This window comes from Triticum urartu, chromosome 6A, assembly GCF_056163025.1.
Source record: "Triticum urartu cultivar PI428250 chromosome 6A, HENAU_Tu73, whole genome shotgun sequence".
NCBI lineage: Eukaryota > Viridiplantae > Streptophyta > Magnoliopsida > Poales > Poaceae > Triticum > Triticum urartu.
Window position 1 is genome coordinate 504,218,563 of NC_141878.1, and position 72,089 is coordinate 504,290,651.

Here is a 72,089-nt window from a genome sequence, read left to right on the forward strand (position 1 = left end):
TTCGAAAGTTAAAATCCCTGCAGGGGTGTCCCAACTTAGCCCATCACAAGCTCTCACGATCAACGAAGGATATTCCTTCTCCCAAGACAATCCGATCAGACTCGGCATCCCGGTTACAAGACATCCTCGACAATGGTAAAACAAGACCAGCAAAGCCACCCGAATGTGCCGCCAAATCCCGATAGGAGATGCACATATCTCGTTCTCAGGGCACACCGGATTGTCCAAGGTTCCGGTAGGCTAGCCCAGAGTTGCCCCTGGTGGCCACCGGCAGCTGACAGGTTGGACCAACACTCAGAGGAGCACTGGCCCGGGGGTTTAAATAAAGATGACCCTTGGGCAGGCCTACCCAAGGGAAAGAAAAGGCTAGGTGGCAAATGGTAAAACCAATGTTGGGCCTTGCTGGAGGAGTTTTATTCAAGGCGAACTGTCAAGGGGTTCCCATTATAACCCAACCGTGTAAGGAACGCAAAATCCGGGAACATAACACCGATATGACGGAAACTAGGGCGGCAAGAGTGGAACAAAACACCAGGCATAAGGCCGAGCCTTCCACCCTTTACCAAGTATATAGATGCATTAATTAAATAAGAGATATTTTGATATCCCAACAAAATAACCATGTTCCAAACATGGAACAAGCTCCAATCTTCACCTGCAACTAACAACGCTATAAGAGGGGCTGAGCAAAGTGGTAACATAGCCAAACAACGGTTTGCTAGGACAAGGTGGGTTAGAGGCTTGGCTTATCAATATGGGAGGCATGATAAAGCAAGTGGTAGGTATTGCAGCATAGGCATAGCAAAAGAGTGAACAACTAGCAAGCAAAGATATAAGTGATTTCGAGGGTATGGTCATCTTGCCTGAAATCCCGCAAGGAAGAAGAACGAGTCCATGAAGAAGACAAACGGACGTAGCCAACGGATCCTCACAAACGCAACGTTACCGAACCAACCCGAAGAAGCAACACCGGAAAGGAGCAAATGGCATAGTAAACAACCATCACATAATCATGTCATGATGCACAATCAAGTATGATGCATGTCCGGTTTAAATATGCTTGGCATGGCAATGTGCACAAATAATCCTACAAATTAAGTGGAGCTCAATATGCAACTCCGTTGCATATTGACGAAACACCACATGCCTTATTTAGTTCTCTCTCATTTAGGTACCCAACAAGATTAAATGTTGATTAAAATGGCAAGAGGGTGAAGCAAAATAAAAATACCTATCTAGTCAAGTTTAAATGAGGCCGGAAGCAACGAACAACAATTCCGGTAAATCCCCATATGCATATATTAGGTTTGGTACTGTTCTGTCCTAAACACAATTTTATAGTTGTTAACCATGCAAAGTGATGCCACCAAGTTAAACTAGGCATTTTTCTACCCCATTTACATATAAAGTTTGTTTAAAATGGAGCTACGGTTATTTAGTTATGGATTAAATCATTTTAACATGAGAATTAAGCAAAAAATTAAACAAACAACATTTTAAACATTTTTAACAGGCATGCAAGTGGCATATTATGAAACTAGATAAAATTCTAAGCATTTTACATATATAATGTTTTTACAAAAGATGCACGGTTGGTGAGTTATGATATGCATGGAGCTGAGGGGTTTTTCTGCAAATCTGTTTTACACTGGATAATAGCAAAAAAATCGCAAGTCCCAGAAAAAAAGCTATCGGGCCGAAACTGCAAGCTGGCCCAACAGTAGAAATAAAACAAAAATAGGGGTGCTGTGGGTTGCCTCACCCATGGGCTTTGACCCGTTTGAGGAGGAGGAGGTAGGCCGGCAGGGGCGCTGCGCTGGGCCGGTTTGGGATCGAGGCGTGGCTGCGGTACACGCGCGGGTCAACGGGCTCGGCCAGTTCGTCTTCGGCGTAGAGGAACCAGGGGCGCGGTGGCTGGGAGTCGAACTTCGGCGAGCGGGGCAAAGGGACGGCGAGGCGAGGGACTTGGCGACGGCGGCAGACTACAGGTGCGGTGGCCTGGAGCGGCAGCGATCCAGTCATCGCAGCGGGCGTTGGAGCGGCTCGGCTCGATGCAGAGGAGGCGCGGGACGAGCGAGATGGAGAGGATGCTGCAGCGGCCACTTGACGACGAGGCAGGCGACAGCTGCTTGGCACGACGCGAAGCAGAGGCACGACAGCGGCAGGGACGAACACGCCCAGGCGAGGGCGCTCGTCCAAGGCAGCTGACGGTGTCCTAGACTAGGGGGTACTCACCACGTCGTCTCCCGATCTGTTAGATTGGGCCGAGGACCCCCATGGCCGTATACTCATGGGCTAGTTCGGACAGCTGCCGCATACATGGAAGATTCCACAAGACTTGGTTATCAAGACAAGGACTCCTCCCCACCGGCGTATTCGGCTAGGACTCTTATTATCCTAGGCCTGTGGTGCATTATATAAACCGAGGCCCGGCTAGTTGATAAACGGAAACATACAATCATACCATAGGCTAGCTTCTAGGGTTTAGCCTCTCTGATCTCGTGGTAGATCTACTCTTGTACTACCCATATCATCAATATTAATCAAGCAGGACGTAGGGTTTTACCTCCATCAAGAGGGCCCGAACCTGGGTAAAACATCATGTCCCCTGCCTCCTGTTACCATCCGCCTTAGACACACAGTTCGGGACCCCCTACCCGAGATCCGCCGGTTTTGACACCGACATTGGTGCTTTCATTGAGAGTTCCGCTGTGTGTTCGGCAAAAGGTTGATGGCTCGCCTGCAGATCAACTGCGACTTCGGCATCTAGATCAACTGCGACTTCGGCATCTTCATCACCAACTTGACTGTTCACCTTGGTTTGAACAGGACTGCGCCCAACCTCCGATCGTCATGTTCGGATGAGGGCCTTTATAAACATCAACTCCGATCTCTATCAAGATCATGGAGGAATCATCCAGGGAGCCCGGGGGCTCAACGTCAACATTGCCCTCGGGTGACCGTGCTGTTTTTCTGGACAACAAACTTGTGTCCGCCACCACCGCCTCCTCAAGTGTCTTTTTAACGATCGCTTTGGTGGAATTGTGCGGAATTGAGTCTACAAAAACCCTGGAAAATTTCGTCGAGTTCTGATGCAGGAATCTCTGGAAAACCATGATATACCAGAGCCCTGTCAAATCTGGACGGGAATCTGGATGAGTTTAGGGCGTGGTGTCCAGCTTCTAGCTCGGACGTCCTTTGGAAGATCCAACCATTGATCGGCTGCATAATTCCTATATCTACCACCTATCAAAATTTCTACTCGATCCGACCGTCCAAACTCCGGGAACCTTCCGATTAGTGCATCACTTTTCGGATCTGTTTTCTGCGCGAAAACGAATCCGACCCGAGTTCGTATTTTTTATGAACGGGATTTCGGACATCCCTGTAACGCCCCGAGACTGGTGTGCCAGGTGTCCTCCAGTTATTCGCTGTTGTTGCCTTGTCATTTCTTGCGTGTCATGCATTGCATACCATGTCATCATGTGCATTTCATTTGCATACATGTTCGTCTCATGCATCCGAGCATTTTTCCCATTGTCCGTTTTGCAATTCGGCGCTCCTATGTCACCCAGTGTTCCTTTCTACCTCTTTTCGTGTGCGGGTGTTAAACGCTTTCGGATTGGACCGAGACTTGTCATGCGGCCTTGGTTTACTACCGGTAGACCGCCTGTCAAGTTTTGTGCCATTTGGACTTTGTTTGATACTCCAACGGTTAACCGAGGGACCGAAAAGGCCTCGTGTGTGTTGCATCCCAACACCCCTCCAAAGTGACCCAAAACCCACCTAAACCTCCTCCATCATCTCGGTCGTTCGATCACGATCGCGTGGTCGAAAACCGCACCTCATTTGGACTCTCCTAGCTCCCTCTACCTATAAATATGTGGCTCTCCCCAAATTTTTCGCACAGTCCAAATCCTAGCCTTCCACCTCCTCGCGCCGCCGGACACGTCCACCGACGGCCGGACATGTCCACCACCAGCCGCCACGCGTTCCGGCCAATGAAGGCCGACACGTCATCAGCGCCGCCCCCGCGCCCTATCCCATCTCGCCACGTGGCGCCGCCGCGCTCGCCCCCGCCGCCGGCCCGCGAGCCCGCGTCAGGCCCGCGGGGCCCATCCCGCCGCCCCCGCGGCCCAAGCGCCCGCGCCCTCGCGCCTTCCGCCGCCTGCGTCCGTCTCTGGTGACCGGACGCCGCCGGCCGCCATGCGCCGCCGCCCGCCGCTCGCTCTCCCTGCCGCGCCTTGTCGCTGGAGCCTCGCGCCGCCGCCTCGGCTTCCGCACTCCTTCGCCGGAGCCGCGCCTCATGCCGCCCTCATCACCAGTGGCCGCGCCGCCTCGTCGCGGATCCGGTCGGGCCGGACTGGATCCGGCCACCCGCTCCCTTCCCCGCCGGCCCCGGCGATCGCCGGAGCTTAGAGTTCGTCGGAGCCGGAGTTGATCCGGATCGGGACCAAATCCACCGGGTTCCCCATCCAAACGGCGCCCTCCATCCTGGATCTCCTCATTCCGCTTCGTCTCGTCCCCGCGTTGACTTTTCGCGGAGGTAAAATATCCACCAAGTCCTGAGATTTTCCTGATTCATTTGCCTCTATTCACCATGCCATAACTCATCATCTATGGCTCCGTTTTGAGCGTGTAGCATATCAAAATGTTCGTCTCGACGAGTACATCATTTCATCTCATTGCATCATTTTCATTTGAGCTCATCTTGATGCCCGAAATGCTGTTGGAAGAGGGCTATGTGAGGAATTTGTCAGATCTGTTTCAGCAAATGGCATTTTGTCATTTTTGCCATGATTATTGTGTGCATGCTATGACCCCGAGCTCTACATGTGTTTTGTTATATGCCATGCCATATTTACAGTGGTGCTTTCCATGTACTTTTGTGATATTTCTGGTGACTAGCACAAGTTTGCAAAGTAGCATAATCGGTAATGCTGATTTCAGGGACTTAGAATTTCTCTAAGTCCTTGTCCTGATTTTGTCGGTATGCCATATGTTCATGTTGTTTCCTAGTGATCCGTGCCTCTTTTGAGGATGATCAATATGGATGTTTTGTTAACATTGTGGTGTTCTATCCATCCATGTCTTTGTTTGCATTTATGTAGCACCCTAGATTGAGTCAATTGAGCTCTACTTTTGCTAAATTATGATCCTGGCAGATTGTTGACTTGTTAGCGATTTTCCCGAGGATGTTGCTATTGATCCGTGCATGCTATGTTGTTGTTCTTGCCATGTCTAGCTTCTATTCCATGTATTCTTGATGGGTGTATGCTTAGTTTTTCATGCCATGCTCTGTAGTGAGTGCATCGAGCTCGTAAACATGCCTACTCGTTAACTGTTTTGCATGCTCCAGTTTTTCACCAAGTCTGAGATCTGTTTATGTTTTTGCCATGTTCACATGCTTGCAATTGTATTTTCTGATCCCTTTTGGCTCAAGGTCACTAAGGTACTTTTGTTAAGTGCTTTGAGTAGCTTCATGCCATGCCTTGCTTTTCCATGTTAAGTTCCTGTAGCATGTAGTTATCATGCTCTAAACATTGCTTCCTGATGATAAATTCCAGACTTGTGTTAATTTCACTAAGTCTGAAACCTGTTATCATTTGCACTTTTGCAATGCTTGTTTGAACCTGTTAATGGATGTTTTAGCCGTAGCTTAGTGTTCATCTTTTTTCAAGCATCATGAGTGGAGCCCTGCCATGTATTTTGTTGTCATGTTTGAGTGCTGCAGCATATTTATCTTGTTGCATTTAGATGGTTACTTGCTGTTTATCGCAGACCGGTGCCATATTTGTTTTGCTTGCCATTTCCAAACCGTGCATCCGATTCTGGTGATCTTTATATCGATTTCAACCGAAATCACCTCACCTTTCCAGTGGCACTCTTGGATTTCCAAGTTGAGGCCAGGTTCAATCATCCCTTTGCAAATCATGCATATGCACCGCATACCGCATATCATACCATGTTCATGTGCTATTTGTTTACTATGTTGTGTGCTTCTTTCCGGTGTTGCTTCTTCGGGTTGGTTCCGATAACGTCGCTTTTCTGAGGACCCGTTCAACTATGTCCGTTTGTCTTCTTCATGGACTCGTTTTTCTTCCTTGCGGGATTTCAGGCAAGATGACCATACCCTCGAAATCACTTCTATCTTTGCTTGCTAGATGCTTACTCTTTTGCTATGCCTATGCTGTGATACCTACCACTTGCTTATCATGCCTCCCATATTATTGAACCAAGCCTCTAACCCACCTTGTCCTAGCAAACCTTTGTTTGGCTATGTTACCGCTTTGCTCAACCCCTCTTATAGCATTGTTAGTTGCAGGTGAAGATTGGAGCTTGTTCCATGTTTGGAACATGGATATTTGTTGGGATATCACAATATCTCTTATTTAATTAATGCATCTATATACTTGGTAAAGGGTGGATGGCTCGGCCTTATGCCTGGTGTTTTGTGCCACTCTTGCCGCCCTAGTTTCCGTCATATCGGTGTTATGTTCCCAGATTTTGCGTTCCTCACGCGGTTGGGTTATAATGGGAACCCCATGACAGTTCGCCTTGAATAAAACTCCTCCAGCAATGCCCAACATTGGTTTTACCATTCGCCACCTAGCATTTTTCCCTTGGTTTCGCAGACCCAAGGGTCATCTTTATTTTAACCCCCCGGGCCAGTGCTTCTCTAAGTGTTGGTCCAAAACAGGCAGCCTGCGGGGCCACCTCGGGGAAACTCGAGGGTTGGTTTTACTCGTAGCTTGACCTATCTGAGTGTGCCCTGAGAACGAGATATGTGCAGCTCCTATCGAGATTGTCGGCACATTCGGGCGGTGTTGCTGGACTTGTTTTACCATTGTCGAGGATGTCTTGTAATCAGGATTCCGAGTCTGATCGGGTCTTCCCGCTAGAAGGAATATCCTTCGTTGACCGTGAGAGCTTGTGATGGGCTAAGTTGGGACACCCCTGCAGGGTTTTGAACTTTCGAAAGCCGTGCCCGCGGTTATGGGCAGATGGGAATTTGTTAATGTCCGGTTGTAGAAAACCTGAAGTTGATCTTAATTAAAATACATCAACCGCGTGTGTAACCGTGATGGTCTCTTCTCGGCGGAGTCCGGGAAGTGAACACGGTGTTGGAGTAATGCTTGACGTAGGTTGTTCTAGGATCACTTCTTGATCATAGTTTCTCGATCGTGCTGTTGCCTTCTCTTCTCGCTCTCTTCTGCGAATATGTTAGCCACCAAATATGCTAGTCGCTTGTTGCAGCTCCACCTCATATCTGTTCCCTACCTATAAGCTAAAATAGCCTTGATCACGAGGGTGTGAGATTGCTGAGTCCCCGTGACTCACAGATACTTCCAAAACCAGTTTGGAGGTGCCGATGATACTGTGCAGATGACACAACCAAGCTCACGGAGGAGCTCGTTGAAGATCTTGTCCTTTATGTTGTTTCGTACTAGTTGATCAGTAGTGGAGCCCAGTTGGGGTCGATCGAGGATCTGTGTAGCTTTTGGGGTAGTATTCTTTTATTTTGGTTCCGTAGTCGGACCTTGATTGTATCTGGATGATGTAATGCTTTATTCATGTAATTGTGTGAAGTGGCGATTGTAAGCCAACTATGTATCTCTTTCCCTTTATGTATTACATGGGTTGTTTGCGAAGATTACCTCACTTGCGACATTGCTTTCAATGCGGTTATGCCTCTAAGTCGTGCTTCGACATGTGGGAGATATAGCCGCATTGAGGGTGTTACAAGTTGGTAATCAAAGCCTTCCCCGACCTTAGGAGCGCCCTGCTTGATCGAATCGCTGGCGTTATTGAGTCTAGAAATGTTTTGAGTCATTTAGGAATTATATATATCGGAGAGTTAGGAATTCTTTTTACTCCTCTGTCCCTTCATCGCTCTGGTGAGGCATCCTGGCATAGAGTTTTGACTCTTCTCTTCTCAAATTTCACTATTTTTTAGGATCACGCGGGTATCTTGGAATCGTTCCGATGGTTTTGTGATGAGAACATTGTTCTTGGTGCCTCCTGACATTTAGGTGTTGTGGCAGTGTCCCGGGGAGTTGAGCTCCGAGGTGTTGTCGTCACAATTTTATTGTTGCAGTTCTGGAATACCTGAGTTTAGTTTCGCCGACATCGAAAATCTCTTTTGTGCAGTTGTTGGTGAGATAACCTCAACGCCACCCAGTACTGGGGCGGGAGTTCGGGAGTATTGCCATAACTCGTATAACAGATGCTTTTCGAAGGTTGAGGTAAATGATTTCCGAAGGTTTCTTGGTTATGTGTTGAAGGATGGATACATTTGGATGTAGGATTTGCTAGTTTTGGGTGAGATATTATGCTTCCCCTGTATCCCCAACACCTGATTGCATAACCGGAAAATTTCAGGAGTTTATAAGTGGGAATTCAAGTAGCTCTTAGGATATCTTTCCGACGGATGTATGATATGAAATTGGGGTTCGACGTCTAGTGGTCCACCTATCCACGGTTGGTTTTACAGTGGTCTCGTTGTGTCTTAAAGAGTCCTTGGCTATGCCGACTCGGGGACACTTCGTATGTCATGTGCACTGCCTTGTACATGATGGTGCTGTACGATCGAGCCCGTGTAGGCCCCACCACGAAAACTTTGGACGAAATCTCTATCATATGTTTGTTCTGGCTTATTTTGCAAGCCAATCCATTGTGTTGTTTTTGAGCTATGGTATTCAAGTTGCTTCGAAGTCAAGAGTTGATTCCATACCTTTCCGAACCGGTGTTCTCATACTTCGATGTGAATACCAATCCTTCTTGATAATCGAGATTGTCATGTCAATCCTTTTCAACCGGTGTGTCTCTCTTCAAGTGGTTTCGATCTTTTCAACATCCGCAAGATCAATTATCAGTTCTTCTCAACGGTGTTTGTTTCATCCATCTCCAAGTTGCCTTTGTTTTCCCACCCTCCCTCCCTTGTTTTTTTTCTTCATAGACTCAGATTTCTTATTCAATGTATCCTTTTATTGATGGGAAGGCTCTCCATTCCTTTTCCGTCAATGTTCTTATCCAGTGATTCTCATGAAGATCCTAACGGAGCCTCTAGTTCTTCATTCTCTATTCTTTTCTTCTCCGGTGGACCAATTCAAGCTTTTGGTGTTGATCATATCCCTTTTTCCTCGTTTCAAATACCTTCTCTTGCCGGTGCTCCTCTTATTCATTCATTTCTCGCTATTCTATTGTTCCGGAGAGCTAAAGATATCTCAAAGATTCATGTTTCCACTCTGCATTCGTTCAAGATCTTTCGAGGATGTTCTCTCATTCAAGCCTTTTAATTCAACCGGTGCAATCTCTCTTTTCAAGCAATCATTACAATGATGTATCTTTTCAGTGGGCCCTAACCCACAGGTCTTTTCCCAGGATCGTACCTGACTCTTCTTATTTTCCCGGAGCTATCCTAAATTCTTGTCAAAGTTTGACGTAAGTATGATTTATCATCGATCAAATGTGTTTTCCTCCAATATCTCTCAAATTCTTTTCATCGTTGGTTCAACATTTCTAATTTTTCATCCGGGAGTATCTCAACAATTTGGTGGTTTCTCGTTGTCATTCTCAGATTTTGAAGACCGAAGAAGAGTTTTACCTCCATATCTTATCCGTTCTCTCAGAGATTCGTGATTCTAGTTCGATCCCATCCTCTCATAATTGTTTTTGATCGTCAGAATTCTTTTCACCTATCTGGAGCAATTCAAGATTCTGTTCAGTTTGATTATCCGGAGCCCATCATCGAAGATTTATTCATTCCAGCTTTCAGCTCTCATACTCTAAATCATACCGGTGCTTAAAATCAAGGATTCTCTAATCAGCTCGTAATCTCGTCGTTCTCATGGATCTAAATTCTCTCAAGCATCTTCGTGTATTTGCTAATCCTTCCCGGTGTTTCTTCATGTTTTATTCGTTCTTTTTCAATTCTTACGGTGGTTTGCTCAAGATTCTCTTCCATGGGTATCATATTAATTCATTCGTTGTTTCAATCCTACCGGTGGTTTGTTGAAGACCTTCACAAGTTTTATTTATATCTCTTTTAATCCTTTCAACGAGGATAAGTGGTATGCCAAATCCGCTGCTTGTCATCAATTTAAATTGCTGAAGGATAAGCATAATATAATTCTTATTCTTGTTTCATCGAGTAAATTCAATTCCTTATTCCGGAGGCTCATCAAGCTCTCGGTTTTCAATTGTTTCATCTCCTCTTTTTCCCGGAGTTCCAACGTTTTCAATTATTTCACCATGGAGATTCATCTAAATCGGTACAAGGATTCACCTTGTGTTTTCAACTTCTCTTTCTTTCCGTTTGATCATTCTTTTGTTTAATGGAGTTCTTCATGGAGGTTCTACATGATGGTTCATCAAGGATTTAATGCATTTTTCGAAGTGTTCATCGAGATTCTTTTCAGAGGAGCTCTAGCATTCTTCATCTTGCTATCCGGAGTGCAATTCTTTTTTTTCCATATCATTGTAGGTGGTATTATGTCATTCTTGATAATTTGAGTTCATGTTTCATGATTCAGATGTTGTCAAGAATGAGGTATTTAAACCCATCACTTTCTTCATTGGAATTATCTTGGGCTATATTTCACCTAAAGCTTTCCTTTAAGGATTGTTGTTCTTATGATGTTTATTAATGACCCAAGTTCTTCATTTATCCTCTTGGTGAAATATTTTCTCATCTCCTTGTTCATACCAATCCAATTCTTTTTCCCGTAAGTGGCAGGTTGTCACCTCATAATTTGAGATGTATTCCATAAGACCATATCAAGCGTATTCTTTTCGTTGTTGGTGTTCCAACAACTCCGTTCGACTTTTCTCCTGAGGATGCCTTTTCAAGCTCATATGTGGCAGAAGTTGTCATTTTCTTCTCAATTCCTTCTTTTTCAATTACCTATCTTCTATTTCTTCCTTCCGGAGGAATGGTGATCTTGCTCTCTTCAACCCATCATCTTGTTTTGTCAGGATCATGTTATTTTCATGCTTATCCTTTTAATCGGAGTGTTGTGCCCTACTCAAGTTCTTTTCATCTTATCAAGTTTCATATCACTTTTCAACCGGAGTGCTGTTCGAATTTGTTCTTCCTTGTTCCTTTTCCTAGCGGAGTGCTTTCAACTTCGCTCTTTCTCGTTGCTTTCTTTCTTTCAATTTGGTCAACCTCTCAAGGCTCGTGGTTTCACTCGTTTGTCAAAGAAGCAACTTAGTTTTACCTCTTCTCTTTTCCTTCTGTTTTCCCTCCGGTGCCATTCTAGATCTCGGGACGAGATCCTCTCGTAGTGGTGGAGTGTTGTAATGCCCCGAGATCGATGTGCCAGGTGGCCTCCAGTTATTCACTGTTGTTGCCTTGTCATTGCTTGCGTGTCATGCATTGCATACCATGTCATCATGTGCATTTCATTTGCATACATGTTTGTCTCATGCATCCGAGCATTTTTCCCGTTGTCCGTTTTGCAATTCGGCGCTCCTATGTCACCCAGTGTTCCTTTCTACCTCTTTTCGTGTGCGGGTGTTAAACGCTTTCGGATTGGACCGAGACTTGTCATGCGGCCTTGGTTTACTACCAGTAGACCGCCTGTCAAGTTTTGTGCCATTTGGACTTTGTTTGATACTCCAATGGTTAACCGAGGGACCGAAAAGGCCTCGTGTGTGTTGCATCCCAACACCCCTCCAAAGTGACCCAAAACCCACCTAAACCTCCTCCATCATCTCGGTCGTTCGATCACGATCGCGTGGTCGAAAACCGCACCTCATTTGGACTCTCCTAGCTCCCTCTACCTATAAATATGTGGCTCTCCCCTAATTTTTTGCACAGTCCAAATCCTAGCCTTCCACCTCCTCGCGCCGCCGGACACGTCCACCGACGGCCGGACATGTCCACCACCAGCCGCCACGCGTTCCGGCCAATGAAGGCCGACACGTCATCAGCGCCGCCCCCGCGCCCTATCCCATCTCGCCACATGGCGCCGCCGCGCTCGCCCCCGCCGCCGGCCCGCGAGCCCGCGTCAGGCCCGCAGGGCCCATCCTGCCGCCCCCGCGGCCCAAGCGCCCGCGCCCTCGCGCCTTCCGCCGCCCGCGTCCGTCTCCGGTGACCGGACGCCGCCGGCCGCCGCGCGCCGCCGCCCGCCGCTCGCTCTCCCTGCCGCGCCTTGTCACCGGAGCCTCGCGCCACCGCCTTGGCTTCCGCATTCCTCCGCTGGAGCCGTGCCTCGTGCCGCCCTCATCGCCGGTGGCCGCACCGCCTCGTCGTGGATTCGGTCAGGCCGGACCGGATCCGGCCACCCGCTCCCTTCCCCGCCGGCCCCGGCGATCGCCGGAGCCTAGAGTTCGCCGGAGCCGGAGTTGACCCAGATCGGGACCAGATCCACCGGGTTCCCCATCCAAACGGCGCCCCTCCATCCTGGATCTCCTCATCCCGCTTCGTCTCGTCCCCGCGTTGAATTTTCACGGAGGTAAAATATCCACCAAGTCCTGAGATTTTCCTGATTCATATGCCTCTATTCATCATGCCATAACTCATCATCTGTGGCTCCATTTTGAGCGTGTAGCATATCAAAATGTTCGTCTTGACGAGTACATCATTTCATCTCGTTGCATCATTTTCATTTGAGCTCATCTTGATGCCCGAAATGCTGTTGGAGGAGGGCTATGTGAGGAATTTGTCAGATCTGTTTCAGCAAATGGCATTTTGTCATTTTTGCCATGATTATTGTGTGCATGCTATGATCCTGAGCTCTACATGTGATTTGTTATATGCCATGCCATATTTACAGTGGTGCTTGCCATGTATTTTTGTGATATTTGTGGTGACTAGCACAAGTTTGCAAAGTAGCGTAATCGGTAATGCTGATTTCAGGGACTTAGAATTTCTCTAAGTCCTTGTCCTGATTTTGTCGGTATGCCATATGTTCATGTTGTTTCCTAGTGATCCGTGCCTCTTTTGAGGATGATCAGTAAGGATGTTTTGTTAACATTGTGGTGCTCTATCTATCCATGTATTTTTTTGCATTTATGGAGCACCCTAGCTTCAGTTAATCGAGCTCTACTTTTGCTAAATTATGATCCTGGCAGATTGTTGACTTGTTAGCGATTTTGCCGAGGATGTTGCTATTGATCCGTGCATGCTATGTTGTTGTTCTTGCCATGTATAGCTTCTATGCCATGTATTCTTGATGGGTGTATGCTTAGTTTGTCATGCAATGCTCTGTAGTGAGTGCATCGAGCTCGTAAACATGCCTACTCGTTAACTGTTTTGCATGCTCCAGTTTTTCACCAAGTCTGAGATCTGTTTATGTTTTTGCCATGTTCACATGCTTGCAATTGTATTTTATGATCCCTTTTGTCTCAAGGTCACTAAGGGACTTTTGTTAAGTGCTTTGAGTAGCTTCATGCCATGCCTTTCTTTGCCATGTTAAGTTCCTGTAGCATGTAGTTATCATGCTCTAAACATTGCTTCCTGATGATAAATTCCAGACTTGTGTTAATTTCACAAAGTCTGAAACCTGTTATCATTTGCACTTTTTCCATGCTTATTTGAACCTGTTAATGGATGTTTTAGCCGTAGCTCAGTGTTCATCTTTTGTCAAGCATCATGAGTGGATCCCTCCCATGTATTTTGTTGTCATGTTTGAGTGCTGTAGCATATTTATCTTGTTGCATTTAGATGGTTACTTGCTGTTTAACGCAGACCGATGCCATATTTGTTTTGCTTGCCATTTCCAAACCGTGCATCCGATTCCGGTGATCTTTATATAGATTTCAACCGAAATCACCTCACCTTTCTAGTGGCACTCCTGGATTTCCATGTTGAGGCCAGGTTCAATCATCCCTTTGCAAATCATGCATAGGCACCGCATACCGCATATCATACCATGTTCATGTGCTGTTTGTTTACTATGTTGTGTGCTTCTTTCCGGTGTTGCTTCTTCGGGTTGGTTCCGATAACGTCGCGTTTGTGAGGACCCGTTCAACTACGTTCGTTCATGGACTCGTTCTTCTTCCTTGCGGGATTTCAAGCAAGATGACCATACCCTCGAAATCACTTCTATCTTTGCTTGCTAGATGCTCGCTCTTTTGCTATGCCTATGGTGCGATACCTACCACTTGCTTATCATGCCTCCCATATTGTTGAACCAAGCCTCTAACCCACCTTGTCCTAGCAAACCATTGTTTGGCTATGTTACCGCTTTGCTCAGCCCCTCTTATAGCGTTGTTAGTTGCAGGTGAAGATTGGAGCTTGTTCCATGTTTGGAACATGGATTTTTGTTGGGATATCATAATATCTCTTATTTAATTAATGCATCTATATACTTGGTAAAGGGTGGAAGGCTCGGCCTTATGCCTGGTGTTTTGTTCCAGTCTTGCCGCCCTAGTTTCTGTCATATCGGTGTTATGTTCCCGGATTTTGCGTTCCTCACGCGGTTGGGTTATAATGGGAACCCCTTGACAGTTCGCCTTGAATAAAACTCCTCCAGCAATGCCCAACATTGGTTTTACCATTCGCCACCTAGCCTTTTTCCCTTGGGTTTCGCGGACCCAAGGGTCATCTTTATTTTAACCCCCTCGGGCCAGTGCTTCTCTAAGTGTTGGTCCGAAGCGGGCAGCCTGCAGGGCCACCTCGGGGAAACTCGAGGGTTGGTTTTACTCGTAGCTTGACCTATCCGAGTGTGCCCTGAGAACGAGATATGTGCAGCTCCTATCGAGATTGTCGGCACATTCGGGCAGTGTTGCTGGACTTATTTTACCATTGTCGAGGATGTCTTGTAACCGGGATTCTGAGTCTGACCGGGTCTTCCCGCTAGAGGGAATATCCTTCGTTGACCGTGAGAGCTTGTGATGGGCTAAGTTGTAACACCCCTGCAGGGTTTTGAACTTTCGAAAGCCGTGCCCGCGGTTATGGGCAGATGGGAATTTGTTAATGTCCGGTTGTAGAAAACCTGAAGTTGATCTTAATTAAAATACATCAACCACGTGTGTAACAGTGATGGTCTCTTCTCGGCGGAGTCTGAGAAGTGAACACGGTGTTGGAGTAATGCTTGACGTAGGTTGTTCTAGGATCACTTCTTGATCATAGTTTCTCGACCGTGCTGTTGCCTTCTCTTCTCGCTCTCTTTTGCGAATATGTTAGCCACCAAATATGCTAGTCGCTTGCTGCAGCTCCACCTCATACCTTTTCCCTACCTATAAGCTTAAATAGTCTTGATTGCGAGGGTGTGAGATTGCTGAGTCCCCGTGACTCACAGATACTTCCAAAACTAGTTTGGAGGTGCCCATGATACCGTCCAGATGACGCAACCAAGCTCAAGGAGGATCTCATTGAAGATCTTGTCTTTTATGTTGTTTCGTACTAGTTGATCAGTAGTGGAGCCCAGTTGGGGTCGATCGGGGATCTGTGTAGCTTTTGGGGTAGTCTTCTTTTATTTTGGTTCTGTAGTCGGACCTTGATTGTATCTGGATGATGTAATGCTTTATTCATGTAGTTGTGTGAAGTGGCGATTGTAAGCCAACTATGTATCTCTTTCCCTTTATGTATTACATGGGTTGTTTGCGAAGATTACCTCACTTGCGACATTGCTTTCAATGCGGTTATGCCTCTAAGTCATGCTTCGACACGTGGGAGATATAGCCGCATCGAGGGTGTTACAATCCCTTTTGAAGGAAGTTTTGTATGGGGTATTGTGTTTTGTTCCCGAACACATCCCACTAACTTCAAGATCTTTTGAACATGATCTTGAACATCATGTTGGTGTCAAACCAGTCCGGCAATATAGCTCCACGGCTGTCGACCTGCGGTAGACACATCGCCGCTTTATTGAGACGAGCTCAACTCCTTCAATCATCATCTCGGCAAGCTAAACAAGAGTTCGGCATCACGAAGGATATATCATCATCAACGTCGCTGCCCCACAGACTACACGGAGCGGGCACACCGGCATCGCCACGTTGTAGCTGCATCAAGCAGCGTCGATCACGTCACAAGTCTTGACCTGCGTCGGCATCACCATGCTGCCTCTTCTTCAAATCATCATCAAACACGCCGACCTGTTTCAACACATTGGCTGACAGGTAGACTCCGGCATCTCTTCGGCGAGCCGCTCCAACACCTCGGCTAGATCGAGGGCTTCATCATCTCTTCATCAACATACTCCGATGACTTCGGCGTCACCAGCCGACCAACTTCGTCACGTTAGCTGGACTGAGGGCTTCGCCTCGGCAAGCCAACCTTTGCCAGCATCGCCATGCCGTCGCTTTATTGCCCATCTGGCAATGGGTGTGCGGATCGAGTCCCAATTTTGGGAATCACCTTTCCTCGGATCGCTACAACAAATAAACCAGGTGCTATTAATCCTAGTATGTTTTTGCTTGTTTGGGTTCATTCTTCCCAAGGAATTATTACTCTGGTTTGTCCATAATATGTAGATAGGTCTATCAAATGGTGGCCGCATTAACGACAGTCGCATGGTGGTTCGGTCAGTTTCCGTACATAGTCCGGCGAACGCCGCATCCGGAGCTCGGACCGACCTGCAAATTTAGGTTTTGCCACGCCTTTACCGCATCACGCCGACGCCCTGCATCGACATTGACTTTGGCGCCAGGCCATATTTCTTTTATTACTCACTTTGCACAATTTATTTATTATGCAACAATTTTTTTAATTATCATTATTACTATTATCTCCGGTTTGCACTGTTTTTGTGCACAAGAAAATGATTCGGTGACTTCGGCGTCACTCTGCCGGTCTGCATTGACCGTGCTATGTCACCACTTCGGCGTGTCAAGCTCTCCGCTCCGCCACCTCGGGACCGGCTTGGGGGATGGAACCTTGTCCCGCATCAAGCTCGGACCGCGTCATCAATACCGAACACATTAACCAGCTAAGTCGCTTTAATGCTCAAAGCTTTAATTTCTAACTTGTGTTCGGTTCGACCAAGCATTATACTTTTTTGGAAAAAAGTTGCTTGTAAAAAATTTTCCTTGTCATAACCTTGTTTGTGACACACAAATTCAAATACCCAATTCATTTGGGGGCTTCCTTCATGAAGTTTTTCCTCTTGCATATGATTATACTTGTACGGCTTCGTTCCTTGTTCATGTATTATGCCACAATATGCACCATATTGACCTAAGCGATTTGCAAGCTGGGTTGCCTGGCTCCTGTGCTTACCCCTACATTCCCGATTGTTCGGCTAGGGAGTAAAGGGAGCACCTCTGCGATTGTCACGACCGGGTCATCCGAGCTCTGACCTCAGACTGGGTGAAGCCGAAAGCTAGCGCTCTTATTGTTTTCAATCATGGTCGGCACACAACGGAACTCATGAGTACAAAAAAAAAATCTATTGCATAAGTCTCATAGTAAAAATGAGCATCAAAGAAAGGTATCGGTGGGGGTACTATTTTCTTCGAAGATGCTTCTTACACTTTGTTAGTAATATAGCATAAGTTCCCTGAGCGCGCTTTGTTTGTTACAGCCTTATGGCCTGATTGCCTGGTCATCGGAAACACCGTCGATACTCTCGACAGGCGGATTACATGACACTTTTCGGCCCTTGGCCGAAGAGGGAGAAGCCGACGGTCGGTTAAGACGCGTTTAAAGTTCGGGTGAACATAAATATGATATAAGTACTTTAGTACATACAATCATTATACATAAAATTCTTTTACCCAAGTCACTTGGGGGCTCTTAAATTTATATGAGCCGTTTTATAATAAGTGTTCTTCTTCTTAGTCGTTGCAAAGTTTTTATTACTATTATTATTTATCACTCCTTTTTTCGACACTAGCGTGTGGTCACTAGCCGCGGAGCCTAATTTCTCTCTCAAAGCCGCTAGAGTTTAGTTTGCTAAACTGGCCTAATGAGAAGTACTCCGCCTTCGGGATAGGAGGTTGAAGCTGTATGCTGACCCGCTGGAAGTCTTGAGATAGGATGTGTCATTTTAAAGCACGATAGAAGCACTTTTTTATTCTAAAGTCCAATTTTTGGATTGGCACCGAACACTTGATCTTGTTCGGACGTCAAGTTTTTACTGACGTTTTTTGGTTTTCCAAGCTTATGGCACTTTTAAACTATTTGTGTGTTTTCAGCACAAGTCTCACAATGCAACGCCGGACACCTTTAGAGATTTGGCAAAAACATTCTCGGATATTGCTATATATGCATCGGTTTCGAATTGTGTCTTCAGCCAATAGTTGGGTTGCCTGGCTCCTGCGCTTGCCTCTTACGTTCCGCTTTGTTCGGCTAGGTGTGCAAAGGGAGAACCACTGCGATTGTGCTTCCAGCTCACATGGTTAAGCACCTCAGTGGAGAAAGCCGAAAACTGGCTGTCACAATAAGCGTAAACTGGTCAGCGATCCGATGACTGTGTTAAATGACGGGCCATTCATAACAATGGCCGAAGTGTTTACGGCTTGACCTCGACTGTCGCCGAACACTACCGGGGGCTATTAACTGGCCTCCCAAACTAAATCCTCGATATTTTGCTCTTACATTAGAGCTGAGGTTTCATGATCATGCTTAGCATGACAACCCAAAGAAAGGAACCGATAGCGGAACTATTTTCTTTGGAAGACATTTCTTATGTTAAACAGTAATATAACATATCTCTCTGCGTACCTTTGTTTATAAAACCGTATGGCCAGATTGCCTTGTTTGTCATAAATCTTTGCCCTCATAAAGGCTTTATAAAGTAGGACAAACACTCCTCGGCTACTGGCCGAGGAGGTGGAAGCCGATGGTCGGTCACCAAAGTTTTATACAATGCGGATCCGAGCATTAATGACGTAAAGTACTTGGATACATAGAGTCATTACACATAATTTGTGATTTTACTATGGATATCAATCCTTAATTTGGCCACCCGTGCCCGCATTAAGGCTCGGGGGCTACTGGGCTTCGGGCTTATTATTTACACATATTAAAGGGGCACATTGATCCCCTGATCTGGTGTTGCCACCCGACCAGTGTCTCGGGGGCTACTGCATTGCCTGTTCAATGCAGAAAAATTTTAAGTGCAATACAGTTGCCGAGGAGATTTTGATCCTCAGGTTGGTCGGCCGCACCCAGCCTGAGTCTCGAGGACTGAGGACGCCGCTTTTTGTGTCCCAAAGTATTCTGCCGACCTAGGACTTGATCCTCAGGCCGATTTTGCAAATCAACCTGAGTCTCAGCGGTTACTGGGATCAGCGGTCTTACATCATCCTTCAGGTGCATCTCGGGTTTTAGACCGATACACACCTTGAGGGCTACTGGCTATATATCTCGGCAGAGAATAAATTGCACCAATCAAAAATATTGACAAAAAATTGGCCCACAGTCGGGGTGGTGCACCACCTCGGAAGCAGTCCGGCATAAAGCTCGGGCGCTAGTGGCTGGCTCCTTAGAGGGCATTTTCGGCATTAAGCTCGGCTAAACTCCTTCAACTTTTTTGAACCAAGGTGATTTATGATAGTCCGGCGTTGGAGCTTGGACATAGTCCAACGTTGGAGCTCAGATACATTCCGGCGTTGGAGCTAGGAAGCGGTCCGACGTTGGTGATCGTCTGCAAAAGATACCTCAAATGCAGTCCGGCATTGGAGCTCGGACGAAAGAGTACACTGCCTCCCGGGAACAACTTCAAACCCGAGGTGTGGCATAAAAATAACAAGGCATTGATAAAAGCCGGAAACTTAAAGGGGCTCCTCGGATACCCGACGTGTAAACTCGTCAAATGCATTTCGGCGATCCTCAAGATCGAAGATGAGAAGATTTGTTGAACCAGTTTTCAAGACCGACAACCGAAGATGAAGAACAATTCAGAAGAGTCGAGGAGCGTCCCTAACTTGAAGACTGGTTCAGGGGGCTACTGACGGTGTCCTGGACTAGGGGGTACTCACCACATCGTCTCCCGATCTGTTAGATTGGGCCGAGGACCCCCATGGCCGTATACTCATTGGGCCAGTTCGGACAGCTGCCGCATACATGGAAGATTCCACAAGACTTGGTGATCAAGACAAGGACTCCTCCCCACCGGCGTATTCGGCTAGGACTCTTGTTGTCCTAGGCCTCTGGTGCATTATATAAACCGAGGCCAGGCTAGTCGATAAACGGAAACATACAATCATACCATAGGCTAGCTTCTAGGGTTTAGCGTCTCTGATCTTGTGGTAGATCTACTCTTGTACTACCCATATCATCAATATTAATCAAGCAGGACGTAGGGTTTTACCTCCATCAAGAGGGCCCGAACCTGGGTAAAACATTGTGTCCCCTGCCTCCTGTTACCATCCGCCTTAGACGCACAGTTTGGGACCCCCTACCCGAGATCCGCCGGTTTTGACACCGACAGCAGCTACGACAGAGGGGCGATGCAGCTCCTGAGAAGGAATGGGAGGCCGGGGGACGACGGGGAAACAGGCGGATCTGGGCAGCGGGAGTCCATCTCCGACGATGGTGGCGCCGGTTGGTGCTCCTGGGTGTGCTCCTGCCAAGTGCGGAGGCCATGGCTTGCTCCTTCCGGTTCCTGTGAGAAGATGCAGAGGAAGAGAGAGATGAGGTTAGAGCAGAGGAGGGAGAGAGACGAAGCAGGAGGGTAGAAGAAAGGAGCAGGGGCGCGCGGCAGATGCTCATCTTGCTGGCTGGTTCGGTCCCTGGCGGCGACGCTGGACAACGAGGCGAGGAGGAGGAGCACGGGAGGATCTGGATCGAAGAAGAGTAGTGGCTGGGCGCGGAAGGAGAGGCGCAGGTGGATCGGGAGGAGATGCCGAGGTTGGGAAATGAGTGTGGCGGCGGCGGCTGGGAGGATCCCTAGAATTTAGGGATTTGGTCTGAAATTAGACTAGGGGTGGACTATAAATATACATCACGGATTAGGTTAGGGGCTATCTCGACCCTATGATCGCAATCGGACGATCGCGGATAAAATAGCTAGGGAGTCCAATTAACAAAACGGAGATGTTTTGTAGACGTTTGGGGATGATCCGGACACAACGGTGACGACTGCTCGGGTCGGGTCTGGGACAATTTTCGGACGCGCGCGCGAGGAGGGCCGCGGGCTAATGAGAGAGGTTAGGTAGGGCCTGACGGATTGTGAAGAGCGGGTTGGTCTGAGAGAAAAGGAGAAAGATGGAGCCCGACAGGGTTTCCGGAGACCGAAAACGTCCAACGTTAGACCGACTATTCTGCCGCTATAGTTATCCGTTGGGGCATCAAACGATCTCCGAATGCGATGAAACTTGACAGGTGATCTATCTACACTATACTAAGACCACACGTCAACTCTCATCCCATTACGAGAACATTTTCCGGCCACTTATAAAATACTATTTCGGACATGCCGCGGGCGTGTGCAAGTGTGGTTGGGCTCAGAACGGACAACGGAGAGAACTCGGAGAATCCGGACGAATGCAAGTTTTAAAACATGATTATGCAATGCACATGATGACATGAGAAGATGCAACACGCAAGCAAATGACATGACAACATCAGCGAGTAACAGGAAGACACCTGGCACATCGGTCTCGGGGCATCACACGGGCCCTCTCGATGGAGGTAATACCCTACGTCCTGCTTGATTGATCTTGATGATATGAGTATTACAAGAGTTGATCTACCACGAGATGGTAGAGGCTAAACCCTAGAAGCTAGCCTATGATTCTGATTGTTGTTGTCCTATGGACTAAACCCTCCGGTTTATATAAACACCGGAGGGGGCTAGGGTTGCACAGAGTCGGTTACAAGGGAGGAGATTTACATATCCGAATTGCCAAGCTTGCCTTCCACGCAAAGGAGAGTCCCACCCGGACACGAGACAAAGTCTTCAATCTTGTATCTTCATAGTCCAACAGTTCGGCCAAAGTATATAGTCCGGCTGTCCGAGGACCCCCTAATCCAGGTCTCCCTCAGCCGTGTCTTACCCCGGCCCTACGTAACGTGCGGCTGCCCAAGGACTTCAAGGGTCCTCGTAAGGTGCCCAATTACACTGCCAATTTACCCCCTGAGTCATGGGTTGAGAGCTATGAGATTGCGATGGAGATGCTAGACGTGGATTATGCGGCATGTGCTAAGTACTTCACCATGATGTTGGAAGGAACAACTCGCACTTGGTTAAATTTTTTACCAGTTAACTCCATTGGGTCATGGGCCGAGTTAAAAAGCCGGTTTATCCAGAATTTCAAAGATACGTGCAAACAACCCATGTCAATTGTGGACTTAGCCTCCTGTGTTCAAGAGGAAGGGGAGTCTACAACCCATTGGGTGAAGCGGGTATCAGCCATTCTGCATTCGTCAGACTGCATCAATGCTGACACAGCCGTCTTAACATTGGAAGGCAACTGCCGGTTTACACCTTTGAAGCTAAAGTTGCGAAGGCTCAAGCGTCACTACAATGACATGTCCATGCTTATGGTAGCTTTGGTTAAGTATGCCGATTCAGATAGTACCAAGGACCCTGAGTCTGAGGATGAAAAGATGGGGAAGGGAAAGAAGAATGGCAGTGCCAAGGGGCAGCGGCATAACCTGGCGGGTCATGGAAACAACGGTAAGCGCAAGGCTGATAACAGCTTGGGTTTTGTGGCCAACACCAACACCCAGGATAATGGTCAACGCCGTAAGGGTAAACCGCCCCAGTGGGGTAGAGGTTCAGGTCCCAATCTTGAACGTCTGTTAAATGAGCCTTGCCCAAAGCACGGGTCACGAGAGAGGCCAGCTACGCACCTTTGGAAGGATTGTTTCATCATGCGGGAGTTTAGAAATTCAAGTTCTTTCCAATACGACCAGGGACTACCCAGCGGTTCAGGAGGCGGTTCTCATGGGCCGGGTTATGGCGGAGGCAGCTCCGGTTCAGGCTTCCAAGGCAATCAAACCGGACATGGCAATCAAGGCAGTCAGGGTAACCATGGCGGTTACAATCATCAGGGGGCCCAGCAGTAGCAACAATCGGGTTATCAGAGTAATCCGAAGTAGTTGAATAGTGGGCAGTATCATGTCTTCACCACTAGCCTATGTAACTGTTGGGGAACGTAGTAATTTCAAAAAATTTCCTACACACACGCAAGATCATGGTGATGCATAGCAACGATAGGGGAGAGTGTTGTCCATGTACCCTCGTAGACCGAAAGCGGAAGCGTTAGCACAACGCGGTTGATGTAGTCGTACGTCTTCACGATCCGACCGATCAAGTACCGAACGCACGACACCTCCGAGTTCAGCACACGTTCAGCCCGATGACGTCCCTTTAACTCCGATCCAGCCGAGTGTTAAGGAAGAGTTTCGTCAGCACGACGGCGTGGTGACGATGTTGATGTTCTACCGATGCAGGGCTTCGCCTAAGCACCGCTACAGTATTATCGAGGTGGACTATGGTGGAGGGGGGCACCGCACACGGTTAAGAGATCAATGATCAATTGTTGTGTCCATGGGGTGCCGCCCTGCCCCCGTATATAAAGGATCAAGGGGGGGGGTGCGGCCGGCCATAGGAGGAGGCGCGCAGGAGGAGTCCTAGTCCTACCGGGAGGTGGACTCCCCTCCTTTTTCCTAGTTGGATTAGGACTTGGGGGGAAGGAGTGGAGGAGAAGGAAGGAAGGGGGGGCGCCGCCCCCCTCTCCTTGTCCTATTCGGACTAGGGGGGAGGGGCGCGCGGCCAGCCGTTGCCTCCTCTCCTCTCTCCCACCTAGGCCCACTAAGGCCCATTTGATTCCCGGGGGGTTCCAGTAACCTCCCGGTACTCTAGTAAAATCCCGATTTTACCCGGAACACTTCCGATATCCAAACATAGGCTTCCAATATATCAATATTCATGTCTCGACCATTTTGAGACTCCTCGTCATGTCCGTGATCACATCCGGGACTCCGAACAACATTTGGTACATCAAAACATATAAACTCATAATATAACTGTCATCGTAACCTTAAGCGTGCGGACCCTACGGGTTCGAGAACAATGTAGACATGACCGAGACACGTCTCCGGTCAATAACCAATCGCGGAACCTGGATGCTCATATTGGCTCCTACATATTCTACGAAGATCTTTTATCGGTCATACCGCATAACAACATACGTTGTTCCCTTTGTCATCGGTATGTTACTTGCCCGAGATTCGATCGTCGGTATCCCATACCTAGTTTCAATCTCGTTACCGGCAAGTCTCTTTACTCGTTCTGTAATACATCATCCCACAACTAACTCATTAGTTGCAATGCTTGCAAGGCTTAAGTGATGTGCATTACCGAGAGGGCCCAGATATGCCTCTCCGACAATCGGAGTGACAAATCCTAATCTCGAAATACGCCAACCCAACAAGTACCTTCGGAGGCACCTGTAGAGCAACTTTATAATCACCCAGTTACATTGTGACGTTTGGTAGCACACAAAGTGTTCCTCCGGTAAACGGGAGTTGCATAATCTCATAGTCATAGGAACATGTATAAGTCATGAAGAAAGCAATAACAACATATTAAACGATCGTGTGCTAAGCTAACGGAATGGGTCATGTCAATCACATCATTCTCCTAATGATGTGATCCCGTTAATCAAATGACAACCCATGTCAATGGCTAGGAAACTTAACCATCTTTGATCAACGAGCTAGTCAAGTAGAGGCATACTAGTGACACTCTGTTTGTCTATGTATTCACACATGTATTATGTTTCCGGTTAATATAATTCTAGCATGAAAAATAAACATTTATCATGATATAAGGAAATAAATAATAACTTTATTATTGCCTCTAGGGCATATTTCCTTCAGTCTCCCACTTGCACTAGAGTCAATAATCTAGATTACACAGTAATGATTCTAACACCCATGGAGCCTTGGTGCTGATCATGTTTTGCTCATGGAAGAGGCTTAGTCAACGGGTCTGCAACATTCAGATCCATATGTATCTTGCAAATTTCTATGTATCCCACCTGGACTAGATCCCAGATGGAATTGAAGCGTCTCTTGATGTGCTTGGTTCTCTTGTGAAATCTGGATTCCTTCGCTAAGGCAATTGCTTCAGTATTGTCACAAAAGATTTTCATTGGACCCGATGCACTAGGTATGACACCTAGATCAGATATGAACTCCTTCATCCAGACTCCTTCATTTGCTGCTTTCGAAGCAGCTATGTACTCCGCTTCACATGTAGATCCCGCCACGACGCTTTGTTTAGAACTGCAGCAACTGACAGCTCCACCGTTCAATGTAAACACGTATCCGGTATGCGATTTAGAATCGTCCGGATCCGTGTTAAAGCTTGCATCAACATAACCATTTACGATGAGTTCTTTGTCACCTCCATAAATGAGAAACATATCCTTAGTCCTTTTCAGGTACTTCAGGCTGTTCTTTACCGCTGTCCAGTGATCCACTCCTGGATTTCTTTGGTACCTCCCTGCTAGACTTATAGCAAGGCACACATCAGGTCTGGTACACAGCATTTCATACATGATAGAGCCTATGGCTGAAGCATAGGGAACATCTTTCATTTTCTCTCTATCTTCTGCAGTGGTCGGGCATTGAGTCTTACTCAACTTCACACCTTGTAACACATGCAAGAACCCTTTCTTTGCTTGATCCATTTTGAACTTCTTCAAAACTTTGTCAAGGTATGTGCTTTGTGGAAGTCCAATTAAGCGTCTTGATATATCTCTATAGATCTTAATGCCCAATATATAAGTAGCTTCACCGAGGTCTTTCATTGAAAAACTCTTATTCAAGTATCCCTTTATGCTATCCAGAAATTCTATATCATTTCCAATCAGCAATATGTCATCCACATATAATATCAGAAATGCTACAGAGCTCCCATTCACTTTCTTGTAAATACAGGCTTCTCCAAAAGTCTGTATAAAATAAAATGCTTTGATCACACTATCAAAGTGTTTATTCCAACTCCGAGAGGCTTGCACCAGTCCATAAATGGATCACTGGAGCTTGCATACTTTGTTAGCTCCCTTTGGATCGATAAAACCTTCTGGTTGCATCATATACAACTCTTCTTCCAGAAATCCATTCAAGAATGCAGTTTTCACATCCATCTGCCATATTTCATAATCATAAAACGCGGCAATTGCTAACATGATTCGGACAGACTTAAGCATCGCTACGGGTGAGAAGGTCTCATCGTAGTCAATCCCTTGAACTTGTCGAAAACCTTTCGCAACAAGTCGAGCTTTGTAAACAATAACATTCCCGTCAGCGTCAGTCTTCTTCTTGAAGATCCATTTATTCTCAATTGCTTGCCGATCAACGGGCAAGTCAACCAAAGTCCACACTTTGTTCTCATACATGGATCCCATCTCAGATTTCATGGCTTCAAGCCATTTTGTGGAATCTGGGCTCAGCATCGCTTCTTCATAGTTCATAGGTTCATCATCATCTAGTAGCATGACTTCCAGAACAGGATTACTGTACCACTCTGGTGCGGATCTTACTCTGGTTGATCTACGAAGATCAGTAGCAACTTGATTTGATGTTTCATGATCATCATCATTAACTTCCTCACTAGTTGGTGTAGGTGTCACAGAAACCGATTTCTGTGATGTGCTACTTTCCAATAAGGGAGCAGGTATAGTTACCTCATCAAGTTCTACTTTCCTCCCACTCACTTCTTTCGAGAGAAACTCCTTCTCTAGAAAGGATCCATTCTTGGCAACGAATGTCTTGCCTTCCGATCTGTGATAGAAGGTGTACCCAACAGTCTCCTTTGGGTATCCTATGAAGACACATTTCTCCGATTTGGGTTCGAGCTTATCAGGTTGAAGCTTTTTCACATAAGCATCACAACCCCAAACTTTCAGAAATGACAACTTTGGTTTCTTGCCAAACCATAGTTCATAGGCATCGTCTCGACGGATTTCGATGGTGCCCTATTTAACGTGAATGCGCCCGTCTCTATAGCATAACCCCAAAACGATAGCGGTAAATCTGTAGGAGACATCATAGATCGCACCATATCTAGTAAAGTACGATTACGATGTTCGGACACACCATTACGTTGTGGTGTTCCGGGTGGCGTGAGTTGCAAAACTATTCCGCATTGTTTCAAATGTAGACCAAATTCGTAACTCAAATATTCTCCTCCACGATCAGATCGTAGAAACTTTATTTTCTTGTTACGATCATTTTCAACTTCACTCTGAAATTCTTTGAACTTTTCAAATGTTTCAGACTTATGCTTCATCAAGTAGATATACCCATATCTGCTTAAATCATCTGTGAAGGTGAGAAAATAACGGTATCCGCCACGAGCCTCAACATTCATCGGACCACATACATCTGTATGTATAATTTCCAACAAATCTGTTGCTCTCTCCATAGTATCGGAGAACGGCGTTTTAGTCATCTTGCCCATGAGGCACGGTTCGCAAGTACCAAGTGATTCATAATCAAGTGGTTCCAAAAGTCCATCAGTATGGAGTTTCTTCATGCGCTTTATACCAATATGACCTAAACGACAGTGCCACAAATAAGTTGCACTATCATTATCAACTCTACATCTTTTGGCTTCAACATTATGAATATGTGTATCACTACTATCGAGATTTTATCAAAAATAGACCACTCTTCAAGGGTGCATGACCATAAAAGATATTACTCATATAAATAGAACATCCATTATTCTCTGATTTAAATGAATAATCATCTCGCATCAAACAAGATCTAGATATAATGTTCATGCTCAACGCTGGCACCAAATAACAATTATTTAGGTCTAATACTAATCCCGAAGGTAGATGTAGAGGTAGCGTGCCGACCGCAATCACATCGACTTTGGAACCGTTTCCCACGTGCATTGTCACCTCGTCCTTTGCCACTGTTCGCTTAATCCGTAGTCCTTGTTTCGAGTTGCAAATATTAGCAACAAAACTAGTATCAAATACCCAGGTGCTACTGCGAGCTCTAGTAAGGTACACATCAATAACATTTATATCACATATACCTTTGTTCACCTTGCCATCCTTCTTATCCGCCAAATACTTGGGGCAGTTCCGCTTCTAGTGACCAGTCTGCTTGCAGTAGAAGCACTCAGTTTCAGGCTTAGGTCCAGACTTGGGTTTCTTCTCCTGAGCAGCAACTTGCTTGTTGTTCTTCTTGAAGTTCCCCTTCTTCTTCCCTTTGCCCTTTTTCTTGAAACTAGTGGTCTTGTTGACCATCAACACTTGTTGCTCCTTCTCGATTTCTACCTCCGCAGCTTTTAGCATTGCGAAGAGCTCGGGAATTGTCTTATTCATCCCTTGCATATTATAGTTTTTTGAATATTTACTGTGAGGCAAAGCCCCACAGCCCTTTATTAAAAAGAAATAACTATACAAAAGTACAAAAGGAATATATAAAAGAGCTAAGAAACTAGTCTAGAAAGCTAAAGAACCAGAGTACATCAACCTACCTGGACTAATTAGACTAAAGCATTTATCCAAGCTTTAAGCTTGATGCTGCTATCCTCCTTGAGCCTATGAGATAGAAGTGTGAGATCATGTACAAAGTTAGACCTCCAAGCAGCAAAAGTAGCTCTCTCCCCTCTAAAAGTTCTTCCATTCCTGAGGATCCAAATGTTCCAGGCAGCTGTCAGCATTACTTCAAAGATAGTTCCAAACACTCCGACTGAAATTGAAGTTGAAGAACAAATGCAGCCTATCCTCATATGAGAGTTCCTGACAGATAACACAAAGATTATCATCCAAAGGGGATCTCGAGTGCCTGCGGATCAGGAGGTCCTTGGTGTTAAGCCTGTCAAAGAAAGTAAATTGGCATGGAAGTCAGGACCAAAGTTAGGAGCTGTAAGCGTGATCCTTGATTGAGCATGCATGAGCTAGCAGTCAAACGTCTCTCCAAAGTATCCACTAAAGGCATGAGATCAACAATCCTAGGTCTAGTGGTTCCAAGGGGCAGACCTAGATATGTAAAAGGGAGTTGGCCAATCCTGCAGCCAAACAGAGCAGCTAACCGAATTGCTTCACCTTCATTAATGTTGAGTGGGATCATTGAGGACTTTGCAAAATTGACCTTGAGACCAGTAGATTGTTGAAAGGTGAGCAACATGTTCTTGAGAGCCACCAGCTCCTCATCTCTAGCTGACAGAAAGATAACAGTATCATCAGCATACTGTATAATGGGAAACTCCTGGTCATGGGTGGGGATTGGGAGTGATAAGACACCCTGTGTCAGCATTTGATTAATCACAGATTGTAAAAGGTCAGTTGCAATTACAAATAGAAGAGGTGATAAAGGATCCCCTTGTCTGACCCCACATTTGCACTTGAACTGCTTGCCAGGGATGCCATTTAGCAACACAGAGGAAGACCTTGTAGAAAGGATCTCTTTGATCCATCCAATCCATTTATCATCAAAACCTTTGTGTTTGAGCATCAACAAAATAACCTCATGATTAACAATGTCAAAAGCCTTGGCAAAATCTAATTTCAGAATAACAATAGGCCTCTCGGACTGTTTGCATTGATGTATATACTCAAAACTCCAAGCCAGACAGTCCTGGATTGCTCTACCCTTAAGAAAACCATACCGATTCTTATGGATGCAGTTTAGAATCACCCTTTGCAACCTATTAGCCAGCAGCTTGGTGAGAAACTTCAAGCAGGTGTTTGTAAGAGAAATGGGCCTAAAATCATCCGGTCCCTCAGGAGATAACATCTTAGGGATAAGGGTAATGAGAGACCCATTAATGTTTTCTAGAGAATGTTTCCTTTCATAAAAGTCTTTGATCAAACTTAAGAAATCTTTCTTAATGATCGGCCAACAACGCTTGACAAACATGCCATTAAAACCATCAGGCCCTGGCGCCCTGTCAGTTGGCAGCTCCTGCAAGACCTTTTTAATCTCAACATTAGAGGAGGGAAGCGGCAATTCCTCCAAACCAGGGACAGGCTAGATGAGTGTGCCCAGATCATAGCCCATTGAAATGTCCCGGGCCTGGCCCATTCGGTTTTTGAAGGAAGCCTAGAGGATTCCCGCCATTTGATCATGATCAGAAACAGGGTCATTCATCCCCTGCGTTTTCAGACTAGCTATAGAGTTTTTCCTCATGCGCTCAGATGCCATGGCATGGAAATTTTTTGAGTTTTCCTCACCCACCTTGATGTACCTAATCGTACACCTCTGCTTCCAATAGATATAGTGGAGCTTCAACAAATGCTCATAATGCAGCTTGACAATTTTCCTGAAAAAATTGAACTCTGATCTAACCAGTGGCCGTAACTCCTCCAACTTATCAAAATAGAGAATAACTTTACTGCATTCCACAGTTAACTTCTTAAGGTAAGAGAGGTTTTTACTCCAAACTCTTAAGTCATACCTAAGGCGTTTAAATTTCCTAGATAAAACTGCGGATGCAGAGAGATCAGAAAAAACAGGGGCCTCCCAAGATTTCTTGACACACTCCATAAACCCTGGCATTTCAACCCAGTAATTTTCAAACCTAAAAATCTTGGACTTGGGAATTTTAGTGTCGATTGAAACCACACATGGCACGTGATCCGATGAGGTTTTTGCCAAAGGAAAGACAACTATATTAGGGTAGTGAGAGATCCAATCAGAGGATGTGAAGAACCAATCAAGCTGTTCCAAGAGAGGGATTTGCTGCATATTGGACCAAGTAAAGCTTCTACCCTTTATTGGCAATTCCAAAAGTCCAAGATGGCCAATGATTTCATTATAGAGAAAGATGTCATTTATATCTCCTCCTGGCAAATTTCTGTTATCTAGAGAGCGGATGAAGTTAAAATCACCAAGGAGCAACCAATTCTCATCCAAGGGGATAGTTAGGTGATATAACCAACGCACAAAATCGTCTCTAGGTTGACCATCACATGGCCCATACACATAAACCATAGTCCATCGTTCTGAGTTATGAACATACTTAAAAGAAACAACAATACTGAAGCACTGGCTTTCCACTAGCTCCCCCTCAAATACTGAAGAATTCCAAATGACCAAGATTCCACCAGAAGCACCCACAGAAGGAGAGAAAGCAAATTGAACAAAACGCCTAGGGCAGAAGGACCGAATCTTCCTAATGTCGAACTGCTCACACTTAGTTTCCTGCAAACAAATTATGGAGCAGTGGCTCTCCTCTAACTTAGCTCTAATGTCACGCTGTCGAGCATCAGAGTTTAGGCCACGCACATTCCAGCACAACACATTCCAATTACGAAATGATGTAGTCTCCATAGATAACTAACAAAAGACAATAGAGTCGAACTGCGCTGCTTAACAACTCAGCTATAAGTGCCGCAGAGTAACACACAGCCACATCAGACAAGTTCAGAGCAACATAAGACAAAAGTAAACCAAAAGAACAAACGACCAGGTGTTTCCATGGTCCCAGCAAATAACTCTGTAGATCACTCATCACGAGAACTGTCGTCTTGTGGAGCTTGTTTAGGAGAAGCCATAAGCTTCTCCGCTGATAACTCCTCCGGAGCGATCCCAAGTGATGCACCGATTGCCTGCATTGTAGCAATGGGCGTCGGGGGTGGCAGCGGAGTGTCTTGGCCTGCCTCCTCGTCAAGCTTGAGCTTCTTGGCCTTGGGGCGATGGAGAGGAGTAGGCTTCACAGGAATTGCATAGGTGGGCTTCATGTCAGTCCTTTTTGCACAGCTACGTGTCATCCTTCTGACAGAAAAATTGGTCAACTCCTCGACAATCTGAACATCTCGCTTGGAGCGACGATCTTGTCTTGGTCTCTTTCCCAAGGGCGAGGGAGTGACAGTTGTGAACTGAAAGTCATCCTGGGAATGATGTATTGCTTGAGAGGCATGGTCCAGCAAATCATCTGGTATCTCTTGAAGAACAACAGAGGAGCGTGGCTGTGTGCAGAAATCAGACTTATCATAGGCTAGGGATTGCCAGTGTTGCTCCAAAAGGGGGGAGCTCATCTTAACAGGCACGGGTGGGAAGCAAAGACCTGGCAGGCAGCTTGGAACATTTTTTTATGAAGAACTCTGGCATCAAAGACTTCAAGGATCTTTCCCAAATCATTGCTGGCGGTAGCACTGGCCCATAAAATACCCTGACAATGCCCAAATTAATAGGATCTAGAGGGCCTGCTGGATGAACTTGTACCAAAGGCTGTTGAACTTCTTCCATGTCAGCATCATCGTCCGAATTCATTGAAGGATTGAGGATCATGGAGTTGTGATCCTGTACGATTGGGTCATGTACAGGATCTTGGTCAGGCTGGTTAGCATCCTCCCAAGGGCCCCAACCATCGTCATTGTTCAAGTTATGTCCCCAGCATGGCGCATCATTGTGTCCTTGCTCATGGCCAGGGGGCACCGCATTCCAACCCAAAGCAAGGTAAGGTGGCATGGCCCAGAACGGCTGAGGGGGAGAATTAGCCCCTGACATAGGATGTGGATTGCCATCCAGGGGCATTGGGTCCTCATCGGCGGGAATCAAAGCATCCACAAAGTCACCATCCAGGATATAGCAGCCGGCCATACAAGAAACTAGAGTACCGCCCCAATTGGCAAATTCCCTAAAAGTAACAGAGCGTGGAACCAGCGCGTTGTCAGGGAATGAAGCGCGAACCAAAGACCTGACCTTCCGACGATCTATACTATTCCAGTAGTGGAACTGACCAAAGGTGCTAACCATATCCGCAATGCACCGTGTATTATGATAATCCAGAGGTATGCCAATAAACATCAACCAACCCTGCCTGTGGCCATGTAGAGCTCTAAAACCCTCTCCTTGGTTATGCAAAATAAACCTGACAAAGAACTCCTGACCATCCTCATCTAAACCCAAAGGAAAAGGCGGATGCGAAGTGAAGGAGGCACGGACCACATGATATTCCATCTCGAATTAACCAACTCCTTGATACCAAGTTTGAGCAGAGCGGACATGAACATGCATGGTCTGGATTAAGAAGTTGAGCACCTGCTATCGACGAGCACCAACCAGATGAGCCGGGGGTGCAGGCTCCACGATTCCCACCATGTACTGCTCGTGCGCTCGGGGGGGAGGGATCACCGGAGTGTAGTAGGTGCGCGGCAGACTATCCGCACCACCATCCACAATGTCGAAGCCAGCCGGGATGAAGCGGAAGGGATCGATCTCATACACCGCCATTGGAGGGGGCGGGCAAGGATCAGAGCTTGGTACTGCTTGGTGATATGTGGTTTGGGGCGGTGGGTGTGTCGATGGCAACGCCGGCGGAGTAGCAGGAGGTGGGGTTTTCTGCTGCTGAGGCATTTGTTCTTGGGAAACCGAAGAGGCAGAGTAACTTTTCTTCCTCTCATGATTTCCAAAGCTGGGTGATGGGACTTTGGGCACCCAAAGGGATAAGTCAGGAGCACGACCGGTGCAATCTTTTTTAATATGACCAGAACGAAAACAATTTCTACACCATATCAGGTTCGTGCAGGTCTCTGACGTGTGGCGCATGCCCAAACAATTTTGGCAGTCCCAATAACTTGTGGCTAAATCCTCAATCATCTCATCAAAACTCTACAGATCATCAACAATTTCTTTCGGAGAGGGAAACTGAATCGCCGGCGAAGATGGGCTATCAACTTCATCATCCGATAGGCATATGGGCTGGGCACTAGAGCCCAAAGCCGTGATAAGGCCCAAATATGCAACTGAAGGCAATACGGGTGGATCTGCACTTGCCGTGGCAGGTAACAACAGACCGCCCGAGAATCCGGACGTACTGCATGCATGGGATAAACCCTACGGGGAAGGGGGTAATGATCCAAACTGAATGATTGGGCACGCCGGCGGCGAAGATGCCGACGATGGAGAAGATACTATCACCGGCGAAGATGCCGGCGATGTGGAAGGAAGAGGTTCATGCACAGAGACCACGTAACCTGCCTCACGGACAGTTGTGACCTCATCAGACGTAGGCCCATAATTATAACCTTTTTTAGCCGGGTATTGCATGAACGTGGCAACTTTAATATGCTTGGAATGCTTAGATATGCTTGGAATGCATATTATAGTTCATCACGAAGCTCTTGTAGCTTGGTGGCAGTGATTGAAGAACTCTGTCAATGACACTATCAACCGGAAGATTAACTCGCAGCTGAGTCAAGTGATTATGGTACCCAGACATTCTGAGTATATGTTCACTGACAGAACTACTCTCCTCCATTTTGCAGCTGTAGAACTTATTGGAGACTTCATATCTCTCAATCTGGGAATTTGCTTGAAATATTAACTTCAACTCCTGGAACATCTCATATGCTCCATGACGTTCAAAACGTCGTTGAAGTCCCGGTTCTAAGCCATAAAGCATGGCACACTGAACTATCAAGTAGTCATCAGCTTTGCTCTGCCAGATGTTCTTAGCGTCGTCAGTTGCATCAGCAGCAGGCCTGGCACCCAGCGGTGCTTCCGGGACGTAATTCTTCTATGCAGCAATGAGGATAATCCTTAAGTTACGGACCCAGTCCGTGTAATTGCTACCATCATCTTTCAACTTTGCTTTCTCAAGGAACGCCTTAAAATTCAACGGAACAACAACACGGGCCATCTATCTACAATCAAACATAGACAAGCAAGATACTATCAGGTACTAAGTTTATGATAAATTTAAGTTCAATTAATCATATTACTTAAGAAATCCCACTTAGAAAGACATCCCTCTAATCCTCTAAGTGATTATGTGATCCAAATCAACTAAACCATAACCGATCATCACATGAAATGGAGTAGCTTTCAATGGTGAACATCACTATGTTGATCATATCTACTATATGATTCACGCTCGACCTTTCGGTCTCAGTGTTCCGAGGCCATATCTGCATATGCTAGGCTCGTCAAGTTTAACCTGAGTATTCTGCGTGTGCAAAACTGGCTTACACCCGTTGTAGATGGACGTAGAGCTTATCACACCCGATCATCACATGGTGTCTGGGCACGACGAACTTTGGCAACGGTGCATACTCAGGGAGAACACTTTTATCTTGAAATTTAGTGAGAGATCATCTTATAATGCTACCGTCAATCAAAGCAAGATAAGATGCATAAAAGATAAACATCACATGCAATCAAGATAAGTGATAAGATATGGCCATCATCATCTTGTGCTTATGATCTCCATCTCCGAAGCACCGTCATGATCACCATCGTCACCGGCGCGACACCTTGATCTCTATCGTAGCATCGTTGTCATCTCGCCAATCTTATGCTTCCACGACTATCCTTACCGCTTAGTGATAAAGTAAAGCATTACAGGGCGATTGCATTGCATACAATAAAGCGACAACCATATGGCTCCTGCCAGTTGCCGATAACTCGGTTACAAAACATGATCATCTCATACAATAAAATTTAGCATCATGTCTTGACCATATCACATCACAACATGCCCTGCACAAACAAGTTAGACGTCCTCTACTTTGTTGTTGCAAGTTTTACGTGTCTGCTACGGGCTTAGCAAGAACCATTCTTACCTACGCATCAAAACCACAACGATAGTTTGTCAAGTTGGTGCTGTTTTAACCTTCGCAAGGACCGGGCGTAGCCACACTCGGTTCAACTAAAGTTGGAGAAACTGACACCCGCCAGCCACCTATGTGCAAAGCACGTCGGTAGAACCAGTCTCGCGTAAGCGTACGCGTAATGTCGGTCCGGGCCGCTTCATCCGACAATACTGCCGAACCAAAGTATGACATGCTGGTAAGCAGTATGACTTATATCGCCCACAACTCACTTGTGTTCTACTCGTGCATATAACATCAACGCATAAACCTGGCTCTGATACCACTGTTGGGGAATGTAGTAATTTCAAAAAATTTCCTATGCACATGCAAGATCATGGTGATGCATAGCAACGAGAGGGGAGAGTGTTGTCCACGTACCCTCGTAGACCAAAAGTGGAAGCGTTAGCACAAGGCGGTTGATGTAGTCGTACGTCTTCACGATCCGACCGATCAATTACCGAACATACGTCACCTCCAAGTTCAGCACACGTTCAGCCCGATGACGTCCCTCGAACCCCGATCCAGCCGAGTGTTGAGGGAGAGTTTCGTCAGCACGACGACGTGGTGATGATGTTGATGTTCTACCGACGCAGGGCTTCGCCTAAGCACCGCTATAGTATTATCGAGGTGGACTATGGTGGAGGGGGCACCGCACACGGCTAAGAGATCAATGATCAATTGTTGTGTCCATGGGGTGCCCCCTGCCCCCGTATATAAAGGAGCAAGGGGGGGGGGGGTGCGGCCAGCCATAGGAGGAGGCGCGCAGGAGGAGTCCTACTCCTACCGGGAGTAGGACTCCCCTCCTTTTTCCTAGTTGGATTAGGACTTGGGGGGAAGGAGTGGAGGAGAAGGAAGGAAGGGGGGGGCGCCGCCCCCCTCTCCTTGTCCTATTCGGACTAGGGGGGGGGAGGGGTGCTCAGCCAGCCCCTGCCTCCTCTCCTCTCTTCCACCTAGGCCCAGTAAGGCCCATTTGATTCCCGGGGGGGTTCCGGTAACCTCCCGGTACTCTGGTAAAATCCCGATTTTACCCAGAACACTTCCAATATCCAAACATAGGCTTCCAATATATCAATCTTCATATCTCGACCATTTCGAGACTCCTCGTCATGTCCGTGATCACATCCGGGACTCCGAACAACCTTCGGTACATCAAAACATATAAACTCATAATATAACTGTCATCGTAACGTTAAGCGTGCAGACCCTACGGGTTCGAGAACTATGTAGACATGACCGAGACACGTCTCCGGTCAATAACCAATAGCGGAACCTGGATGCTCATATTGGCTCCTACATATTCTACGAAGATCTTTATCGGTGATACCGCATAACAACATTGTTCCCTTTGTCATCGGTATGTTACTTGCCCGAGATTCGATCATCGGTATCTCAATACCTAGTTCAATCCCGTTACCGGCAAGTCTCTTTACTCGTTCTGTAATACATCATCCCGCAACCAACTCATTAGTTGCAATGCTTGCAAGGCTTAAGTGATGTGCATTACCGTGAGGGCCCAGAGATACCTCTCCGAAAATCGGAGTGACAAATCCTAATCTTGAAATACGCCAACCCAACAAGTACCTTCGGAGACACCTGTGGAGCACCTTTATAATCACCTAGTTACGTTGTGACGTTTGGTAGCACACAAAGTGTTCCTCCGATAAACGGGAGTTGCATAATCTCATAGTCATAGGAACATGTATAAGTCATGAAGAAAGCAATAGCAACATATTAAACGATCGTGTGCTAAGCTAATGGAATGGGTCATGTCAATCACATCATTCTCCTAATGATGTGATCCCGTTAATCAAATGACAACCCATGTCAATGGCTAGGAAACTTAACCATCTTTGATCAACGAGCTAGTCAAGTAGAGGCATACTAGTGACACTCTGTTTGTCTATGTATTCACACATGTATTATGTTTCCGGTTAATACAATTCTAGCATGAAAAATAAACATTTATCATGATATAAGGAAATAAATAATAACTTTATTATTGCCTCTAGGGCATATTTCTTTCAGTAACACGATCAGAAGCTGCATAAGAGGGCAGTAAATTCCGTTGAACCGGCGGTGCCCCGTTATCTATGCTGGTCTGAACAACCCATTTTGTGGAGTCGAGAGGATCATCCACCCCGGGTTGATAATCTGGGTCATCTGGCCTTAGTGGTGGCACCTCAGGTTGGGGGTATAAGTTCACCAAGGTACTCATGGATGGAGGGAGCAGTATCAATATCCTTTACTCTGAAACCTTCCGTCTCATGGGGTTGACAGATAAAAATCTTAAACCATGAAACACCATTTTTCATGGTGTGGTGCCTGGTAAATCGGCGTACCCAGTTTGTAAGATAGCTCTAGAGGTGGCTTTTGGGGATGATCATGATTCAAGATCAGAAACATTGACTTTTTAAGTGGTAAAAATAAAGATCCCATATCATGCCCTGTTTGGACGACCGGCGTATGCTAAGTTCATGGCAAGGAGCTGTTATTTTTATCTACAGCTTAAGATGTCGGGTCATAAGGGGACGATCACAATACATGGGAGCAGGAAGATTGCTTTGGAATGTGAAGAAGGTGATGCGGCTTATGCTGAGTCGGTTTGTGCAATGGAGGAGCTGAAGTTTTATAAGGACAATGTTGATCCGACATATATGACTTCTCTAAAAAAGCCAACTAGAGAGCATGATCCGGCTTTGAAGTTTAAATCAGCCAAGAAGACTAAGCTGGTTGACTTTGTTCCTGGCGATTCATCCAGGCAGTTCAGCATTAGTGCTAACCTGGATCCGAAATAGGAAAGCGCGCTCATAGAGTTCATCCGTGAGAACCGGGACATCTTTGCATGGAAACCTTCTGATATGCCAGGTGTATCGAGGGAACTCGCTGAGCACACTCTTAATATAGATCCCATGTTTAAACCGGCCAGGCAGTTTCTCCATCGCTTCAATGAAGAAAGGCGCAAGGCTATTGGTGAGGAGGTAGCCCGGCTTTTGGCAACAGGGTTTATTGTGGAGGTCTTTCACCCTGAGTGGCTACCTAATCCGGTGCTGGTACTTAAGAAGGACGACACTTGGCGTATGTGTGTGGACTACACAGATTTGAACAAAGCCTGTCCAGCTGATCCCTTTGCTCTCCCTCGTATTGATCAAATCATTGATGCTACGGCGGGTTGTGACCGTTTTGTGTTTTCTGGATGCTTATTCTGGTTATCATCAGATCAAAATGGAATTTAAGGACCAGGAGAAGACAACTTTCATAACTCCCTTTGGAGCCTTCTGCTATGTATCTATGCCTTTTGGGCTCAAGAGTGCCCAGGCAACCTATCAGCGCTGTGTATAGAATTGTCTGCATAAGCAGATTGGGCGCAATGTTCATGCTTATGTGGATGATATTGTGGTGAAATCCGGAAAGGAGGAAACATTGATAGATGACTTGAAGGAGACTTTTGATAACCTCCGGGTTTATAAGATGATGCTTAATCCGGCCAAATGTGTTTTTGGTGTACCGGCATGCAAGCTCTTGGGTTTTCTGGTGTCTAACAGGGGCATTGAAGCTAATCCGGAGAAGATCACATCTATTACGTCTCTAGCTAAATCGGTGTGTATTAACGATGTGCAGCGGCTGGCGGGTCGTATTGCAGCATTGAGCCGGTTTATCAGCCGTTTGGGAGAAAAGGCAATCCCTCTGTATCAGATGATGAAGAAGACAAACCATTTCGTCTGGAGTGATGCTACAAATGAAGCCTTTGAGAGTTTAAAGCGGCAGTTAGCTGAACTGCCTATCCTTGCTGCTCCTGTTGATAAAGAGCCCTTGTTGCTATATGTGGCTGCTAATGCCTGGGCTATTAGTGTGGCTATTGTTGTGGAGCGCAAAGAGGCCGGAAAGGAGTACCCGGTTCAACAGCCGGTTTATTACATCAGTGATGTGCTTATTGAGTCCAAGCAGAGGTACCCACATTGGCAGAAGCTGGTGTATGGGGTTTTCATGGCAAGCCAAAAGCTCAAGCATTATTTTCAGGGTCATCCTATCACGGTGGTCAATTCTGCCCCCTTGGGGGATATCATCCAAAATAGGGAAGCAACTGGCCGGGTCGCCAAGTGGGCTATTGAGCTTGGACCTCACGGGTTAAAATACACGCCTCTCACATCAATCAAATCCCAAGCACTTGTGGACTTCATCAATGATTGGACAGAGTTGCAGGCACCGGAGGAAAAGCCAGATAACATTTATTGGACTATTCATTTTGATGGGTCCAGACAATTGAAGGGCTCGGGGGCTGGAGTCATATTAACTTCCCCACGAGGTGATAAGTTTTATTATGTTCTCCGTTTAATGTTCCCTTGGACTAACAATGCAGCTGAATATGAGGCCTTGCTCCACGGTCTGTGGATGGCTAAGGAAATGAACTTAAGCCAGGTCAAGTGCTTTGGGGATTCAGATCTGGTGGCTCAACAGGTGTCTGGCACTTGGGATTCTAAAGACCCACTCATGGCTACATATCGGCGAGAGGTGGACACAGTGGCTGGTCACTTCAAGGGTTATCAGGTTGACCATATAGACCGGCAAAAGAATGAAGCGGCAGACGCTTTAAGTTGCTTAGGCTCTCAATATAAACCGGTGCCGCCCAATGTCTTTATGGATGTGCTACATAATCCGTCCATCAAGATACCTACAGAGGAGGATTTGGCTGTTCCTGACCCGGAGGCTCAATTGGTGGCAGCTCTTCACATTATCCCGGATTGGGCAGTCCCATACCTAGCGTACATGAACCGGGGCGATTTACCAGAGGATGAAGACTTGGCCAGGCAGATAATCTGGCGATCCAAGTCAATGCCCATTATCAATGGGGAGTTGCATCATTGTAGTGTAACAGGGGCGTTTCAGCGTTGTGTGTCTCCTCAAGAAGGCTGCGAGATTTTGCGTGAGATCCACGAAGGAGATTGTGGTCACCACGCCGGTTCAAAATCCGTGTTAGCTAAGGCCTTTCGTCATAGTTTCTATTGGTTGACGACTCATGCTGATGCTGAGGATTTGGTAAAGAGGTGTGACGGTTGTCAGAAGTTTGCACGCCGTGCTCATGTTCCGGCTCAAGAATTAAGGATGATTCCGATCACTTGGCCGTTTGCAACTTGGGGGCTGGATATGGTTGGGCCCTTTAATAGGTCCAAGGACAAGAAGACCCACCTACTGGTGGCGGTTGATAAGTTTACCAAGTGGGTAGAGGCAGAGCTAGTCAGTAAGTGTGATGCAACCACGCGGTTCAATTCATCAAAAAGGTGATCTTTCATTTTGGTTTTCCACACAACATCATAACCGATAATGGTACTAATCTGTCCAAGGGTGCTATGGAGGAATTTTGTCAACATGAGCACATCCGGCTTGACGTGTCATCAGTGGCTCACCCCCAATCTAATGGTCAAGCAGAGAGAGCCAATCAAGAAATTTTGAGAGGCATCAAGCCCCGGCTTATGGTTCCTTTAAAGCGGACGCCGGGTTGTTGGGTGGAGGAGTTACCTTCAGTGTTATGGAGTATCAGTACCACACCGAACAGATCTACGGGTTACACGCCTTTCTTCATGGTCTATGGAGCAGAGGTGGTTCTCCCTAGTGACATCCATCATGACTCGCCCCGTGTGGCGGCTTATGTTGAAGCTGATAATGAGAAAGCACGTCAGGACTCACTGGACCTGTTAGATGAGGAGCGTGATCTTGCAGCGGCTCGTTCGGCAATTTACCAGCAGGACCTGCGTCGTTATCATAGCCGCTGGGTTAAAACCAGAACTTTTCAAGAAGGTGATCTGGTGCTCCGACTCATCCAGGATCAGACTGATATGCACAAGTTGTCCCCACCTTGGGAAGGACCTTTTGTGGTCAGCAAAAATCTTCACAATGGATCATACTACCTTATCGATGTTCGAGAGCACAAAGACTCACGTAAATCAGAGGAGGAGACCCAACAACTGTGGAATATAGCTCATCTTCGGCCTTACTATACTTGAGCCACAAGATCTTCTTATGTACATATATATTTATGACAATGTATACATTATGATCAATATAATAAATCGGAGCCTCAGCTAAAGTGGGGTCTCTGTTGTTTCTATTACATCATGTGTGGTTACATGGGGGCTTCTGTTTATAAAGCGGAGTTCTATTTCCCATTGATCCGGCTGATGAGGCCACATATATCAAGGAAAATCACTTGGGGGCTTGGTCGTATTCGAACCATAGCTACACCTCTTGATTGTCATAAGGCCATTAGGGAAATCACTTGGGGGCTTGGTTGTATTTGAACCATAGCTACACCTCTTGATCGGCTTAAGGCCAAAAGGAAATCATGTGGGGCCAAAGAGAGTGTTGCAACATCACAACTCAAACATAGGCACCCACCGAGCACATCTCAAATATTGCTTGGGGGCTCTTTGCTTCTCAAATAACAAAGATCTTACACCCTTGCAATAGGCTATCAAGCCAGGCTTGGAAGTCAGGTGTATTCACCTAAAACCCCGGGTTATCCTACCTTTGTAAGTAAGCCACTCCGTCCAGGTAATCCTGGTATGACCCGCCGAACATTTGACGAGTTAATCTCATAGACCCTGAACTTGTCAAAGTTAAAACGACGATCAGTTAATGTGAGGTCCATCTTAAAAGGCTTCGAAAAATGGTTTAACTCAGTGGCCTGGCAGCCCATGAAAAGCCTCCATTTAGGGCCTGGCAGCCCATGAAAAGCCTTACATGTTCTTTTTGTGTTTTTATTTGACAAGTTTTTCTCCTTTGGTGAGATTTTTAATATCTTATGATAAATCGGCGTTTATTGACCCGGGTTGGCTTTCAACGATAAGTTGTAACTACATGATCAGTTATAATCTGGCATTTATTGACCCAGTCTAGTTTTGACAACAAGTCGCCAACATTCTATATGGATACACCGGCATTTATTATAACCCGGTACGGTTTTATCATAAACCGGCAATACATGGAAGGAGTTATCAATACTCAAGATTGGGGTTATAGCCCTAAATATACAAAAGTTGGTTAACCAACAGAGTGATTCAATATCACAGGTATCATCTCTTTTATCTTTGATTATTTTCAAAGTACAGCCTTGGTTATAAACCGGCTATATATTTGGGCATCATGACCCGTCCAGCGGTAAACCACCAAGACACTTTCAAACTTCTTGTATGCAGGAGCAGTTTGCATAACACTGCTACGGATTATGAACGTAATGTATTCTGAAGCAGGATGGATTAACAGTATCAGGCAACATAAATATGCACGATGGCATAGCAGACCAAGTATTTTGAACTAGCCTATTACAAGGCGCTTTAAGGCCCAAAAAGAATAATTGTATTGTGCTTGGAACACAGCTTCATCACTTATAAGGTTGGAGGGGTCAACATTAGGAGCATAGGTGTGCTTACGGATTGGCGGAATAAGATCCTCTACATCACGTGTTGGCGCAAGATATCTTTTCTGATCAGAATAATAAACTGGCTGTTAGTGAGAGAGATGTGTTTCCTCCACCAATTTGGTCACTAAGGGTCGCATTTCCCTTGTCAACCTCCGAAGATCGTCGTTGTTAAACTCTGAACCGTCCTCCTTTACGCTAGGGTAGCCGTTGCCTATATCCAACGGTTCAAGATTTAGTATCCATGCCTTAGCCCGGATTAGCGCAGTTAGCGCACCTGACCTTGCAGCTGATCTTTTTAGTTCGTCCAACCAGGCAGGCAGCATTGACAGCTTCTCAATGGTTTCCTTTATCAACGTTGGAGGCAGTTTGTTATGGGTGGCGGTGCAAATGGCCCGTTGGGCTCCGGAATATAACTGCTCTATCAGAGTATAGGCAGCCTTCAGCTTCATCCGCATGTCAGAGCCCAGATGGGTAATGCGAGTTCATGTGTCATTGCAAGCATCAGTAAACCGGTAACTGATGAGATAATGTATATTGCAAAAACTTCAGATGAGGATACTTACCAAACACAGCAGATGTCATGGCATTTATCTGCCGCTTTAAGCCAGTCAGCTCTTCGACCACCGGTTTAAGGGCTGCTTCTGCGTCTTCATCTCTATTTTGTAATCCAGTTTTCTCTGTGCCCCAATCTGCCCGTTCCTTATTAAAAGCTTCTTTTAACTTCTCCATGGCTACTAAGGCACTAGTCAGTTCCTCTTTGGCTTTGGAGGTTTCTGCTTGCTGAGATTTGATGTTTTCTTGAAGATCAGCGGTTTGGGCTTCCTTTTTGCTCAGCTCAGCCTATAAGAGAAGGACATATTATGAGGTGGCAGTGAATATTCGAAGTACCAAGCACATAACAAGGTATACACTTGGCACTTGGGGCTAATGCCTATTTGCTTGATTATCAGAAATTTTTTACAAGTTCCAAGCACAATACACGTATTATTCTTGGCACTTGGGGTCTTGTAACACCCACAATGCGGCTATATCTCCCACGTGTCGGGGCACGACTTAGAGGCATAGCCGCATGGTAGGGTTGTCACAAGAGGGCTAATCTTCACACATCCCATGTACTGAATAAGAAAGGGATAAAGAGTTGGCTTACAATCGCCACTTCACACAAATACAAGTTAAACATACATCATCCAGAATACAACCAAGGTCCGACTACGGAACCAAAATAAAAGAAGACAACCCCAAATGCTAGATCCCCGATCGCCCCAACTGGGCTCCACTACTGATCAACAAGAAACGAAACAAAAGAACGATCAAGATCTTCATCGAGCTCCCACTTGAGCTGGGTTGTGTCACCTGCACTGGTATCATCGGCACCTGTAACTGTTTGGAAGTATCTGTGAGCCACAAGGACTCAACAATCTCACACCCGCGAGATGAAGACTATTTAAGCTTATGGGTAGGAAAGGGGTAATGAGGTGGAGCTGCAGCAAGCACTAAGCATATATGGTGGCTAACATACGCAAATAAGAGCGAGAAGAGAAGCAAAGCAACGGTCGAGAAGCTAGAAGTGATCAAGAAGTGATCCTGAAACTACTTACGTTCAAACATAACACAAGAACCGTGTTCACTTCCCGGACTCCGCCGAAAAGAGACCATCATGGCTACACACGCGGTTGATGCATTTTAATTAAGTTAAGTTTCAAGTTCTCTACAACCGGACATTAAAAAATTCCCATCTGCCCATAACCGCGGGCATGGCTTTCGAAAGTTCAAAAACCCTGCAGGGGTGTCCCAACTTAGCCCATCACAAGCTCTCATGGTCAACGAAGGATATTCCTTCTTCCGAGAAGACCCGATCAGTCTCGGAATCCCGGTTACAAGACATTTCGACAATGGTAAAACAAGACCAGCAAAGCCGCCCAATGTACCGACAAATCCCGATAGGAGTCGCACGTATCTCGTTCTCAGGGCACATCGGATGAGCGCTCCGTACAACTAAAACCAAACCTCGAGTTTCCCCGAGGTGGCGCTGCAAAGGACTCTAGTTTGGACCAACACTTAGAGGAGCACTGGCCCGGGGGGGGGGGGGGGGGCTTAAAATAAAGATGACCCTTGAGTCCGCAGAACCCAAGGGAAGGTATATGGTGGTAGGTAGGCAAATGGTAAAACCAAGGTTGGGCCTTGGTGGAGGAGTTTTATTCAAAGCAAACTGTCAAGGGGTTCCCATAACACCCAACCACGTAAGGAACACAAAATCAAGGAACATAACACTGGTATGACAGAAACTAGGGCGGCAAGAGTGGACCAAAACACCAGGCATAAGACCGAGCCTTCCACCCTTTACCAAGTATATAGATGCATTAAAGTAAACAAGATATAATAATGATATCCCAACAATAATCATGTTCCAACAAGGAACAAACTCCATCTTCACCTGCAACTATCAACGCTATAAGAGGGGCTGAGCAAAGTGGTAACATAGCCAAACAACGGTTTGCAAGGAAAGGTGGGTTAGAGGCTGACATGGCAAATGGGAGGCATGATATAGCAAGTGGTAGGTATCGCGGCAAAGCAATAGAGCGAGCAACTAGCAAGCAAAGATAGAAGTGATTTCGAGGGTATGGTCATCTTGCCTGAGATCCCGCATGGAATAAGAACGGGTCCAAGAAGAAGGCAAACGGGCGTAGTCGAACGGATCCTCACAACTCCGGAACGAAACCGAAGCTAACGCAAGAAGCAACCCGGAAAGAAGCAAGCAACATAGTAAACAACCATCACATAAGCATGGCATGATGCACAATCAAGTATGATGCATGTCCGGTTTAAAGAGGCATGGCATGGCAAAGTGCAACAAACAATACTACAAATTAAGTGGAGCTCAATAAGTAACAAGTTGCATATTGACTAAACACCACATTCGATTATTCAGTTCACTCCCGTTCATGTACTCAACAATATTAAATGTTGGTTAGCATGGCAAAAGGGGTGAAGCATATGAAAACTAACTAACTAGGCAAGTTTAAATGAGGCCGGAACAACAAGCAACAAGTCCGAAAAATCCTCATATGCATATTATGAATTTGGTACTATTCTTCCCTAAACACAATTTTAGAGTTGTTAAACATGCAATACAAATGCACCATGTTAAACTATGCATTTTTCTACCCCAATTACATATAAAGTTTGTTAAGTTTGGAGCTACGGTTATTTAGTTATGAATTAAACCATTTTAGCATATCATTTACACAAATTAATACAAACAACAAGTTTAAACATTTTAACATGGACGAAAGTTGCATATTGCGAAAGTACATGAAATTCTAAGCAAGATGCATATATGACATGTTTTTTTGGATGCATGGATATTTAGTTATGAACAATTCAAAATGATGGCATTTTCTATAAATATGCATGCACTTGAAATTAGACAAATCGCAGCGAACATAAAAAAAATGCAGGCCGAATGCTGCTCACTGTGGAAGCCCAACAGCAGATTTGGCCCGAAGTGGATGTGGCTGTGTGCGTGCAACAGTACAGGAAAAACAGAGCAAAAATGAGGCCGGCTGGGACTTGATCTCACTCAGTGCATTTGAAAACCGAACCAAAAAACCATACCAAAAATAAACTGAACTGAACCGATTTTATGGTTTTTATGGTTTCTGGTTTTGGTATGGTATGGACTATTCATACCGATTTGAACTTCGGTTTTTATGGTATATACCGAAAAACCGAACGATTAACCGAATAAACCGAAGTAAAAAATAAATTTATATTTCTTGAGATAAACAACCATACAAGTTGTCATTTTTCTTGTACATGAGTTAAATTCACTACTAAGAACCTAAATTTTTCTTGTAACATAGTCATTTTTCTCCTTTTAAAATGCTAAGCATGTCCATAACCATCAACAGATGAATCAATACATGTATATATACTTATATATATAGTCATATACTATTTGTGCAAAATAGTATGTGTTTTGACTCGTAAATTTGCAAATTATTATTACGTCATTTTCAAATTCGCGTCAACTTTGGTTTTTATGGTATATACCGAAACCATACCGAAATAATTTGGTATATACCAAAACCGAACCGTATTTTATTTTTATACCGTATTTACCGAAGTATTAATACTGTACAAACCGAAAAACCAAACCATGTAAACCGAATAAACCAAAGGCACAGGGTGAACTTGATCCCACGACCTCCTGGATAGAGGAGCAGCGTGTTTACCACTGCGCTGCTGCTGCATGTTTGTGCAAAACAAGGGCGTCGCTCGACTTGAACAAAACCAGAGACCAGGCCTTCTTCTTTGTGGATCACCAAGGAACTGGGTGACGACGCCGGCGAGCAAGACGACGACCGTCGCGACCATAGATCAACGGCGGGGGTGCGGAAAAACGTGTGTGTGTGCACGCACAGCAAGGCGGGCGCATGCAAAGGCTAGATGTGCGGGAGCTGGAGGGCGAGCCCGTGCTCGCCTCATGCATGGCGTGCAGCAGGAGCTGGGTGAGCATGGAGAGACTTGCGGGAGAGCTGCGGCGCGTGTGTGTGCCCTGCGGAGGAACACATCCTCGGTGATGCGCGTGGTAGGACGGAGGCAAGAGCAGAAGCTCCCCGAACTTGCGCTCGGGCGCGAGCGTGAGAGCACAGCAACCGTGGCCTTGAGATGATGCGTGCGCCGCGTACACAAAGAAATCGATGACAGGAAGGAGCTGGGAGTTGCGTCTGCTCACCATGGGGGTTCTGCTGACGACAGATCGTACGGAGGGGCGACGGAGGCGGTGCTGATCGGCGAAGAAGGCGGCGGGAGCTGCAAGGCCATGGCGGAGGATTCGGGTCGTTGGTTCCTGTCCCTGATGAAGAGAGACAGAGAGAGGTGAGACAGAGAGAGGGAAAGGAAGAGAGCGCGCGAGGGAGGCCCGGCGGCGTGACCTGGGGGTGCTGGTGATCATCGGCAATGAGGCGATGCGGCGGGGTCGCGAGGAAGACGGCGGGGATCTATATCGGGAGGAGCTCGGCTCTCCTGGGAGTTGCATGCCGCAGAGGGAGACAGGGAGCAGCGGGAGGAGGAGACGCGCTAGCGTGGGGAGGCTCAGGGTTGTGGAGCTTGTGCGCGAGCAGAGGAGCTCGGGGACTCGGGCGCGCGAGGCTGCAGGAAGCTTCGGCTATTCGAGGGACTTGGCGACGCGGACGCCGGGGTTGGGGTCCTCGGCCGCGGGGTGTGGAAGGAGGAGCTTATGCTCCTGTTTGCTGCACGGGGACGAGGAGGTGGGCACGGCAAGGATGGATCGGAGGGGATGCACTGGCTGGGCGAGGAGATCGAGGAGAATCGGGCGAGGGGATCCCGAGGTGGGAGGCGACCCGGCGGCGGCGGTGGAGGGACAAACCTCCTAGATTCTAGGTTTGGATCCCGTATGTATATATATAGCAGGTGGATCTAGCTAGGGACTATTTGGTCTCTCCGATCATAATCGGACGGCCCGGAATAATTAGGTTAGGAAGTCCAAACAAGAAATCGATGATGATTTAGGGATGTTTGGGGATGATCCGGACGCAACGGTGACGACTGCCCGGGTCAGGTTCGGGACAACTTTCGGACGCGCGCGAGGGGTTCGATGCACTGATGCAAGGAGGGGTCAGGTGGTTAGGAGGGGTTTTGGGGACCTCCGATAACAATCGGACGGCTTCGGATGTGAGGAGGGTTAGGTTGAGCCTGCCGGTGAGTGGACTGTGTAGACGGTCTAGGGAGGAAAGAGAGGGAAAGCCCGACAACAGTTTTCAGAGATCGAAAACGTCCGACGATTTGACTGACTATATTGTCGCTATAGTTATCCATTGGGGCATCAAACGGACTCCGAATGCGATGAAACTTGACAGGTGGCCTATCTACACTATAACAACACTGCATGCCAACTTTCAACCCATTCCGAGAACATTTTCCTGCCACTTATAAAATAATATTTCGGACATGCCGTGGGCACGTGCGAGTGTGGTTGGGCTCAGAACGGACAACGGAAGGAACTGGGGAAATCCGGACGGATGCAAGTTTTGAAAACATGCAGATGGAATGCGGATGATGACATGGCAAGATGCGACATGCAAGCAAATGACAAGGCAACAACAACGAATGACTGGAAGACACCCGGCGCATCGGTCTCGGGGCGTTACATGTCTAATGTACGTTTGCTCAAAGTAACATTGGTTAAAGTCCCGGTTCAGCTTGGAAATATACACCGGCCCTTGGGGACTACACAGGCGAAAGTTACAGGATTACAATGTTAAAGCACCGGTTCATCTTAAAATGATCAACCGACCGTTGGAGGATAAGCATGCAAAGTTGAGACATTGCAAAGTCCCGGTTTAGATTGTCATCATAAATCGGCCCTTGGGGGCTACTGGAGTTGGTACTTGAAATTGGACATGAGAGAGAAAAGGTTATGTAGTTACCTCATAACGCTCCTTCATCAGATTCACTAAACCAGCTTCGTAGTCACGGTTTGTGTACAACCGGTTTAAAAAACCAGAATGAAGTTCTTGGGTGTTGAGGTGGGCGTAGCTTGACAAGTCTGTGCCCCACTTGCCTTTGCCCATAGCAGAAAGTTCTTCCTTGGCACTATGCTTTGATAACGCAACAGGATTGCCGGGGGTGGTGTGGCCAACACCAGTAATCATAATGTCATCCTCCTTGTCACCAGCAGCCTTGACTGGAGTTGACGGTTTATCAGTTGCCTTAGTCGGACTGGACGGTTTATCATCAGTGCGGACCGGGCTTGTCGGTTTATTAGCATGGCATGTTGCATCAACTTCTACTTGTTCAACAACAAAGTCATGATCTTCAGGTGGCGGATCATCAAACATGGCGTCAACATTTGTTCCTTCCGGTTCTGGAGTTCTTTCCGGTTCAATAACCACATGGTCATCAGACGGTTTATCTACCCGAGCTTTCTTGCTGGGTCTGGCCTTGGCTCTGAAAGAAAAAGATATAAAGGTTAGTATAACACGCGAGTATAAAGCGTCAAAAGGATTAAGTTTAAAGTGTTTACCCAGGAACAGTCTTAAGAGGAGGGAGTTGTGTGGCTGTTGATTCGCCAGATGATGAAAGAGGCGTTCCCTGATAATTTGAATCGGATGGATTAAGAGGTTGTCGGAAATAACCCGCCTTGGGATAAGAAGTATCGTAAGTGTGTGAGACCTCAGATCGACATTTTCGAACTGTAGTGTTTGGTAAACTGGCTGAAGTGACTACTTGGCCGCTGTGCCGGGTTGTGCGGCGAGCTTCGTGTTGCTGCTTCTTCAAAAGAAAGTGTGGGTCCAAGTGAGCTAGGGGGTGAAAAATCTTACTTTTTGGACTGCTTGACGGATTTTTTGTGTTGGCAGAGGGTCTGAACCGGAGGAAAGGATAATTACCTATGCGTCATCGGCTTGGCTGCCTACAGCATCATCCTGATAATAATCGTTCTCAATGAGGTGTATGAAAAATGAACCAAGAGAGTCAAGTTCTACCTCTGAGGCCGGATTATCAAGATCATCATCGAGGTTCAACCCGGTGGATTCAGCTGCCTTCTTCTTGGCAGGTTTCTTGACGACCTTCGTCTTAGGTTGAGGGGTCTTGGCCGGTTTGTCTTGAGGTTTCTCCTCCCAAAATGGGTCGTCACCCTGTTAAAAGATTGACAAAGGATATAAAAGAGTACACAGTTAAGAATATCAAGTATAAGCAGGAGTGAGGCAATTCTTACAGCTGGCGGTTTATTCAAGGTATAGAAGGGACTTAACCCGGTCTTGCTGCAGACAGCCTCCGGTTCATTCAACATCTTATTAACAGACTCAGTAACTTCAACCTCTGTTAGCTAAATATGAATATGTCGTTGAGGATCTTTTCAGTCCCCTGTGTACTCACACATTAAACCGGGGCGACGGCTTAACGGTAAAATACTCCAAGAAATCTAGCAACGAACAAAGTCAAGTCCTGTCAAACCGTTAGCCATGAAAGCTCTGAGCTTGGCGAGTTGTGGTGCATATGTGGGCTGTTCCTTGGCAGTCAACAGTTGCGGAAATGGATGTGTGTTGGTAAGCTGGTGAGCACGATAACCCGGCAGAGGGTTCTCATCTTCAGGGGAGGTATCCTTACAGTAGAACCAAGTTTGGTTCCAATCCTTAGGATGACTATGAAGTTTGGCGTGAGGGAAGCTGGCGTCCTTCCTTTTCTGAATGGAGACGCCGCCAAGTTCAGTGTTGGGCCCATCTACAAATTCAGTACGATGGTTCAAGTAGAAAAAATCCCGGAACAATTCAACGGTTGGCTCTTCTTGCAAGTAGGCCTCACAAAACACTTGAAAGTCGCAAATATTGGACACAGAGTTGGGTCCAATATCTTGAGGGTGGATCTGGAAGCTGGCAAGCACATCACGAAAGAACTTGGATCCGGGTGGTTTAAAACCACGGTTCATGTGATCAACAAATACCACTACCTTGCCGTCCTTAGGGGTAGGAGGATTTTCTGGATCGGGAACTCGCCAGTGGATTTCGCTTTGTTTTGGTAAAGCGCCAGTTCTGACGCATCCATCTAATTGCTCTCCAGTAACCCCGGAAGGGACCCAATTACAGGCTTAAAATTGTTTGGCCATTTCAAGTGAAGAGCTGGAAAAAGATTGATGCTGGTTTAAGACTCATGGTTGGCAAGCATAAAGCATAGCAGGTTAAGGAAAAAGTATTCAAGCATGCAAAATTGTTAAACCGGAGGTTGATGCTATTATAAATGGTAAAGTGATTGGCAGTTTACAAGGGGACTAATGGCGTATGGCAGATTATTTTCTAAAGGATAAACCGCCTACGCAGACAATGAAAGTACAGATTTGAAGCAGAAAACGACCAAGTGAGGAAAAACAAGTTTCACAGGTTCACATTGAAATTTTGGATCTACCACATGTCAGGAAAAGGAAAAGATTTAGACCTAAAAAGTTGGTGCTTGAGCAGTTTGCAAAGGTCCAGATCGGTTTTTATACGCAAAGGGCATGGTTTGATAGGCAAAATAAGGATTGTCATTGCTACTGCACAAAGGAACGTCAAGTTTGAAGTCTGTCATATAGGATCTAGTGAAGAACAAGGGTAGAACGCATGAAGCTTCTACAAACTCGCGAGAACCCTAGCAGATCTACAGAGGAAGGGAAGAGGAACTTACCGAAGCTGTTGAAGCAGCGGAGGCGCTCCGCGTTTTTCTGGAACGATCAGGTTGATGCAGCGGCCGGAGGTGAAGACGAGGGCGGAGCTTGACAACGGTGGCTGCGCGTACGGGTCAGGTCGGCATGAGGAAGAAGAAGCGAGGAGGCAAGAGGAAAAAATGAAAAGGACCCCTAGTCTTATTTATAAGGTGAAAGGATAAGTGACAGGCACGAAAATCGAGGAGCACAAAAGTGAATATGTGACAGAGCGGTCGCCTCGATTGTCAGAGGCTCCTTAATTAAGGTGAGGTATATTCAATTTTTAATAACATGTGACGTCATGGCGGTTTATTACAAACCTGGAAGATGACGTCATGGCGGTTTACAAGATTTATGCGAAGGAGCGGAAGGAGGAATTTTTCTAAATGTTGAAGATTGACATGAACAAGTTCAAATCAATCTGGGGCCTAATGTTGGGGATATTACTACTAAGTATAAACCGGCCATGAGGGGTCGGGTTATGCCCACAGTGAGTTAGTCATGTTTGAAGCCCATGAAGACAAGAAGTATGGCACTTTACAGAGGAGATCTAACATGAAGGCCCAGGGCCCGAAGGCGGATTAGGGCCCGTAGTTATAAACCGCCATATGATATGTGACTTATGTTGTAAGGCAAGGAAAGGTAGAAACCGAGCCGGGCACATGTATGAGCCGGCCTCGGGATTCTGTAAACTGCCGAGTGTTAACCTGTGTATATAAAGGGATGACCTGGCGACGGTTTAGGGACAACAAACAAGAACTCGAGAGCCAGGCAAAGCGGATTCGCTCCCTGGTTATCAAAACCCTAGCAATTCCATCACAACTGGAGTAGGATTTTACCTTCATTTTAAGGGTCCGAACCATTATAATTCCTTGCGTCCCTTGTCCGCTTTAACCCATTTAAGCTAACCCATCACAATGGTCCATGACTAAGTCCTTTCACGAGGACATCTGCCGTGACAATTCCACGACACCACGTGATGATCGGGTGTGATAGATTCTAACGTTCGCATAGAACGGGTGTAAGCCAGATTTACACATGTGAAACACTTAGGTTGACTTGATGAGCCTAGCATGTACAAACATGGCCTCGGAACACGAGAGACCGAAAGGTCGAACATGAGTCTTATAGTAGATGCGATCAACATGGAGATGTTTACCGTTGATGACTAGTCCGTCTCATGTGATGATCGGACACGACCTAGTCGTTTCGGATCATGTATCACTTAGATGACTAGAGGGATGTCTATCTGAGTGGGATTTCATTAAATAATTTGATTAGGTGAACTTAATTATTATGAACTTAGTCTAAAAATATCTGTATAATATGTCTTGTAGATCAAATGGCCCACGCTAATGTTGCCCTCAACTTCAACGCGTTCCTAGAGAAAACCAAGCTGAAGGACGATGGTAGAAACTATACGGACTAGGTCCGTAACTTGAGGATCATCCTCATAGCTTCCAAGAAAGCATATGTCCTTGAAGCATCGCTAGGTGATGCATCCATTTTCCCAGCAACTCAAGACGTTATGAATGCCTGGCAGTCGCATAGTGATGATTACTCCCTGGTTTAGTGCGGCATGCTTTACAACTTAGAACCGGGGCTCCAAAAGCGTTTTGAGCAACACGAAGCATATGAGATGTTCCAAGAGTTGAAAATGGTTTTCTAAGCTCATGCCTAGGTCGAGAGATATGAAGTCTCCGACAAGTTCTATAGTTGTAAGATGGAGGAAAACAGTTCTGTCAGTGAGCATATATTCAAAATGTCTGGGTTGCACAACTGCTTGTCTCAGTTGGGAGTTAATCTTCCAGATGACTCAGTCATTGAAAGGATCCTCCAGTCGCTTCCACCTAACTACAAGAGCTTTGTGATGAACTACAATATGCAAGGGATGGAGAAGTCCATTCCTGAGTTATATTCAATGCTGAAATCAGCGGAGGTGGAGATCAAAAAGGAACATCAAGTGTTGATGGTGAATAAGACCACTAGTTTCAAGAAAGGCAAGTGTATGAAGAACTTCAAGAAGGACGTCAAGGGAGTTGTCGCGCCCGATAAGTCAGTTGCCGGGAAGAAGCCAAAGAATGGACCCAAGCCCGAGACTCGGTGCTTTTATTGCAAGGGAAATGGTAACTGGAAATGGAACTGCCCCAAGTACTTAGCGGATAAGAAGGCCGGCAACGCCAAAGGTATATATGATATACATGTTATTGATGTGTACCTTACCAGCTGAAAGTGCGTTATATCGACTAGAGGGGGGGTGAATAGGAGATTTTTATGAAAGTCTTCAAAACGTGGAAGTTTTGAAGACAAACAGCAGAGATATGCCTATTACTATGCAGCGAAAGTTAGATTACACTAGACAAGCCATGGTCAAGTATTCAATAGAGTGAAAGCACAATGACAAGTAGCTGCAGTGTAATAAGGATCAGGTAGGAAGAAGTTATGAAGCCAAACAAATCATATAGTTACGTTGTGAAGACAAATGATATAGCAGGCATGTAATGGCTTCACAATGAGTAACAGTAAGTAAAAGGAAGTGAAGATGAAACCAGTGACTCGTTGAAGACAATGATGTGTTGGACCAGTTCCAGTTGCTGTGACAACTGTACGTCTGGTTGGAGCGGCTAGGTATTTAAACCTTAGGACACATAGTCCCGGACACCCAGTCCTGAACACACAGCTCAGGACACCAAGTCCTCACCGTATTCTCCTTGAGCTAAGGTCACATAGTCCTCGCCCAATCACTCAGGTAAGTCTTCAAGGTAGACTCCCAAACCTTCACAGACTTCGTTCACTGGCAATCCACAATGTCTCTTGGATGCTCAGAACGCGACACCTAACCGTCTGGAGGATGCACAGTCCTCAAGTGTAATAAGTCTTTAGATCACTCAGACAAGAAGACTTAAGTGATGCCCAATTTACTCTGGCTCTGGGTGGTTAGGGCTTTCTCCTCGCTAGGAATTTTCTCTCAAAGGCTGCGAGGTGGGTTGCTCTCAAACGACAAAAGCCATGCACTGAAATCTGAGCAGCCAACCGCTTATGGTTGTAGGGGGTGGGCTATTTAGGCCCAGTTCTTTTGCCATAATCTGAGGATTCTCCCAGAATCCGACCCCTACTCAGCTTCTCCCAGAATCTTTGGGCCTTGTTTGTTTTACAATCCTATCTAGTTAGGGTCTAATTAGATAGGATTGTAAAACAAATGGGGCTCAAAGATTCTGGGAGAAGCTGGGTAGGGGTCGGATTCTGGGAGAATTTCCAGATTCTGGCAAAAGAACTGGGCCTTATAGCCACTTGGCAACCCGACCTGATTTGTTCGAAATGACCCTGGGTCACTAAGGAACTGACACGTGTTCCAACGGTCAGATTTCAAACTCACGCGACAACTTTACTTGGGCTACAAGCAAAGCTGACTTGTCCGGCTCTGGACAAGATTCGCTCTCACTGTCTTCACTCAAAGACATAGGTTTTTGGTTTAGGCATCACTTCAGTCATTCTGACTGGTTCTCCTGGAACCCACTTAACAGTACGGTGGTTCCTATGACTCAACACAAGAGAAAAAGAATTAGAAAAGATCTAAGTCTTCGAGCTCCATTGGCTTCATATCGTGTCTTCTCTTGTCATAGAATTCAATGTGAATATCTTCATATATCACCTTTGACTTCAATGTCTTCATACAATTTTAGGGGTCATCTCTGGTAGTAAAACCGAATCAATGAGGGACTTCTACCTGTGTTATCCTGCAATTCTCACAAACACATTAGTCCCTCAACTAGGTTTGTCGTCAATACTCCAAAACCAACTAGGGGTGGCACTAGATGCACTTACAATCTCCCCCTTTTTGGTGATTGATGACAAACTAGTTGAAGTTTTCAACGGGGAATATAGTTTTAGAAATTGTAAAGGATAAGGAATTGTCTTCATAAGTTGCAAGGGCTCCCCCTGAAGATGTGCATATAAGTTAATTTGATTTTGGAATGCAAATGCACATGGCAGGTTGTACTTGTGGAGATCCACTCCAGCTTATGATGACAATCCACTATGCATGTGAAGGTATATGAAGATAATGACATGCATAATGGAAAATGGACGTCTGCAGAATGAGATAAGTGCGGAATTTATCGTCGCACATGTGAAATTTATCTTTGCAAAACAGGGTGGCAAACAAGTAGCAGACGACCATCTGGTTTAAGTGTTACAACTCATAAGAACCAAATGTAGCAAAAACGGGAGTTGTAAGCACGAAGCAAAATATAAGGCACCCGCCCATATGAACCCGCTTGAAGACTATCAATATCTCATATGCTTCTCCCCCTTTTGTCAGTAATGACCAAAAAGGGTTGAAGACATAGAGTCTCTACTCGTTCCCATGAGGAGTAGGTGAAGTAGCAGGGTTGTTGGTGTTGGTTGGCGGTGCAGAAGAGCTTGGAGGTGCTGAAGCATATGGCGGTGAAGTAGCATCGTCTTCTTCCTCAATGATTCTGGCAGTGACTGTGGCAGCAGAGGAAGAAAACTCAGAATCTTCAAGGGATGGAGTTCCCAGCAGCACAGCTCTTCGAGGAGGTGTGGAGTCAAACTTGAATCTTTTAGTGAAGCCATCCTCTTGAAGATCAGCTTCAGAAAGCATCATCGTTAGCCCTTTCCATGTGCGGCGACAGGTTTCATGGGCAACGAAAGCGTTCTTGGTGGCAAGATTTCAGATGCGATTTACATCCACCAAGAGGCTTTTCATCTATCTCTTCAACCAGTCATGATGCCTATCCTGCTTTTGATGAAGGGCCACAAGAAGCTCTCGGTCGTTGAGAACACGAGTGCGCTTCTTGGGTCTTGAAGCAGTTGCACTGTCAGTGGCTTCAGTTGAAGCAGGGTGTGGTGCACGTGTAGTGCCAGCCAAAGGATACACCCTGGAGATGGCTTCAACACCTTCAACATTTTGAGTGAAGCTCTGGTGTTCTGCATTCTGAAGACTCAGAGGTTGCTTGGCAGGTTCAGGATAGATGGCTTCAACAGAGGTATCCACATCAGGCAAGAAGATCCGATGGTTGCGGGCTGAGGGCTGATACGAGATGGCAGAGTGAAGTTTGATCAGCCTCATTACCCAAGGAGCATAGAACTTTAACCAAACAGATCTGAGCCTGATGCAGCTAGTTGGCGTATGAAGAAATCCTGTGCGTTGAAGCATTTGCCATGAAGGATACAGAATATCAGAGTCTTCATTGCACCCTCAATCTTGGCATTTGGAGAGTGTCCTTTAATGGGCCAGAGAGTCCACCGGATGATGTGATAGATGGTCCTGGGCAGGTACTCAAGGTCTTGAACGAAGAACTCTGTGGGATAAGGAGCATCGTGGGGCAATGGCTTCATCATGGAGAGCATCTGACTCATATTCGGTTCAGGCCTCTGAAATATGCTCTCAATAGCTTCAGTGTGTAGCCGACAGCCTTGCTCGAAGAATTCGCGTGGAGTGGGCAGGCTAGTGAGCTCCATGATATCAAGTGCATTGGCTTCGTGATGAACGTTGCCGGTAATCCACTCCAGGACCCAAGTCTTCGGATCTCTGTTGTATCCTTTGATGTGCAGTGTGGCATAGAATTGTAGCAGGAGCTCTTCGTTCCAATGCTCTTCATCAGTGACAAACTGCAGCAGACCCACTTGTTTGAAGCAATCCAACGCTTCCTCTAGACAGGGCAGACCAGCAATAGCTTCAACATCAAGGCGCTTGTGCGGGAAAATGCAACCTTGGTTGTACAGTATGCAAGAGTAGTAGCTGCGCTGAGGATAGCTCCAGAACCTATCTGATGAAATCCTTTCCCTTGAATAGGGGTGCTTGGAGCTATTGAAGAAAGTATTATCTGCCCTGAAGCCATTGATGTTGAAGGAGCCAGGTGCTGATGCAGGACCTGGAAACCTTGGCAGTCTGGGGATTGGCTTCTGGACCTGAGGCCTGTGCTCAACATGATAGTTGAATTGGGGACCTGCAGCAGACTCAGGAACATAAGTTGTGGGTTCAGTGGCTTCGCTGTCTTCTGAAGCTTTTGCTGGGGAGGGCTCCACATTAGCTTCGTTGTTGGTTGTGGCAGCCTCAAGATTTTCATCCTCCGCTTGACTAGCTGGAGGGTCGGTCACAAGCACGTTCTCCTGGAGAACTGCTTCTTGGTGGAGCAGAGGAGTGGGCTCTTGTGGTGCTTCTTCTGCGGCTGATGCAGCCGGAATGTCTTCAGCATAGACTTGATGCCTTGGACCTTTGCGAAGCCTGCGGAACGCAGACGACGCCTGTGGGGTTGGAGTGGGCTGGGCCTCATAGTCTTCTTCCTCTTGAGGGCGATCCGCCCATGAAGCATCCTGTGCAATTAGCGTCAGTGGACGACCAATGCTGATGAGTTCGCTGTGTTCTAACTGAGGAAGGGCTGCATCATCTTCGACATTGTCACGATGACCAATGTCTTCAGCAGCGATGGGATCAGCTGCTGGAATGTCTTCAGCTTCAGGAGCCTCTGTGGAAGCAGGCTCATGAACCGTCAGTTGACATTCTGTGTCAGGGTGAACCATAGAAATAAGTTCAACTATCAAGGGCTCTGTGGGAGCAGCCCGAGATTTCTTGGTCTTTCTCTTTTTCTTGCCGGGGGCAGTAGGAGAGTCTTCAGAGCTTTTCCTCTTCCTGGCTTCAGCCTCAGCAGTTCTTGTCTTCTTGAGCTCTGAAGCTGTTGACCGGCTCTTTGGCTTCGAGCCAGTCGTTGCAGTTGGGAAGACAAGCGGAACTGCTTCCTGCCTTGGTGCCTCTAGTTTAGCTGGAACAGTCTTCTTATTTTTCTTTGCGGCCATCTTGGGGTCGATGCCAGGACGCCCAAGTGCCTTGCGCTTCTCAGCCTCATTGTAGGCTTGCACACATCTGTCAGCCAGAGTCTTCATCCGCTCACGTGAACCCTGAGCTTCTGCATGCTTCTTCAGAAAGTTTTCCTTTAGCTCATGCATCATTGTCTTGAAGTTCTTCACTTCCTACATGCTGAGCTTGGCCATGTGCTTCTTGAACTGAGCCTTTTCATAGTCAATCTTCTGCTTCAGTTCAACAATGCGCTGGGCAATTGCAAGTTCTGAAGCAATGGCGCCTTGGAAGGCGACACTGAGGCCAATAGGTAGCTGCAGATCTTCAAAGCTGATGTTTGGCGTGTCAAACCACTCGTCAATGAAGCTGTGGATGATGGCGACATCAAAGAGAGGCAGATTATTGAAGATTTCTGCTTCTTCTTTGCTCTTGACGAGCTGCTCAAGAGCGTCATCTGCAAGATCTTCATCACTTGACAGATCAATGGCTTCGCTTCAGCTGTGAGCTCTTTGCCAGTGTGAGACAGAGGCATCTTGGCCTTCTGGTGCCTTGAGACGCGTGATAAGTCTTCAGACTGCACACTGTCTTCAGGAGGTGTAGTCGCCAATGGCTTCTCCTTTGAGATTTTTGGTGAAGGGGCCGGCTTTGAAGCTTTTGGCTTCTTCAACTGTTTTGGCTTCGGCACTGCAGGCACTGCAGGCGCTTCATCAGACTCAGTATCAGCTGCAGGCTCATTTACTGCAGTCCCTTGAACCAAGATGTAGGTGATAAGGCCTTCAAGGTTGGCATACGGACCGATGACATTGGGTTCTGCTTCTCGCGTGCCATCTGCCCTTGGTGCTAAGGGACCAGGGTTGAAGTCTAACCCAAATTTCTTCTTGTTCTGCTTCGCTGAGTTTTGGGAAAACTGGAAGTTGTGCTTGAACAGATTGTCGTCACGACACCAGAGTAGTGACGACGGATGTGCATCATCCGGCTGTGGCCCACGAACCATGCATGGATAGAAGCTTTGGGAAATAGCTTCATCTCTGGACCTGGGTACAAGGTTCTTGAATAAGATGTCTCCCCACGGTCTTTTGATGGCACTCTTCTCAGCATACTCTTGGGTTGTGAAGCGGTACTTGAACCATTGTTCTGCCCAATAGCGTTGAATCCATTGGATTTGGGTCTTGCGCTGACCATAATTCTCTTCAGGATCTGTTTTATACATTTCTGCCAGTTCATCAGGCAGATCTTTGGATGTTCCTCCACGTCGCTGTCTGCCCCCCTTCCTTGCTGCTGTTTCTGAAGCCATAAACTTTAACTTGAAAGGCTTCAAGATGTTCAAAGGCTTCAAAGGCTTTTTCTTGCTGGACCAACAGGAACTGGCTTCAGGAGAATTTATGTGATGCTGTAGGAATTCTGCAAATGAATGCAGACTATGAGAACCAAAGGATTCTCCCACGGACATGTACCTGTGACAGCATTAAGGTGCGAGGGAAGGGGAAGAGGTCATATGCATTCTCAGAAGATTTTGAAGATAAATCAGTTTAAAAGACATTGACCTCATCGTGCGAGGACATTCACTCATAGATAAGAAGTTGGTTCCAGATTTGTACGAATCCACAGATCAGTACAAGTGAGGAATCTAACTACCTTTTTAAGCACAAGTGAATATTCTAGGCATGTTATGAGATGCAGTTTGATAGAGATCTAGTTTGCGTGAGCAGAAACTGCTTGTGGTAGAATGTGACAGATCAATAGGATCAACTGTGCTGTAAAAAGGGAGTTTTATTTACCACACTGAGAACTGCTAGACGGAGTGGGAGATGAGGCCGAGCAGTTCACTCATCCGTGCCCTAACTTGGCGACGGAGGAGACCTACGGCGACGGCGGAGAGGACGATGTCCGCGGTCGGCGTGAAGACGGCGTCGGAGAGGTTGCGGCAGTGAAGCGCTTCGTCACCGGCGTCGTCGAGAGCTAGCGGTGGCGCTAGGGTTCGTGCGAGGGTGGAAGAAGAGATAGTTACCGCTGTGAGTGTGTATTTATAGGCACAGGGGCGGCACTGTGCTATTACACAGGTGCCCCTGGCGATTCGCATCTGAGAAACGCGTGGCTAGTTTGCGGAAGTTTGGGGTTTGTTCCACGTCCCATGCATGCCTGGATTGTCGTTCCTACTTCTCCGGATTTTATGTGGAGGAATGAGCATTGAAAACGGACTTAATGGTTGTCTCTGTATCTTCTGCTGACAAGGACGCAGTGAAGACATTCGACAGTTTCAATAGAATGCATATGACTTGGAGAGATAGAGTTTGAGATAGTAAGCATAGAGAAGTTGGGGTCCGATCACATTCACTTAGTTCAAAAGATTCAACACGAAGACATAGCTATAAGTGAATGCTGTAGAGGACAGAACACTAGCATATATATATATATAATCAACATAGTGAAGATAATCATGAATATATGTTGAGTTTGAAGCCAAACCAAATGTGAAGACATTGCAAGGTAACGCCATGAGAGAAACACTTCAAAATAGAACGTTTGGTGGTGGCGTTACCCACCGTATAGGAAGTATTAGACCCAGACACGGCGCACAATTATCGTGGCGCTCCAAAGTCAAATTCCACATTAATGTATTCACACTTAGAATGTATGTCTTAATTGTTTGAAGATATACTTCACTTCATGTGTTGCACATCTAAGTCATCAATATGCATAAGGGTTAGGATGTGTGCCTGATCACAGGACATTTGAGGATTCCAGGATATTTAGCTCACACCGTAACTTGCAAAACCTCTTCTCATCCAAGGGCTTGGTGAAGATATCTGCCAATTGCTCTTCAGTGTTGACGTGTATGATATCAATGTCTTCCTTCACAACATGATCTCTGAGAAAGTGATGACGAATTTCAATGTGCTTTGTCTTTGAGTACTGAACTGGGTTGTTGGCAATCTTGATGGCGCTTTCGTTGTCATAGTAAAGTGGCACTTGCTTCAGATGAATGCCATAGTCCTTGAGTGTTTGCTTCATCCACAGAAGCTGAGCGCAGCAAGATCCAGCAGCAATGTATTCAGATTCAGCAGTGGAGAGGGATACACAGTTCTGCTTCTTTGAAGACCAACATACAAGTGATCGTCCCAGAAAGTGACAAGTGCCTAACCTTGTCACCAGCATAATCAGCATCCGAGAATCCAACCAAATCAAACTCTGAGACCTTTGGATACCATAATCCTAGAGTTGGGGTGTGAGCCAAATATCGAAGAATTCGCTTCACAGCTAAGTGATGCGACTCCTTTGGTGCCGCTTGAAATCGAGCACACATGCAAACACTAAGCATAATATCTGGCCTAGATGCACATAGATAAAGTAAAGAACCAATCATGGAGCGGTATACCTTTTGATCGAACTCTTTACCATTGTCGTCAGGACCCAGATGATGTTTGGCTGGCATTGGTGTTGTGAAGCCTTTGCAGTCTTGCATACCAAACTTCTTCAGGCAATCTTTGAGATACTTCTCTTGAGATATGAAGATGCCATTGCGTTGTTGTCGTATTTGAAGACCAAGAAAGAACTTCAGCTCCCCCATCATGGACATCTGATATTGCTCTTGCATCATGTATCCAAACTCTTCACTGTACTTCTGATTGGTGCAGCCGAAGATAATGTCATCCACATATATTTGGCACACAAACAGTTCACCATCATATGTCTTCGTGAAAAGAGTGGGATCTAGGGAACCAGGTATGAAGCCTTTGCTCTTCAGGAAGTATTTGAGTGTGTCATACCAGGCCCTAGGGGCTTGTTTGAGGCCATACAGTGCCTTGTTGAGCTTGTATACCATGTCAGGATGTTTTGGATTTTCAAAGCCAGGCGGTTGTGCAACATACACTTCTTCTTCAATCTTGCCATTGAGAAAGGCACTCTTTACATCCATTTGATATAGAAGTATGTTATAATGATTTGCATAGGCCAGCAGTATGCGTATGGCTTCAAGCCTAGCCACAGGAGCAAATGTTTCACCGAAGTCAATGCCTTCCACTTGAGTATATCCTTGAGCAACGAGACGAGCTTTGTTTCTGACAACTTGACCATGCACATCTTGCTTGTTGCGATATATCCATTTGGTGCCTATTATGTTGTGCTTCCGTGGATCAGGATGCTTAACTAGTTCCCATACATTATTTAGCTCAAACTGTTGAAGCTCTTCTTGCATAGCTTGAATCCATTCAGGTTCCATGAAGGCTTCTTCAACTTTCTTGGGTTCTGATATTGAGACGAATGCGAAGTGCCCACAGAAATTTGCTAGCTGAGTTGCCCTTGAACGAGTGAGTGGACCAGGTGCATTGATGCTATCAATTATTCTTTCAATCCGCACTTCATTGGCAACGCGAGGATGTACAGGGCGAAGACTTTGCTCTTGCTGTTCATTGTCGTTGTTGGAAGGAATGTCTTGAGGCTGAGCATTGTCTTCATGTTGATCAGGTGCTGAAATGATAAGTTCTTCTTCGGGATGAGCTTCAGAAGGTATAATTTCTCCAGTTCCCATTATCTTGATTGATTCACTGGATGGAACTTCATCTAGCACACTTGGCAGCTGCTCTTTTTGTGAGCCCTTGGTCTCATCGAACCGCACATCCACTGTTTCAACCACTTTGTAATGAAAGAGATTGAAGACTCTGTAGGAGTGCGAATCCTTTCCATATACAAGCATAAAACCCTCATGTGCTTTTGGTGCAAATTTTGAGGTGTGATGTGGGTCCTTGATCCAGCACCTTGCACCAAATACTCTGAAGTAACTGACATTTGGCTTTTTGCCAGTAAGGAGTTCATAAGATGTCTTGTTCAGTAGCTTGTGAAGATAAACACGATTGATTGTATGGCATGCTGTATCAATGGCTTCGGGCCAGAATTTTCTTGGGGTCTTGTATTCATCTAGCATCGTTCTGGCCATCTCAATTAGTGTTCTGTTCTTGCGTTCGACGACGCCATTTTGCTGTGGGGTGTACGGGGCTGAGAATTCATGTGTGATGCCCAAGATATCAAGATATGTATCAAGGCCAGTGTTCTTGAATTCATTGCCATTGTCACTTCTGATGTGCTTTATCTTGGTGCCAAAATTGTTCATAGCTCGATTGGCGAAGCGTCTGAAGACATCCTGCACTTCAGTCTTGTAAAGGATTATGTGCACCCAAGTATATCGAGAATAATCATCAACAATAACAAAGCCATAGAGGCAAGCAGTAGTAGTAAAAGTTGAGTAGTGAGTGGGACCAAAAAGATCCATGTGAAGCAGTTCGAAGGGTCGAGTAGTGGTCATGATTGTCTTCGAGGGATGTTTTGCCCTTGGCATCTTCCCTGCTTCACAGGCACCGCATAAGTGATCTTTCTTGAACTTGATGCCCTCGATGCCTATGACATGTTTCTTGTTCGCAAGGGTGTGGAGGTTCCTCATGCCAGCATGCCCAAGCCTCCGATGCCAAAGCCAGCATTCTGAAGCTTTTGCAAGAAGACATACTGCAAGTTGTGGCCCTGCTGAGAAATCTACCACATACAAATCATCTTTCCGATACCCTTCAAACACTAGAGACTTGTCAGATTCCATTAGTACAAGGCAACGATATTTTCCAAATATTACGACCATGTTCAAATCGCAAAGCATTGAGATAGACATTAAGTTGAAACCAAGGGATTCAACAAGCATGACTTTATCCATGTGTTGATCCTTTGAGATTGCAACTCTACCTAGACCCAATACCTTACTTTTACCAGTGTCAGCAAATGTGATGTGGCTCTGGTCGCATGGACGTAAGGTTGAGTCCATAAGAAGGCTTCTTTTGCCAGTCATGTGATTTGTACACCCACTGTCAATAATCCATTCTGAAGACTTTGAAGACGCTGGTGTCGTACCCTACAGTGCAGTTAGGGGGATAGGCTTCACGAAGAGAATTGTGAAGCAAAAACATTTGACGAACCAGTGGGTTATGAAAACTTAGATCCAGATTAGGACTAATAAGGAGAGTAGCATGCGATTCAGGAACGAAGTACATAATGATGCCGTTCGGGCATTTTATCTTGCGCCCTACAAGATTTTTAAGGTCCCCAGCAATAGCGTCAGAAGATTTTTTTTTTCTGCTGGAGACCTTTCCCTGCAAAAGAGAGTTAAGCTTTCTTAACCACCCACATCTTCAAGGGTGGCTTAGAAGCAATAAGTCTAAGTGCAGCATCTGAGAATTTTGGTTTTGGAGCCCTAGCAAACAGTCTAGCAGGCGGACAATAGTACTCATAAGAATAGGCAGAATAATTTTTGGTCATATGAACATGACGGTTTGATGAACCGCTCTCATATTCATATGCCTGAGTATGGTTTCCCTGTAAAACATTTGCGTTAGTGTGACTCAGGTGAGTCCTCTGTCTGCATGAAGCCTTTGGACTGAGGTTTGTCTTCTTCATGTGAGGTGTCATGAAGACATTCACAGGAAGATTTTCCAGACACTTTTTCGGAACCCAGATCTTCTTCATAGGCGGTCCATTCCTGCAGTTAGTACCAATGTACCTGGCAAACACTACACCATTCTGATTTTTAAACAGTACATAGTTTGCATCAAAGGATTCATCAATGATAATGGGGTTAGCACAGGATTCATCAATGATAATTGGATGGATCTGCTGAAGGTTCCTTTGCAGCAACCCACTTGGTTTTGGGGTACTGCTCAGGTTTCCAGTAAGAGCCATCTGCATTTATTTTCCTTACGAACCCTACACCCTCTTTCCTAGGGTTTCGGTTCAAAATCTGCTTTTTCAGGACATCACATAGCGTCTGATGCCCTTTAAGGCTTTTGTACATCCCTATTTCAAGCAATGTATTCAACCTAGCATTCTCATCAGCAATAGCAGTGGTATCCTCAGCAGAGGGGTTAGTTACCACATCAACAGTTGAAGATATTGCAACAGCAGTAGCAGTGGAACATTCAGCAACAGAAGTAGCATTATCGCGCTCAATGCATTTAAGACATGGTGGTTCAAATCCTTCCTGAGCGGAACTGATCTGTTCGACGCGAAGTGTCTCGTTTTCCTTTTGAAGATCTTCCTGAGCCGCTCTCAATTTCTCAAGTTCTTGCTTCCTTTGAAGATAATCATAGGAAAGCTTTTCATGAGTTGTTGAGAGAGTATCATGACGATCTTCAAGTTCCTGATACTTAACGTGAAGATTTTTTATGTCTTCAATTAAGGATTCAGATCGAGTCATTTCAGCACCCAACAGATCATCGCTTCTGTCTAACTGTTTTTGAATATGTTCCATGGCTTTCTGTTGTTCAGTTGCAATTTTAGCGAGTGTTTTGTAACTGGGTTTTGAATCACAATCAGAGTCATCGTCACTAGATGTTTGATAGTGAGTAGTGAGTTTGTTTACCTTGGCACCGCGTGCCATGAAGCAGTAGGTACGAGTGGAGTAGTCCTTGTCATTTGCATCGGTGTCGGTGATGAAGTCATTGTCTTCAGTGTTGAAGATGGACTTGGCGACGTATGCTGTAGCCAGACTTGCAATGCCAGAATCAGACTCCTCCTCAAACTCCACCTCTGCCTCCTCAGAAGCGGACTCCTCCTCTGAATCCATTTCCTTGCCAACAAACGCACGTGCCTTGCCAGATGAGCTCTTCTTGTGTGATGAAGACTTTGAGGAAGACTTGGAAGAAGACTTTTAGTATTTCTTCTTCTTATTCTTGTCGTCAGAGTCATATTCCTTGCTCTTCTTCTTCTTTTTGTTCTCATTTTCCCACTGTGGACACTCAGAGATGAAGTGGCCAAGTTTCTTGCACTTGTGACATGTTTTCTTCTTGTAGTCATGAGCAGGAGCTTCATCATTCCTTGAACTTGATCGGGAAGACTTTCTGAAACCTTTCTTCTTCATGAATTTTTGGAACTTCTTGACAAGCATAGCAAGTTCCCTTCCAATGTCTTCAGGATCATCAGAACTGCTATCAGATTCATCTTTAGATGAGGAGACAGCTTTTGCCTTCAAGGCACGAGTTCGCCCATAATTTGGACCGTAGATGTCTCTTTTCTCCGAAAGCTGAAACTCATGTGTATTGAGCCTCTCAAGTATGTCAGACGGATCGAGTGTCTTGAAATCAGGACGTTCTTGGATCATCAGGGCCAGGATGTCAAACGAACTATCAAGTGATCTCAGCAGCATCTTGACGACTTCGTGTTTGGTAATCTCAGTGGCGCCGAGAGCTTGAAGCTCATTTGTGATGTCAGTGAGTCGGTCAAATGTGTGCTGGACGTTCTCATTGTCATTTCGCTTGAAGCGGTTGAAGGGATTGCGCAGGACACTGATTCTTTGATCTCTCTGGGTTGAGATGCCTTCATTGACCTTGGAGAGCCAGTCCCAGATCAGCTTGGATGTCTTCAAAGCACTCACACGGCCATACTGTCCTTTGGTCAGATGACCACAGATGATGTTCTTGGCAGTAGAGTCCAGTTGAACAAATTTCTTGACATCAGCAGCCGTGACACCTTCTCCAGCCTTGGGAATGCTGTTCTCGACGACATACCATAGGTCGACGTCAATGGCTTCAAGATGCATACGCATCTTATTCTTCCAGTAGGGATATTCAGTTCCATCGAAGACGGGGCACGCAACGGAGACTTTAATTATCCTTGTAGTCGACATAGCTAAAACTCCAGGTGGTTAAACCGAATCACACAGAACAAGGGAGCACCTTGCTCTGATACCAATTGAAAGTGCGTTATATCGACTAGAGGGGGGGTGAATAGGCGATTTTTATGAAAGTCTTCAAAACGTGGAAGTTATGAAGACAAACAGCAGAGATATGCCTATTACTATGCAGCGGAAGTTAGATTACACTAGACAAGCCATGGTCAAGTATTCAATAGAGTGAAAGCACAATGACAAGTAGCTGCAGTGTAATAAGGATCAGGTAGGAAGAAGTTATGAAGCCAAACAAATCATACAGTTACGTTGTGAAGACAAAGGATATAGCAGGCATGTAATGGCTTCACAATGAGTAACAGTAAGTAAAAGGAAGTGAAGATGAAACCAGTGACTCGTTGAAGACAATGATGTGTTGGACCAGTTCCAGTTGCTGTGACAACTGTACGTCTGGTTGGAGCGGCTAGGTATTTAAACCTTAGGACACACAGTCCCGGACACCCAGTCCTGAACACGCAACTCAGGACACCAAGTCCTCACCGTATTCTCCTTGAGCTAAGGTCACATAGTCCTCGCCCAATCACTCAGGTAAGTCTTCAAGGTAGACTCCCAAACCTTCACAGACTTCGTTCACTGGCAATCCACAATGTCTCTTGGATCCTCAGAACGCGACACCTAACCATCTGGAGGATGCACAGTCCTCAAGTGTAATAAGTCTTCAGATCACTCAGACAAGAAGACTTAAGTGATGCCCAATTTACTCTGGCTCCGGGTGGTTAGGGCTTTCTCCTCGCTAGGAATTTTCTCTCAAAGGCTTCGAGGTGGGTTGCTCTCAAACGACAAAAGCCGTGCATTGAAATCTGAGCAGCCAACCGCTTATGGTTGTAGGGGGTGGGCTATTTATAGCCACTTGGCAACCCGACCTGATTTGTCCGAAATGACCCTGGGTCACTAAGGAACTGACACGTGTTCCAACGGTCAGATTTCAAACTCACGCGACAACTTTACTTGGGCTACAAGCAAAGCTGACTTGTCCGGCTCTGGACAAGATTCGCTCTCATTGTCTTCACTCGAAGACATAGGTTTTTGGTTTAGGTATCACTTCAGTCATTCTGACTGGTTCTCCTGGACCCCACATAACAGTACGGTGGTTCCTATGACTCAACACAAGAGAAAAAGAATTATGAAAGATCTAAGTCTTCGAGCTCCATTGGCTTCATATCCTGTCTTCTCTTGTCATAGAATTCAATGTGAATATCTTCATATACCACCTTTGACTTCAATGTCTTCATACAATTTTAGGGGTCATCTCTGGTAGTAAAACCGAATCAATGAGGGACTTCTACCTGTGTTATCCTGCAATTCTCACAAACACATTAGTCCCTCAACTAGGTTTGTCGTCAATACTCCAAAACCAACTAGGGGTGGCACTAGATGCACTTACACCAGCGCTCGTAGTAGCTCTTGGTGTCGCCATTCTGGGACCGGGGGTGCCCAGACTTGCCTGCCTGCGGGCTTGTGCATGGCTCCACCAACGGCTTGGTACGACCCATATTCAGCAGCAGCAGCTCAAGACCCTCGCGAGGCGAACGACGCCAAGACCCCCTGGGGGCAGCTTCACTAGGCTGGCTCCCGAGGAGTGGAGATCTCTATGCAAGGGGCACCTCGCGAGGTTCACATGACGCGAGCCATGACGACCAAGGCTAGGCGGGCACCAGCAGGCGCAGTGTGCCATTTTCCTCTTTCGTGCTAAAGAGGCAGGCGCAGGTGAGGAGTCCTGAGGCATCAGGCAAAGGTTTCTATATTGGTGCAACGAGACCAAGACTAGTAGGACGGAGGTCACCACGGAGCCCACAATAGCGTCACCACCAGAGCCTTTGGTAGGTGAAGACCACCTTTTGTCAGGATAGCCTGTACTAGTTGTCCCCCTTCAAACTTGGCCATTGTGGGATCGCTTCCCGCCTTACATTTGGGAAGAGGACCAAGGCCATAGGACTAGGATGTTCCCAACAGAAACCATCATGCTTGTTGTGAGAAGCTCTGGTTTGTGAGAAGCATATACCCGAACCTGCCCCAAATGGGACAATTTTTACCACGGCATGTTGATGCCGCTCCATGATAGCATGCCAAGTTTCATGAATTTCAGACGAGTTTTGGATTTACTAGAATTTAAAAACCACGCATCTCAACGTTTTGCCGGTAATCAACAGTGCCCTGGTGTTTGAATTTTATTCCCATCTCTTGCACGGGACCTAGAAATTCACCCAAGGACACAAATTAGATTTTTGAACCAACTTTAGTGCATTGGAGCATGTGCTTGTAGTTCAAATTTGAATTATGCACATAAAATGCCTAGAAAACCCAGCTAATGCATAAAAATGTCCGAACGAACCCCGAAAAATCACAAAAATTGACACAACACTCCTATTGTTCTATGTTGACACTAGAAATGTTTTGAAAGCAATAAGAGCCAATGTATATTGTTTCGTCCCCAAAGGTGGGATGTTCCCTATCAAAACCATCATCCTTGTTGTGAGAAGCTCTGGTATGTGAGAAGCTTATACCCGAACATGCCACAAATGGGACAAATTTTGTACCACGGCATGTTGATGCCGCTCCATGATAGCATGCCAAGTTTCATGAATTTCAGACGAGTTTTGGATTTACTAGAATTTAAAAACCAGGCATCTCAACATTTTGCCGGCAATCAAAAGTGCCCTGGTGTTTGAATTTCATTCCCGTCTCTTGCATGGGACCTAGAAATTCACCCAAGGACACACATGCGATATTTCAACCAACTTTAGTGCATTGGAGCATGTGCTTGTAGTTAAAATTTGAATTATGCACATAAAATGCCTAGAAAACCTAGTTAATGTATTATAGGCCAAAGGAACCCCGAAAAATTCCAAGATTAAACACAACACTCCTATTGTTCTATGTTGACACTAGAATTTTTTTGATAGCAATAAGAGGCAATGGATATCGTCCCGTCCCCAAAGGTGGTACGTTCCTTATCGAAACCATCATGCTTGTTGTGAGAAGCTCTGGTTTGTGAGAAGCTTATACCCGAACCTGCCCCAAATGGGACAAATTTTTTACCACGGCATGTTGATGCCACTCCATGATAGCATGCCAAGTTTCATGAATTTCAGACGAGTTTTGGATTTACTAGAATTTAAAAACCAGGCATCTCAACGTTTTGCCGGCAATCAACAGTGCCTTGGTGTTTGAATTTCATTCCCATCTCTTGCATGGGACCTAAAAATTCACCCAAGGACACACATGCGATATCTCAACCAACTTTAGTACATTGGAGCATGTGCTTGTAGTTCAAATTTCACTACTAGGAAAAGGCCTACTAATGGCGCACCAGTTTTGCCTACTAATGGCGCATCACTGGTGCGCCATTAGTAGCACGCCACTAGTAATTTTTAGTAATGGCGCACCACTGGTGCGCCACTAGTATCTGGTATACTAATGGCGCACCATCCAGTGCGCCATTAGTATATAACACCATGCACCATTAGTGTGCCTCCCAGGGGCCATATTTAACCATGTGCTTTGGCACACTAATGGCGCACTGCGGATGGATGCGCCATTAGTATACTTGGCATACTAATGGCGCACTCTGTAGTGATGCGCCATTAGTATGAATATTAGGTTTTATTTTTTTACTTTTCTGATTTTTGCACATGTTACAAAATATATTATTTGACAGAATATAGACAGTTGCACACAGCAACAGCAGATTCATCGAATACAATAGAAGATTTGTCTCCGAATACAATTCATCATATTAGTCTCCGAATTCAAAAGACCGAACAAAGATAAAACATTACAAGTCTCGAGACCGCGAGTATCGAGTTTGTCGGAAGTAATACTAATCCTAACAAGTCCTACTAATCATCATCATACAACTTCTACTCGTTATTCATAACAAGTCATATGACCATCATCTTGATAGTCATCGAACCAACCCTACTTAATTGTTCTTAGCACATGATCATCAGTATTAGGGAGGACCTAAATACCCTATTTAAGCTAAAATAGCATAAAACAATATAGACCCTGACTCTCCATTATGGAGAATGGAGAACATCCTGTCTCCAATTCTTACGCTTCGCTTCCTTTTGCTTCCAAGAAGCTCCTTATGACTGTCCATACATTTTTTCCATCATTTGTTTTTCATGTCTCCACTTCTTTTAGAAATCTCGTATGGACAGTTGAGATTCGTAGGACGACTTGGCTGTATGTTCAAAACATTTACACTACCTTTCAGATACATCATATGAGGCACACAATTCTCTGGGATTATCTGTTGAAAAACATAGTAATAACTTCATAGTTAGCAATGATGTACTAGTTTTAGAAGTATGCAAAAGATGCACGTATGTCGTAATAGTAAAAATCTTACCAGGGTATCTCCATGGTAGTTACCGTAGTTGAACACATGCACTAGTGGCACGTATTTACCATAATGTTGAGGAGTTTGATTGTAGATATTGTAATTCTCAATGTCAGTACAAAATCCGACCAAATGATTTTTCTCCTTGTAAGTTGTTAATTCGGAGCCTTCGGT